General features: G+C 53.4%; 2 protein-coding genes across 5 annotated transcripts; both read right to left on the minus strand.

The window, feature by feature from the left end:
• Window positions 1–4,924: 4,924 nt before the first annotated feature.
• OPTC (opticin) lies at window positions 4,925–12,945 on the minus strand. Of its 3 annotated transcripts, XM_053909033.1 has the most exons (8): window positions 12,727–12,942; window positions 11,076–11,307; window positions 10,209–10,347; window positions 8,532–8,699; window positions 7,450–7,652; window positions 6,194–6,289; window positions 5,554–5,751; window positions 5,122–5,245 (listed from the first exon to the last, which is right to left on the minus strand). In XM_053909033.1, exons 1-7 carry the CDS (start codon window positions 12,918–12,920, stop codon window positions 5,581–5,583), a joined length of 1,203 nt encoding a protein of 400 aa, XP_053765008.1. In that variant the 5' UTR covers window positions 12,921–12,942; the 3' UTR covers window positions 5,122–5,245; window positions 5,554–5,580. The 3 variants fall into 3 exon arrangements, with proteins under 3 accessions (XP_019287786.2, XP_053765008.1, XP_019287776.2); XM_019432231.2 differs by having other exon boundaries at window positions 5,122–5,751; XM_019432241.2 differs by lacking the exons at window positions 5,554–5,751; window positions 6,194–6,289 and having other exon boundaries at window positions 4,925–5,245; window positions 12,727–12,945.
• A 2,948-nt stretch (window positions 12,946–15,893) lies between these two features.
• PRELP (proline and arginine rich end leucine rich repeat protein) lies at window positions 15,894–29,482 on the minus strand. Of its 2 annotated transcripts, none has more exons than XM_019432224.2 (3): window positions 29,324–29,482; window positions 20,983–21,962; window positions 15,894–18,461 (listed from the first exon to the last, which is right to left on the minus strand). In XM_019432224.2, the coding sequence occupies exons 2-3, from the start codon at window positions 21,944–21,946 to the stop codon at window positions 18,286–18,288; spliced, it is 1,140 nt and encodes a 379-aa protein (XP_019287769.1). In that variant the 5' UTR covers window positions 21,947–21,962; window positions 29,324–29,482; the 3' UTR covers window positions 15,894–18,285. The 2 variants fall into 2 exon arrangements, with proteins under 2 accessions (XP_019287769.1, XP_019287760.1); XM_019432215.2 differs by having other exon boundaries at window positions 29,314–29,482.
• Window positions 29,483–69,112: the final 39,630 nt, after the last annotated feature.

Genomic DNA, 69,112 nt, shown 5'->3' on the forward strand with positions numbered 1-69,112 from the left:
CTCACTCCCTTGTACCACGGTCCCTTTGCAGGTGGCTGCAGCGGGAAACACTGCCCTTCCTCCTGTGTATGAACCGTGTGTTAGACATACAGCAAAGGCAAGGATTCTGGAAGGCAGGGCTGGGACCGCCAGGCCAGGAGAACACTAGAAGCTATTTGCTCTGGTGCCTGGGGCACAGAAGGGGACAAAGGGAAAGGAGACAGAGGGCTTGCAGGGGGAGGAGAGGAGGGGGAGAGTGTTCTGGGTGCATGCTTAGGGGGGTGTTTGCGGGGGGGGGGGGTGCGGGAGGTGTTCATGGGTGACCAGGGCCGCCGGGTTGGCCAAGTCGGGGAGGGGTGCACAGGGTGGTCTAAAGACAAGGAGGCCTAAGTTTGGAGAGTTTATTTTACTGCAGCAGGAAGAAGGTGGTCCCTTGGTGGCTGTGTCACCCCTGGAAGAGGAGGGAGACACGGGAGGGGTGGGGGGAAAAGCCACGTCCTCCCTCCATAGGGAGACCCTGGTTCAGGCTGGCAGCAACGGAGGGAGGGAGAGAGACAGTGGCTGCTGGACAAGGTGCAGCTGGGCCAGCTGGAGAGACAACCTTGAGAGAGAGGAGGGGCAAACCTGAGCTGGCGTGGAGCGTGGGGAGAGGGGAGGGGCGGACGGAGGAAGGAGAGGATGAGAGAGTTCCAGACGGCAGAGGGGGCGGGGCACAGCCCGGTCCACCTCCCGTCTGTCTGCCTCCCTCCTTCTGGCCAGAAGCAACAAGGGCACAGACACGCAGACACGGGCATGTGGGTGCTGGGCCGCCCGCGCGCCTGCGGGGTGGGGGCAGAGATGGGGGGGGGCAGTGTGTCCTTGAGCCTTAGGGCTTCCCCGAGCTCAGATCCTCAGAGGCCACCGCCACCCCCTTACCTCGTGTGCTGCATCAGGATTCCGGCCGGACTGCCTCGAGGCGGGCTCAGGACTCAGGCTCTGTGAGCGACTCCCATGTTTTCAGCCTGGGCGATGCTCTCCCGGTTCCTGCTTTTCAAGGAGCCCTTGGGGGCTGCTGAGCGAGGGGACCAATCCTTTGCTCCTGCAGCTGGGGATGAGATTTCGCGTTTCTCCTCCCGGGATTCCCAAGAAATGATGGCGATCCTTCCTCCTCACCCTCAGTCTTGCTTTTCCTTTTCCTTTTCTTTTTTTCAAGTTTTATTTAGTTAAGTAATCTCTGCACCCTCCGTGGCGCTCGAACTCGCGACCCCGAGATTAACAGTCGCGTGCTCTTTGGTCTGAGCCAGCCAGGCGCCCCTGGTCTTGTTTTTTCTATATGTTGAGTCATCTTTCTCTTAAATCACTCAGCCTCCCATATTCTATCTGGAAACCAGAGATAATAATACCTTCCTCACAGAGTTGGTGGGACTGTAAATGAGATCCCATATATGAAAGAGCTCAGTAGAGTGCAAATTCACAGCGGAAGCATAAGAGATTATGATTCCCAGAGGGGACTAAAGGAAAAGGCAGGAGGAAGCAAGTCCAGGCGGGGTCAGGGGAGGAAGCCCTTCCTGGCGCCCTCCGTCAGTCCCTCCACCAGTCCCCTCTGGCCCTGACCTTGCCGTGGATCTGAGGGCGGGCAAGTGGAAGGGCGGTCACTGCAAACTCCCACTGCTGGGGTTCCCTGCCTGCCCCCCCATCCCCGCCTCCTCACAGGACAGGGCAGGACAGAAGTCTGAAGAGTGGGGGGGGGGGGGCGGGGGCGGGGCTTCTTCCTACAGCGCTGGCTGGATGGCCACCGAGGAGCCACCCGAGAGCAAGGGCCCTCACCAAGATGGCCAAGGTTGAGCACAGGTGCCGATGGCCACTAACGACCCGGATGAGTGAGCCTTGGAAAGTCCTGCTCTTAGAAGACGTGGATTGGAAGCCAACCTCGGACTGCTCATCAGCAGTCGGTCCGGCAGTCAACGTGCCTCGGCCTCACTCTGCATAAAGAGGTGCTCTCTGCTCCCCTGCCGGGAGCCTGACCCTAACGCCTGTGGGTCCCTGAGAAGCCAGAGCCCCAGCTCCTTCTTGTTAAGATGTAACAGCTGCTGGGAGCCGGCTTGGATTTCTCTCCCTGCCCATCCCCTCTCCGGATTCCAGAGAGGCCTGGGGACAGATGCACCGTTTAGAATTTCTTCAGGGGGGCGGCCAACAAGGGCATTCTTCCTATTCCTTGGGCTTCCCTTGCCCAAAATGGGAGATGAGCTGGGGGACAGCTGCACAGGCAGCAGGTCCCTGGGGAGATCCTTCCTGCCCAGGGTAGTAACACAGCCTCAGGAAAGAAACCCTCGGGAGCCGCCGCCTCCTTTGGCCTGGAGAGAGGTGCCTGCGCCGAAGGGAGGTACAAGAGCGGGACTTGGGACCCCGTGTCGGGAGGGACGCGGTTTTGAATCCCGGCCCTGCCACGTGCTGCTCTGTTCATTTGGGCCACCGCCTGTTGCCCTGTCCCCAGTGTGGAGATAAACATCCCTACTCTCTAGGGTTGTTGCTGGGGTTCAGTGATGTGCCTAATAGCTTCTATTACAGCATCTGGCCAATTCCGGAGCGCGGGGACTACTAGGCCCCTTCTCTGCCACAGAGCGGGGGTCAGATGACTTTCTTTACTCAGCACAGATTAACCTTGGGGCATGTGGGTATGATGTGGCTTCTAGCACAGAGGGGCCCCAGTTCTGGAAAGTTCTCTTTGGTTTTTTTTTTTTTTTTTTTTTTTTGGTGTTTTTTTTTTTTCCCACACAGGGCTTCTTGCAGTTGGGGTCTTGAAGCTTTCAGGTGCGGTATGCCTAGGCCTCGTTGTAACCAAACAGAGAAGGACATGGAAGAGGATAGAACCGATGGATGAGAGAGAGAGAGCCCTCCCACTGTATCGAGCTCCTTAGAAGACGGAAGAGGAAGAGCCAGACTTCACTGTTCTGAAATTCCGCTGTTCTCTGCCGTTTTGAAAGGCAGGGAGCGATTGGCTGTTTTCCCAGCCTCAGTTGTGCCGGAATCCCTGGATCTCTAGGAGAGCGGGAGCCGGCAGCACAGGAAGCACGAGGGCACCCTCTCACCTTTAAGACTTCCCACTCCAAGGGGCGCCTGGGTGGCTCCGTCCGTTAAGCCTCCGTCTTCGGCACGGGCCGTGATCTCGTGGTTCACGAGTTCGAGCCCTGCGTCAGGCTCTGGGCTGAGAGCTCTGAGCCTGGAGCCTGCTTCGGACTCTGTGTCTCCCTCTCTCTCTCTCTCTCTGCCCCTTCCCCCACTCGTCCTCTGTCTCTCTCTCTCTGTCAGAAATACAATACAAAATATACGTTAAAAAAAAAAAACAACAACTTCCCGCTCCATTTGCAGCCCGTGAAATGTATCGAGTCTTGGTTCAGGCCTCAGCTAGCCACGTGAGCTCCAGTAAGCACTTTATCTTCTGGAGTTCTTGATTTCTTCATCTGAAGAATGTGGCTAATAACCCCTGACTTGTCTGTGTACGGGACTGTCCTGAGGACCCAAAGAACTTGGAGAACTTTGAGCGGGTTCCCTTCCACGCAGGCCACAGACACATACCTGCCCAGCCGGACTCGGGGACCGTCCCCCCACCGCCACCTCGAGTGATTGCCGTGGCAACTGAGTGCCCGGCTAGCTCCCGCTCCTTGGTCTAGTTTCAGCTTAGATGTTGTTTCTTAAAGGTCTTCGGGCCTCAGACTGGGTCTCCCTCCTGTAAGCTCTCATAGCATTCTGCAGAATCCTCTTATCACGTGTGTCAGGAGTTGCATAGTGTGGTTGTGTGACCGTTTAGCATGTGTCTTCGGTGCCAGACTCTAAGCTCCAGGAGGAAAAGGAGTACGTCTGTTGCACATCATCAGATCACCAGCATGTAACACAGTGCCTGGCACCGGGCAGGTAGGTGCTCGATAAAATCCTTGCTGGATGAAGGAGTCAATTGCCTGCCTCGACCCCCTTTTATCCTTCAGTCAACACCTGCTGCCAAGCGCCCATCTATTACGTCCCTCTTGCCCAACATCTCCTTATAAGGAGAAGGGCGACATCTCTCCTGTCTTCATGATTCAAGGAACAAGTCAGCTAGATCATAGTTGGCCTTCTTCCCATCTCCCATCACAGCAGACCTCGCCCAGAACCCAAGGCTGCAGGTGAGTAATTGCTAGTTATTTATTTATTTATCCTTGCACAAGGCTGCCCTCTGGTGGTTAAACATGGAAGCGAGCACGGGAAGGATTGAACCGCCCCGGCTGAGCCGGGCTCAGAGGGTCCCCAGTGTGCCAGGAACAGGTAAGCGTTACAAGGAGGGCATCCAGGTGAAGATTCTTGTCAGTCTCCGTCCTTATTTTTTTTATTAAACATTTTTTTAATGTTTTATTTATTTTTGAGACAGAGAGAGACAGAGCATGAGGAGGGGAGGGGCAGAGAGAGGGGGAGACACAGAATCCAAAAAGGCTCCAGGTTCTGAGCCGGCAGCACAGAGCCCGACGCGGGGCTTGAACTCACGAACCACGAGATCATGACCTGAGCCGACGTCGGATGCTCCACCGACTGAGCCACCCAGGCGCCCCTAGTCTCCATCCTTATGAATGTCCCCCTCCAAATCTAACAGGAAGCCCTTGGCCTAGGAAGAGCAAGAAAATAAAGAAAGCCTCATAGAAACCCCACCCTACCCTGGTGGGCGACATAGCTATTCTGTCCTCAGTGGTGAGCTGGCAAATGTTTAACAACCATCTCTCTCTCTCTCTCTCTCTCTCTCAGAGAATCCCGATGTGTCGCGTTTACTGATTTCCATGGTAGAACTCTCACCATGGCCGATTTCAAACTACCCATGTGATATCATTTGGAAGTGTTGTCGGGAAAAACAAGCACTAAGGGGCCCGTCACTGGATACTACATCACGGATGCGAGTAAGTTCAAGAACTTATTGCTTACTAGTAAAATAATTGGCAAGTCATGAGTTTGAGTATTTATTACATGTGCTTTCAACATCATATATCTAAATGCGAGCTTATAATGTAATCCTGAATGAAAGCCCTGTTCGGCCACTGGCTTACAAAAGTCTGGGAAGTGTAATAATTGGTTCTGTAAGCCTCGTAGTAAGAGCTGGCTCCCACATGCCATTGCTTCTCCCACTTCCCCCTTCTTTCTCTCCTCCTCCTCCTCCTCTTCCTCGTACATGACTTCCCGGCATTCTGTGTGGGTAGGACGGATGGCGAATATGGGAGTGAGCTTTGCTCCAGACGCTGCTATTTTCTGAGTCAGGAGCCATAAGGTGCTAAGGAAAGAGAATGAGAAAATGCAAATTTGGCTACTGCGGGACGCTTTCGCGTGTGTGTCTGTGTGCGTGTCTGTGTCCGTGTGCCCGCGTGTGTGTCCGTGTGTCTGTGTGTATGTCTATGTTTCCGCGTGCACGTCTATATGTCTGTGTGTGTGTGTGTGTATCTATGTGTGCATGCATGTGTGTGTGTGTGCGTGCGCGTGCGCAGCCCGTGGGGGCAGGGGGCGAGGGTGAGTTTTGCGACTGGATCAGGGGGCCGATTCCGGCCTGGATGACAGACCACCGCGTGGAGGCGAGGCCCGCACCCTTCCCGCCGCACGGGGAGCGGTGAGCTAGCAGCAGCGGCCGGTGGGGAGGCGAGGCAGGCAGAAGTAGGCGCTGGGGAAGAAGCCCAGGTTGATGGGATTGCCGTCTAGGCGGATGTCTTCCAGCTGCCTCCGGCTGTGTTTGTGCTCCTCAGTGTCACAGAAGGCGTCTTTCTGCATGGTCTCTATCATGTTATTCTGGAAAGAACACATTGACAGCTGCCAAACCTCCCCCTGGAGAGTCTGCCCCCAGGCAGCGCCGAAGGCATGGATCAATCCGCTCTCCCCACCCGCGCCCCTCTTGGGAGTGGAGAAACCGAGGCACATGAGGCCGAGGCCATGCAGCAAGGGGTGAGGAGAGAAGGCCTGTGGAGGATGGATGTGGAGAGCAGGGAGGGAGGAGGAGGAGGAGGAGACAGAGGAAGGAACCGGCCGCTGGCGAGGTGGGGTGAAGGATGCTGAGGGACAGGAAGCATCTTCGGAAGGAAAGGAAGGCAGTCGCTCCGAGGCTGTGGGCGATGGCCTGGGCAAGACCTCTGCTCCAAGCCTCCAGTAAGCTCCCTGGGAAGGAGACCCCACCGCATTCTCAGGATGCCCCTGGGCTCTCTGCAGTGCTCTTGGTCTTGGGGAGGCTGCTTACCTGCAGGTGCAGTGAGCGCAGGCTGGGGGGCAGGGGCCCGGGGATGGAGTCCAGCAAGTTGTCAGCCAGGTAGAGGAACTGCAGCTTCTCTAGCCCCTGGGGAGGAGGCAGAGGGCATGGGAGGCTGGCAGGGGTCGTGGGACCTGGCAGTGACAGGTGCCCAGCGGGGCCCCAGTGTTCACTGAGGGCCTCCTGAGCCTCAGCCACGTGTCAGGCTCGGGCCTGGGTGCTGCACGGGATGCCCAGTCTCTCGGGAGCTCACAGGCACTAACTCTCACCAGGGGCAGCAGGAGAGCTGCTGTCATTGAGATCTGGCAGCTGGGGGAGCCTGCCGGAGCTGGTAATGAGGAGCAGCGAGGGGTAGGCGGGGGAGAGGGGGCGCGGACGGGGTGGGAGGGAGGACAAGGGGCCATCCCAGTTCAGCCTCAACTTTTCCCAAATGAGAAGTCTCCAAATCTGGTCCTGGAGTGGCTGTGAAGAGAATGTTCTGGAAACGTCTGGAGCGGCAGAGTGAGAGCCCAAAGCACACGTGAGGCAGGCTGAGCGGGTGCGTGTGGCAGAGCTGGGCGTGAGCCCCTCCTCGCGGCCTCCCTGGCACCACTCCTGGAGCTCTCAGAGCCCCGTTGAGGGGGCAGTCGCAGGGGCCACGTTTGTGCCTCGGGTTTAGCCTTTCCCAGCACGAGTGGCCAGCCAGAGATCCATCAGATGGTGTCTCGCAAGCACTTGGTCAGAGAAAATCAGTTAGTAGTGGGCTTTTTTCCAAAGCCCACTTTTTTCCAAATTTTAGGTAGGGTTAGGGTTGGAGCCAGCACGATCTCAAGCCACAGCACAGCCTAAGTTTTAGGGGCGCAGGTGCTGCGGGGGCCAAGAGGCGAATGGGACAGACGTGCCGAAAGAGGCGGAGGGAGAGCTGCTGACTCTCATTTCTGGTGCCACCCCCCCTCCCCCATTTCCAGTAACAAGCCCATGAGGCCTGCATTTCCTTTTCCTGGAAGTTCTTGGGATGGCGTGTCGTAAGACACCCTCTTCTGGAGTCAGAATCAGTTTCTTGAAACCAAAAAAAAAAAAAGTTTAATAAATGGGAACAGATGAAGAAAATGGGGTTCGATTTTCATACCCAGGATAGTGTTGGAGCAGGGACATCCCATGAGGGCAAGGGTGTGTGTGTGTGTGTGTGTGTGTGTGTGTGTGTGTGTGCGTGTGGTTGTGGGCATGCGTGGAAAGTGGTAAATGGAGAACTTTAGGCCCTGGCTCACCCTGAAGGCTTCGGGCTGTATTCCGGAGCTCTGGAGCCGGTTCAGGCGGACATCCAGGACCTCGATGCCAGCGGGCAGCACGGGCAGAGCCGCCAGCTGGTTCTCTGGGAGGATCAGGTCCCGCAGGGCAGGCAGCAGGCGGAGGGCATCATCATCAATGGAGGAGATGGAATTGCTGGAAAGGTCGATCTTCTTCAGTTTTGCTATGGGGTACGGGGGAGGATACAGAAAGTCACGAGACGCGCTATCCTTCCTGGCCCTTGCTGGACCTACCTGTACCCTGCCCCATCCTTTTAAAGATAGGCAATGCCAGCCAGTTCTCCACCCGTGTGAGGTCCAAGCCAGAAGAAATGACGTGATAAACCAGGGCCTCCTGGGAAAGCCCTCAGATTCGGCCATACTTTCTCATGGAGTTCTGTCCTGTGGGGTGGCTGCCCATGGATATGGGTTTGGTAGAAACCTTTGTAGGGCAAGACCCAATAGGCCCACCAATCCTTAGACCCATCCCACCCCCACCCTTCACCATTAGTTGACGCGAAAGGACGCCATGGCCCAGAAGGCTATGGGATTTAGTGCTAGCATCTGGATTTGAGCCCAGGTTTCCTATCTGAGGCAGGGTATAAGGCATAGGAATAACATGCCTTAGGAATGTTAGCAATAGGAATAGGAATAAGTATAAGGCAGAAGGAAAACACGACAAACAAAAGATGGATAAATGGCGTCAGTGCTGTGGAGAATCGACGTAGCCTGGTCTTGTCCAGAGGCCAGGAGGGCACAGAGCTGTAGTGGCTGGGAATCCTGAAAATGGAGGCCTGATCCTATCTTCCCCTTCCCCGCTTTCCAGAGCTTTGGGGAGAACAAAGGTGGGCGGGTCACTTCTGTTATCCAACATCGTCAAGGAAAGGAATCAGGGAGACTTGGGGCTATTTCCATTTGGTAGCTGGGGAGACTGGAAACGAACAGGGAAAGGCTAACACAGGTGGGACGCTGTGTGACAGCTCGTGTGGCTGGGGCCCAGGCGGAGGGCCCGTGGGGTTCCCTCCGCCAGTCCTGCCCTCCTGCTGTGCCAGAGCATTACATACTCAGCCCTTTGAAGTCTCCAGCTCGGATCCGGCTGATGCGGTTGAAGCGGGCGTACAGGTAAGTGGTTGTCTTGGGGAGAGGCGGGATGCTCTCCAGGTCAGCATCGTCGCAGTACACGGAGGAACCAAGGCACACGCATACCAGACAGGTAGGCAGGCCTGGCTCAGCTGCAAGGCAGAACACAGGGAGACCCTTCTCCGACTGCCTTCAGCCTCCGGGACCGGCGGCCCTTGCCCCAGGGAGTGTCTGAGCCACGGCTAGAACTCAATGTCGCAATGCGCTGAGGCAGTGCCGTGGGCTGCCCCCGGCCCGGCCCTCAGCCCCCAACCTAAGAGGAGCAGATCCTCACCCAGTTGTCACCCAGTCTCGGCCCACTGGTCCTCTTATCAGGCCCCAATCCGATGCAGGTTTTCCTGGGCCTGTGTGGGTGTTTCTAGGACATCCATTGGTCTTTTTTCCATAGGGGCTCCTCTCTGGTCCCCAAAGGCACAATGAAGATAAACTAAAGGCAGAACTAGGCGAAATGGCTAATGGTTGCTGGTCCCGCCATCTGCCTTGTGGGCGAGGAGTTAGACACGTTCTGTCTGGCTCCGAGAAGCAGAATGAAGCCACGACAGAGTGGACAGTGCTTGCCTAGGATTCATTTCCCGTTCTTATGATGTCAGCATCCCAGGAAATAGCTCTCTCCTGTTCTCATGCCATGACCGGTGGTCATTAGACATAAGTCAGGCCTTCAAGCCCAAACTGGCTTTGAAAAGTTGGGATGGCTTTGCTGGCTCATACAACCGACTGGTGCAGGTAGTTTCCTTTACTCGCCACTACAAGAGATTACGGGAGACCACCGCTCATCCAACTCAAGGGCGAAATCTGTTAGCAGGGACACAGCCCCAAGATTAAGAGGCAGCTTTTCTTTGCAGGCAGTGACCACTATGGGTGGAGCAGAGAGGACCTCAGGGCCCTTCTTAGCCCAAGGCCTTGAATGGCAGATCAAGCTAGGCCTTTTATGGTCTTTTTAAGCCCGGGATGCTATAGCTCCGAGAGGTCATGGGTTCCTACTGATGCCCGGATACGCTAGATCCATCCAAGGCAAATATCTCAGGAGAACAGGGACCAGGGACAAGCAAGTCAGGAATTAACTGCATCCCTCCTCTGCTTCAGTTTGATCCCCAAAGAGTGCCAACCCCTTATTGTCAGATGTGCCGGTGTCCCAGTCTCCAGGAGGGCATCAGGGAGGGGAAGAGAGCTGCTAAGGGGGAATTTAGAGCCGAAAAGCAGTATGACTGCTTCATCTGCCCCCATGCCAAGTGACAGCCACAAAGTTATTTATTCTCCTCTACAGGCTTTTAATTGTCTCTAATCTAATTACCACTCAACCCGCTCCCCTAGTGATGCTGTTAATTAAGGTAGGGTGGCTTTGCTAGGAAGAGCAGAGTTCTTGCTTTTCTTTTTTCTTTTTCTTTTTTTTTTTTGGCCTCCTATCCAGCAAAAAGCAGTAGGGACAGCTTACAGTAAAGGTTACAGTAAAGGTTAGCTTTTAACTCTCCCTTACAGTAAAGGTTAGCTCCCGACCCTTCCCTCCCTACCCCAACCACACTTTACTGTAGTAGCCCCAGGGCTGGGTCATGGCTACATGGCCTGTGACCTATGCGTACTGAGACCTGTGACCGTGAACTCACCGTGGCTGCTTGGGGAGCCTGGGAGGCCCAGCATAGTAGGCTTGGCCACGGTGGGCTTTGACGAGAGTGTCCTTGGATTCACCGTGCTCTGAGTGGAACCGATCCTGGTTGGAGGATCCAGGCTGGATCCTGCTTTGACCTGGAGACATAGCACGTAGCACACAGTAGGCCAGTTATTGACTTTGGACTCTACGGACCTCAGTGCCCGATTTCAAACTTACAAAGAGTCACTGTGGAGAAAAGGGGGAGGGAGGAAGGGAACTTCTTAAAGAGCATCTGGTCCAGTATCTTCCTTACATGGAGGAGGAAATGGGCCCAGAGAGGAGAGCACCAGGGATCAAGGAGGCGGCTGGTGGCCAAGCTGTCCAGAGCTGGAATCCGTGTCTCTGGGTCGCCCGGGCCGCCACGCTTCCTCTTGCTCAGCACTGACTGAGCTCACGCAGCCAACGGGTGCGGGCTGCAGATCAGCCCCTGCAAAGGCCAGGAAGTGCTGAGAAAGAACTTCAGACTAGAAGACAGAGCAGATGGGGTTTGGAGCTTCTTTTTCTAGCGAGAATATGAAGACATCGCTGACTCCCACCCAGTGACACATGGCTTATGGTCTTATGTGACGGCAGGCTACAGATGTATGACTTCTATGGGGGATCCCGTCAGGTTTGCTAGAAGCCGACGAAGAAATTGAACTTTTGCCGTCCTCTTTCTTAGCATTATCTACGTGATAAGTTCCTATGGAGGGACAAGAATTTCCACCTCCTGGAGAAAGACGTGGAGGCTTGAGATGCCTGCACTGCGGGCAGCTGGAGAGGGGCCGGGCCCCGACACCCAGTTCTTACAGGGAACACAGTTGGTCTGCTGTGTGCTCCTTACCTCAGGGAGCTGGTCCTCATAGTCCATGAGCCCTTCATAGTCGCTCAGGTCAATGACCTCATCATAGTTGTCCGGGTCAGGGACGTAGTTCCCCAGATTCAGGACCTCGTAAGAATCTCCTTCCTCGTTCGTCGGGTCTCTCCTCTTCCTCCCCTTTGGGGGAGAAGCTGTCCCTGCTTCTAGCAGCACCAGGGCCAGCAGGCTCAGGAAAGCCAGGAGCTTCATGGGGACCCTGGGAGGCAGTGGCAGCAGAAATGAGGAGGAGGTTAAATCACGTCGGAGCCCAGTCCTGGGGGACAGGCAGGAGGAGGGGCAGCCGCCCAAGAGGCAGGGTTCTCTCGGGAACGACTCACTTCCCACCCCCACACCTGCCGACTCCATGTCGTTATACACTCAGTGCATCTATTGTGTGTGCAAGCCCCCGAACGGCTGGGGCTCTGTCTAGGGGGCTTCTCCTGCCAGCCCCTCCCACCGCCACCCAACTTCAGTGCCTGTGGGCTCTCACACACGCTGAGTTTCGCTCACACAGGCACGTGTAGACACCTGGCAAAGGCTCGTTTACTCATCTCATGCAAGGCTCCCTGTCTGCACACCTCCCTACTAATTAGGCATACACTCGTGCATTTATACAAATGTCCTAATGACCACACGCGCAGAGTACCATCATTAGTCACCAAGCTAGGTTTAGAGAAATCTCATCATCAAGGAGCCTTGCGGCTTTTTAAAAGATCATGCATCCATCACACATTTGCTCAACAAACATTTATGGGGTGTCCGTTATGTTCCGGGCACTGGACTCCTCTCTGGAGGTGCAGAGATAACTAAGGCACACCTAGCACGCTCAGAGTTCATGCTTTTAAAAACTGACATATAATGTAAAAAGAACGTTAGTTATAAAATATACTTCCTAAATGCAGCTTTTTTTTTTTTTTTTTTTTTAATGCAGCTTTAAAAAAGAAAAACCTTTACTTGTTTGGAGAGAAAGAGAGAGAACATAAGTGGTGGCGGAGCAGAGAGAAAGGGGGCCAGGGGACCCGAAGCAGGCTCCCCGCTGACAGCAGTGAGCTCGACCTCAAGAACTGTGAGATCATGACCTGAGCCGAAGTCGAAGTCGGAAGCTCAACCGACTGAGCCTCCCCGGGGGCACCCCTAAATACAGCTTTTTAGAAACAAATGATCACGGGAACAGAAAGTGTTCCTTGCATGTAGCTGGGGGGGCATGTACACATCTAGAGAGTTCCCTAGATGTCTGCGTGTGTGCACCAGTGATTACGTGCGTGCGTGATGAGCACGTAAGCAGAAGCGTCTGCGCGAGTTCCTGCACAGAGGCACAGACGGGTCAGGGAATGTGTGTGGTGCGGGTGTGAGGGAGCGGGCGTGTTTCTGATAGTGCAGCTGCAGAAGTATCTAGCACGTTCGTCTCCTTTGTTCATTTCAGCTGGGCCCAGGGTAAGCCCTCTGCAGTGGCAAGAATGATTTTTTTCATCAGAGCTTTTGCCCCCCGAACCCCAACGCCCAGCAGCCCCTTCCAACTTCTCTTGCCCAGAGGCTGAAACTCCCTCCATCCCCCTGCCCCCCCACTCAGTCCCTCCCAGCCTGCACCACAGCCCCTCATTTGCATACCAATCTCACCTCAAACCTTGAACCTTACCCCACACAATGCTGTTTCCGAAGGAACAGAGCCTCGCAGCCTCCCGAGAAGTAGGGACTCTGCTGGAAAGGTCGTCTGCAGTGGGCCAGGGTAGACAGCGGGGCGCTGGCTGAGGCCAGCGTGTGGCCAATCAGACTTCTCTTCTTGCTGGTCTCCAGCTGTTCCCCCTTCTCTTTGCTCAGCGGGTCCCCCATCCTATTCCTTTGCTCGGTGGCTGGGAATTTCTCTCTCTCCCTCTACCTCCTCCACTGCCACCCCCAACATGTACCGCCCCCCCCCCCCCCCCCCCCCCCCCCCGCCACCTCCCACTCTCTTCTCTCCTCTTTCTCTGTCTGCTGCTTTTCTCCTTTCCAGGCCGCTCTGAGGGGGCTGGCAGTTCCGACTCCCTAAGGGAACAGACAGCAGGTGGGGGGAGCATTCAGAAGGATGGGGCTTGACTTTCTTGCTTTTTTCCAGATGGAACCCGAAGATTCAAAGAGGCTGAGTTAAGGCACTCTGACCACACCACCACCCACCACCTGGAGCCCCAACATGGGGCCATAACTGCCCAAAAGTCACCAGAGGGAGGCAGTTCAAAGAGAAAGTGAACGGGGTTGGGGCAGGATTTGAAGACCCGGCTTCAAGTTCTCCAGTGATGATGATGATGATGATGACGACGGCAAGGAGGACACAAGGAATTCTCTCAGTCCACTGAGGGTGGACCCTAGAAAGGAATTCCTGATCATGAACACCAGGAGGCATTGTGTGGGGTCCTCAGGGGGCCGAGAAGAATCCTCTCCCCCCACCCCCCAACCCCCACCAAAGATGTATGTATCAGGAGAGGTGATCTTTTCCTTGGTGCCTCAGGCTAAGGGGTTTCCCGTATTCTGCCAGCCTGCGTGCTTGCCTGGGGGTGGGGGGTTCTTCCTTGCTGCCCCTTGCTCCCTACTCCCTCCCACTGACCACACACTGACTCCTGGCTGTGAAGCTCCCTGACGATCATCTAGTCCAAACCACTTACCCAACAGATAAGAAACCGAGGTCCAGCTAGGTGCAGTGACTTACCCAAGGTCACACCGAGCCAGGACCAGGGCTTAGATTTCTGACTCTCAGGCCAGAGAGTTGTCGTTTGTTCATATGACCCTGCCTCTTTTCACCTCATCCCCCATCCCCCACCCCAGTTCTGATATCATGTGCCTCAATGCCCTCAGAACAGATGGCCTTGGCAGGACGCATCTCTGCCCTGGCATACCAGGTGAAGGGGCAGATCGAAGAGCCTGGCCCAAGGGCCAGTGCTTGGCCTGCAATGTTCCCGGGCACCAGCTGGTGTGGAGGAGGCATCCCCCAGCCCGAGGACCCGGTCACCGAAGATACGCATGTTCCTGTGGCCCTGGTAGCCCACCATCTGGAGACAGTCACCAACGGGGGCTCTGCTGGTGGAGGGAGAGATAGCCCTGGAGCCAGCAGGGTGCCCAGGAAGCAGATGGCACATTTGGCATGCTGTCCTCCCCCACTTTCTCTCCACAGCTTTGCAGGCGGAGACTAACCCTCCCCCACCCCAGACCCCAGTCAGGCTGGGCTCTGCCCCCCCCCCCCCATCCCACGCCATTAATTCCCTGCAAGCAAGGCAAATGCCAATGTTCATTCATTCCCCTTGCCGCCTGCTCCCACTCTCCCTCCCCACTTTCTCCGTGACGACTCTGGCCCGCGACTGTTCCTCCCACACGCTCTGCCAACTCGGAGGAGGAGGCGGCGGCGAGGCCCGCAGCCTGAGCCAGTCTCCTAGGGTGCATGCGCAGGCTCCCCCACATCCCGGCAAAGAGCGCCCTTCGGACTCAGGAGTCCCATCCTAGACCCCGTCCCAGCTTCTACTCCCGCTTTTACAAGCTCTCCCTCCATACGCTCTAGTTTCCGTGCATGTGTGTGATCTGTGGGAGCCCGCTCACCATCATGCGGTTGTGGCACACGGGGAGGGCAGTGCAGAGGCCCTTCTAATCCCCATGTCTCATTAGGAGAAGCACAAGGCATGCTGATGGAAAGGAGGTGGCAGGCAGTGGGGACAGGAGTCTGGCCAGTTGACCCCGTTGCTGCCCCTTGCATGGGCGGGGGTGGAAATTTCAGGAACCCTCCTGCTTTTTTGGACAATGGGTATATACTCCCTGATGAGGCAGGCCACTCTGTGACCCTAAACACATTCCTCTTCCTTTCTCGGGCGTGCACACACACACACACACACACACACACTGCAGGTTTTATATACTCCATGCCTTCCTACCTTTTGGCTTTTCTCTCCTGGTTATGTGATCCCTCCCCCCCCCCCCGCCCTTTCCCCCACCACACAAAATCTGATTCATCCCTTAAGATCCAGCTCGAAAGATAGGAGTCCTTCTGGCGTCCCTCCACAGGGGTAGAGGCCCTCCCCACCATGCTCTTTGTACAATGCCTTGCTACGAACACTTAGGACATGGAATTACTCCAAGGGTTTTCCCCTTTACCAAGCTAAGAATTCCTCAAGGGCATGGACAAGGATATGGCCTACCCTTAATTCTGAGCTGGGAACCTTGCACATAGTCGATGTCCACTGAACTAAGGCAGGTATTAGAGGGTGAGGCAGTATCTGGCAGTTTTCGGCCTAAAGAAAATGGCGTAGGCCGGGAGGATCCCGAACCCACTTCTGAAATCAACCTTCTATCTGAAGGCAGATTTCTGGGCACCCGGTTCTTGCCCTTCTGCGAGGCCTGTAGAATCTCTCTTCTCGGCCCTTGATATAGCTTTGCCACTCTTTCGTGTTTGTTAACTACATCTCCGCAACTAAACCGTAAGTTTTCCTTGGTCAGGAACGGTGACTGTTTTGTGTCTTTCGGTATCTGGCTCAGTAATGAGCCTGTGGGAGACCCCCAACAATTTGATATCTGTGGGTTGAAAGAATCCAAGCCTTTGGGCTTCAAATGTAACTCTCAGATTGCCGATCTGACTTTAGGAATAGTTTTTTATGACCGTTGTGAGTTTGGGAGAAATTTGCCGAGGAAAGGCGTTGGAATGGTTTTCTTAGAGTTTCTTAGGAATCGGATCCTTTCTCCACCCATCATCTCCTTAGAGCAGGTAAGAGGTGGGCGGTGGGAGGAGAAGGGTGGCAAGATAGCTCCAAGGCGCTCTTGACTTGTTCACACTGTCAAGTTCAAGCAGGATATTTTTCATATCACTTTATTTCCTCTGCTGTGAAGCGTGTTGGAATGTAGAAGTTGTTTCACAAAGTTAACATGGTTTTGAAGAAAGAACAGATCTATGTAGAGTAACCTACACACCTACTTACACACCTGGACGCGTAGATGTCAATGGCACTGAAAGAATGAACTTGTGCGTGGAGGAGGGGCTTCCTCAAATCCTGGGGAAATCCCCTCTGGCTTACAGCTGCAGGGAGCAACGGAGGAAGCAGACAATCTAGACGGGCCGATGGGATGATGCTGATTGTGTTGTTGCTGGAGCGAAACAGTTTAGGTTTGCAGGACCAGAAATGACCCCTGCCCTCAGGGGAACCACAGGAGCTGTGCTCCCCCTGAGGGCCCCATGTGAGGGGCTGAGGCTTGCAAGGTGTGGGTAAGGTGCAGAAGGGGGGCTTATCCAGGCTTAGCACCAGCTTGCTTATAGCCACAGTGATATACTGACTTTAAGCAGGAGCCTTGGAGAAACCAGCTGCAGCTACGAAGAATGAGGCAGTTACATGGCAGCACAGCAGGGGTGGGGGGCACGGCGGGGGGAGGCTATGATGAAACGGGCCCCGTTTTCCGTAAATGAGCAAGAGAGAAAGACGAGATCAAGTACAGTGGGAATTTCTTGAAGTTAAGGACCCGGCTTGATCCAATTTCTGAAACATCTCTGGAACTTTTCTCCACCTAACGAGGGTGGGCACGGTGTCTTACTTATTTCTAGAACGTTCACCTCCACCAACATACACACTAGGGAGCTGTAGAGGGGCCGCGTCCCCTGGAGGGCAGAAGGGACAGGGGATGGGAGCAGGTCCTGTGGGGCCCAGGCTCTGCTTGGAGGCCTGTCAAGCTCCTCACTTGGCCCAGGCAGGGAGGGTGGGGAACTGTGAGGGGAGAGACAGTCCAGGTAGGGAATAAATTACTGCAAGGGAAAGGGATAATATTAGATAATTAGAGCATGGTTTAAAGAGTGGAGCTGCAGACTAGAGCATGAATGCTGGAGAGGCCCCGGCGCACAGATGTGGGGACCGAGGGCAGAAGGGGCCGGCGAGGTCAGACAGCAAACAGGAACGAGCCATATCCTCACCTGCGTTCCTGAAGGTTCCCACTTGTGCTCACCCACGATAGAAATCAGCCCCTGGCCTCAAGGCCTCTGTACCTTCACGCCCTTTGCATCCCAGAGGAGAGGGAGACTGTGTACTTCCCCCCCTGGCTCTTCAAGTTGGAACCTGAGGCCGGCTCCTTGACTTCGTGAAACCACCCCAGAGGGAGGCGAGGGGGAAGACGGGAGCCAGCTGTGACCTGTAGCAGCCACCAGGTGTCACTGATGCGTCTGCCTTAGAGGGGGAAGCCAATCTGAACTTGTGGAGGAGGCTTCTGGGAGATTTCCAGGTGCTCCGCCTCTCCCAGAACACTTTCTCCTGAACTGCTTCCGGGCTTTGGAGAGGCTTGGGCCGTCCACACTGATCGAGAACAGATGGCGGGGCAGGGCTAGTGGCTCTGCACCCTTCCCTGTGGACACTGTGTTGCCCGAGGCCTAGCCTCTCGTCTAGACGGGCAAGGGGCTGTGGGACCATCTGCACCCACAAGGGCCCAACCCCAGGGCTCTTGACTCCCTCCCCTCGCCCGCTGGCCGATACCTAGTTCTTAAAGCTACTTTCCTGGGCTGTTCCTCCCTGTCCTTCCTCTGGAAAGAGCGAGGCCCAGCCAGAAGGGTGTGTGCTGAGGAGAGCCCCAGCTATCCCTGTGAAGAGACTGCCAGATGCGGATCCTTGCAGGAACCCCGACCCTCTGCCCTCCTTCGGCCATTCCCTTGCATTTCCTTGCTGGAGAACACAGGCGGTAAAGAGCCAGCACGATGTGTGTGGTGCCAGTGGGCAGGGAGGTGGGGTGGCAGTGTTAGAAGGCGGGATCCTTGGCTAAGGGGCCTTCTGGGGCCGGAGCTGTCCATCATGGCGGCGTCTCCAGCAGGACTTGCCGAACCTCACCTCTGGGCTCCTCCCGACCGTCTTCGGCTTGCTTTGGTCAGGACCAAGTTCCGACGTCAGTCCGTGGCCCGGACTTACCCAGCAGTGACAGGGAGGAGGAGGAGGAGGACAGAAGAGGATGTGAAGTCTTTAGCTCCTGGGGCTAGAGGTTTGGGTGTGCTGTGGGTGTCTGTGAGCGGGGTGAACCCCATCTAGCCCTTAGACGTCTTGCTCTAGAAGCCGCGGGTGCGGCGGCGTGTGTGGCTAGGCCCTGCCTCAGGAAGGTGGGACGAGAAAGGCAAAGCTGGGAGCAAGAAACAAAGACAGAGAAAACGAATGGTGGGCACCGGCACGTGGGCCACTAGCATTCAAGTGCGCTCAGAGGAGACCCAGGGGCAGCGTAAGGCCTAAATGACCACGGATTGCAGCAGGCGGAAGCACATCATGAGGTCCAGTGGGATGGGCGGCTTCAGGTGGTTCCCGTCCAGCCTCAGGTAGCGCAGGTGGGGCACGTTCTCCAGATCCGAGGAGAAGTCATGGAAGGCGACTAGATTGTTGGGGCAAATCTGGGTCCCATTGATCTCTGTGGAGGAAGAAGGGAGAAGTCAGCCAGCGAGGTGGGTGGGGGGTCGGGACACACGGGGCTGGAGGCAAACACGAGGAAGGAAGAGGGGAAGGACGGCTGAGGATAAGAACCCCGGGCTGGCCGCTGTCAGCGCGGGGAGTCTGCTTCAGATCTGTCCATCTCTCCCCGCCCCTCCCTCTCCACCCCCTCCCCCCACTCTCAAAAATAAAAAGAATAAAATAAAATAAATAAAAAAGAAATTGAGTTCTCTTCTCTGGGATTGGCCGACCTTGGGGAGCCGTGACCTTGGGTGCATGGGTTTACTCTATTCGTTTGCAGAACGAACTAAGTCAGAATCGATCAACCACTGTTAGCGGAAATTCACTCTGCAGCGTCCTGGAGGAAGTAAGCTGCGAGCTGGACCTTCACACGTGGGTGGGACCACCGCAGGTGGAGACTTGGGGGATGGTGTTCTGAGAGAGTGACCTATTCTGATAGAGTTGCAGAGGCCGCAAAGCTCACGGCGACATCCGACATCCGGGAGTAGTAAATAGCATGATGAGATGCACCAGGGCGATAAGCTGGGCAGGTAAGCAGTGGCCACGCTGTGGTCGGCTTTCCGATGGAAAACGAGATTCCACCTCTGCTCAGATGACATCGGATATGTCACCTTCCAAATGAATTTCTTATTCTCCCTAAACCTTGCCTCTTTCATCATCATCTGTGGGGTCAGCATCATTGTTGCTGATGTTGGTATACTTCTTCCTCTCAATTCCTCATCAGAGTAGCAGAAAGAGCCCCGACAGAGGTGGGTTTTCTTCCTATGACCGCTGTGACTTTGGCCTGTCACCTTACCACCCTGACATTTCGTTCAAATCCGCGAAATGGGGACAGTGGTACCTGCCCCTCACCTCTGATGAGAGAATGTCGGTGAAGGCATTTTGCAAACTGGAAAGGACGGGGCAGGTGGCAGCATTAAGATCATTGCTGAGAACGTGGTTATCACACTGACCCAGGGCTCACTCCGCCCATTCTGTCTGTCAGCGACACGGGAGACAGGCTGGGGGTAAGGGGTACCTGTGGAGGGGGTGTGATTTTTCAGACTTCAGCCTCAAAAGGCTGGTTATCTGCTAGCAGCCTGCTCTTCTGTAACCCGATCGAAACCTGTGAGCCCTTTATTGAAGTATTCTTTCTGCCTGTTTTCCCGACCCATCTAGCTTTCTGGGGGTAATGCATGCCATCAGCTTACTACCTGCAGGATAAAATTAGAGTTTCCCCTTTTCCTGAATTTGTTTTTTTGCAAGCTTTGAAAAAGCCCTCCCCTAGCGGTACCTGGGTGGTTCAGTCGGGTGAGCGGCAGACTTCGGCTCAGGCCGTGACCTCATGGTTCATGAGCCTGCCTGGGATTCTCTCTCTCCCCCTCGCTCTGCCTCTCCCTCACTTGTGTTCACTCTCTTTCTCTCTCAAAATAAATAAACTTAAAAAAGAAAGCCCTCCCCCACTTTCTGTAATTATTCCAGATGAGTGAACAAGACTGGTCTCCCATTCATTTGTTTCAAGATTGTCGAAATTCAACAATCTCCCTCTCATTCTTTGGCTCGGAAACTAAGGATTGCTGATATGATTTCGGGGCTACGTCCCTTTTCCCTCGGTCCCCTTCATCCTATAGCAGCCGCATTCCTGGTATGGATGTAGCCTGGTTTTATTCAAGGACCAGATGGGATTCTCCCTTGTTCTTAAAGCTTTCTGTTGATGGCTCTACTCAGACCTGACATTTTTGATCGAAGCAAAACTGGGACTTCCAGCCTCTTCTTCTGGGCTGTGATTTTTATCCAAAGCCCAGGATCCTAGAAGTGCAGCTGAGGCAAATTCTGCCTGAAATGTACTATCTTATATGACTAAATAGTCTAGCCTTCCAGATAGATTCAGAAAGAGCCTTCACACTGACATGTTTCTCTGGCTGCCACTTTTTTTTTTTGCCAGCTGCCTATCCTGAGTATGTGGCTGCCAGTCTGTGTACATCTTCAAGAGATTCTTCTAAACCTCGTTTCAGTCTTGCTATCACAGCTTCTGCGGCAGACAGGCCCAGGACATTTCAGGGCAGGCATTTAAATGTCACCGTTCCGCTTTCATGAGAATGTCCATGACTCTATTCCGTGTCAACCCTACCACCTGTAGATCGGAGGGCAGAGGAGCTGGGGCTAACGAGAAGGGACAGAGGAAGACAAGCTGTTACCCTCCGAGCGTGGAACTCTAGGCACGTGATGTTAACCTACCAAATCCTCATATCGACTTTGTGACAGAAGGTACTATTCCCATTCTCACTTTACAGATGAGAAAACTTCTGTAGAGCTGACCTCTCTCTTCAAGGTCATACAGATAGTAAGTGACACGGTCAAGATTTGAAGTCCAGTGCCAAGTCGGGTGCTTTTTGGCTCCACCTCCTCCCCCCAGTGCTCCCAAGAAAGGGTTGAGGCAATAAGAACCTCCCCTTCCCTGGCTGTGGCCGTGGCCGCGGCCCTGCCCCACCCCCACTCACTCTCTATGCTGTTGTTGTTGAGGTACAGGTGCTCCAGATTGTTGCTGATGGCGGGCACGCTGCTGATCTTGTTGTGGGACAGGTGGAGCACGAGCAGATTGGAGATGTTGAAGGAGTTCTTGGGCAGCCCTCTGTCTGACAGCCTGTTGTAGTTAAGGCGAATGAAGGCGAGGTTGGGGAAGCCCTTGAAGTACCCATTAGGGATGGTCTCGATCCTGTTGCTGTCCAGGTAGAGCTGGTGGATGGCCGCGGGGACCTTGGGTGGCATCTTTCTCAGGATGTTGTGGGCCAGGTTGAGTTGCATGAGGTTCTTGAGGCCCTGGAAGGTGTCGGGCTTGAAGACGCCATCACTCAGCTTGTTGTGTTGGAGATCCAGGAGCAGCAGGCTCTCTAGCTTGCTGAAGACGCCGGGTGGGATTCTGGAGATCTGGTTCTGGCTCAGCCTCAGCTGCTCCAGGTTCCGGGGCAGGGCTGACGGCACCTCTTCGAGCTGGTTCTTCTCCATGTAGAGGAAAACCAGACTGGGTAGTTTCTCCAGTACCTTCTGGTCTATCTTGCGAATTCGGTTGTTATCCAGGTTGATCCACCTCAGGCCCGTGGCGTTCTGGAAGGACTCCACTGGGAGCTCAGTTATGAAGTTGTTCTGGAGATAGAGGTAATGGATGCGGGGTGGGATGACGGGGACCTTTCGAAGGTTGCGGCTGTCACAGTAGAGGGCAGAAGGGAAGTCAGAGGGGCAGTAGCATTCCCGGGGGCAGTCAGGGAAGATAGATGGAGGGCCTGGTGGGAGGGGAGGGGGCAGGTCTGTAGGCTCTGATGGCTCATGGGGCTGAACAAAGCCGGGTGTGGGCCTGGGTCTGGGCCTGGGCCTGGGCCTAGGTCTCGGGCGTCTTGTCAGCTGGCCTTGGGCCACTGAGGCCAAGATGAGGAGCAGTGGGAGGATCCAGCAGAGGGATGACCTCATGATCCAGGTGATGTACCTGCAGGGAGGAGACACACGAGATCATTAGCCATCTGGGCCTCCATAGTCAGGGGCCCCGTGTTGGTGGCTAGAGTTGGCCAGGATGGGTGCCGGGGGGCTGTGGGAGGGACCTGTAGAAGCACTCTTCATTTGCCCGTATCCAGCAGATGGGAAAATAACAAGGGCTTGAGGGTCCAGGCCCCCGGCCCAGAGGCCGAGCTGCTCAGTGTGTTAAGCCTGCTCTGGCAAGGGTGAGCCATCCTTACAGAAAGCACGTTGGCTGTGAATCAGGAGCTCTGGGGCTTGCTGGAGAAGACCCTAACCCTAACCTACCCCTAACCCCTAACCTTAACCCTAACCCTAACCTCTCTAGCACTCGGTCTCCCTATCAGCAGCAGGAGAAAATCATCCTTGTTCCTGTAAGAGGGATGTTAGGAAACGTAGAGTCCTAAGTGTTCCATCTGGAAGGGTCCTTAGAGATCCCGTAATGCAGTGGTGTTCAAACTGTGCCTCTATTTCTGTGGAGCACCCCCAAGGGAGGGAGACCGAGTGGGCGGATCTGAGGCACCCCACCTCACCCCCGTGCCAACCCGAGCAGTCCCTTTGTTTTCAAATCTGTTATGTATAGAGGACTGGCCAAAGCGCGTATTTGAAAGAAGAGTGGCGTTGCTAAAAATGGTTTGAAATCCACCAATCAAGCCCAGACTCCACTGTTTACAAAAATTAAGCACTGGAGGGAAGAAGCGGCTTGCCAAGCAAGGGCAGGAAGCTGTTTAACAGCAAGCCCAGGACAAAGACCCAGGTCTCCTGCCTTCCAGAGCAGGGCTCGTGGAGGTCCTGGAAAGGAAGGAAAGTGCTGTAGACACGCTTGTCTCTTGTGTCTGCCCCTGCTCACTCCTTACCCCTGTGCTCAGCGCTGGTCTTTGCCAGCAGGAGGCATACCAAGAATTTCTCCCCAGATGTGGAGGCTCCTATGAAAATAAACAGGGAAGGGATCAAACGCTGTGGGGAAATCACTTTCATTTCTTCGGACATGATACTGCTGCCCCCATATCCACTGGAGTTGGTGGTTTTGAGACAGGGTATGAAGAAGAACTTCCCGCTAGCCTCTGTGACATAGCGGAGTAGGTCACTGAAGGATATTTGGGGGTTGTGCTCCCAGTGGCTCTGATGACCCTTCAGAGGGAGTCACGTGGTTTGAGTTGAATTAAGCTGGAGAAAAAGCAATAGACCCGGGCTACAGACAGAAAGTGGCAGCTCCCACGGGCTTCCTCCCCTCCCCTGGCTGGGAAGGGGGCAGGGAGGGGTTTCCTGTTCCCTCCCCTCCACAGGGCCATCAGCCGTAGGACACTCCCCTCTGGTCTGCAGCCAGGGTCCCCGTTCCCACACTGCTTCCCCAGGCCCTCCTTGCTGATTCCTCACAACGTGGTGGTCTGTCCCTCCCCTCTTGGGGTCTGGGGCACGGGGGACAGGCTTGCTGGGGTCCTCTGAGCTAGAGCGGGCCGCAGAGTGTCCCCAGCTGCATCTGGACCCTGGGATCCCTGCATCTGTTCCAGGCCTCTTGCTGTCTTTCCTCTGAGCCCACATCAGCTTAGACTCCTCCCTTGCATGCTTCTTGCTGGCTTTGCGCAAAGGAAGATGATAGAAGCCTGGCACCAGCTGCTTCGTCCTGGGCCAGGTGCTCAGGAGGCACCGAGTGTGACAAGAAATAGGAGAGAGGGAGAGAGGGCAGAGCTCAACCCTGAGGGGTGGAGGGTGTCTCCCTTCACCTTTCACACACACACACACAGGACACCTAGTCTGCTCTCTCTCTCATGCACACACGCACACGCACACACACACACGCTATGTGTATGGTTCACATGCCATGTGCGTGCGCGTGTGTCCTTACATAGTACACTGAGAATGGGAGGGGGGTAAAGGGAGGGGGAAGGAAGGAGGACAGGAAGGGAATGAGGGAGGGAGGGAAGACAGATGAGCAGGAAGGAGGCAAGAGATTGCCCTGCAGCCTCTGTTGCCCTCCTCCTCCGTCCAGAGGGGTCTCTCCCCAGGCAGGCTCCTCCAAGGGGCTCCACGGGGGCCATTTCCCCGGGCCTCCTACCACAAAGAACCCCACAGTTAGATTCTTGACGTTAGCTCCAGCTGAGGATCCAACAGTCCCCAAAGGACTGGAAAGAGAAGACATTCATTGTAAACTGAACTTGAGTCTTGCTGCCGGGGTCCGTACCCCTTATTGACTGATGATTTATGAATTAACAGTTTACTAGCCCTGTGCTTTTCTTGAAAATAGCACAGTCATATGCATTTCAAGGGGGTGGTTCAAGGGTCCGTATGCTAAAAACAAACATTTTTTAAAGCCCCCAATTTCGTGACCCTTTTTGTTTTGACACGTCTTTATTTTCCAATTACCTGGAAGCTGGAAATGAGCAAAAGGCTTCCCAGCACTGGCTGCGTGGGGCTCCGTATTTCCCCTCCTTGCCCTTGTCACCCAAAGCGTCTACCAGGTACTGGGCCCCGAGTCATGCAAATAAAGCTGGTCCAGAGCTTCCAGCAAAGATCGCTCTTCTCAGAGCCATTAGGAGGTTTTAGAGGAAAAGTTCTCTGTGCCTGTTCCGTGGAGAAACACTGGATGGATCTGTTCAGCAACCCTTCTCTTAGCCCCACGGCTCAACCACTCTGTGTGTGTGTGTGTGTGTGTGTGTGTGTGTGTGGTGTGTGTGTGTGTGTGTGCGCGTGTGTGTGTGTGCGCGCGCGCCCATGCTTCTTTCTTGAGAAAACAGAGCTCATTTCTAAGGCTTTTCTCTTTAGGCAACGCCTCTTCCTGCTGGAGCCTAACTGTCCAGAGGGGAGGTCCCGACGGCTCAGCCATTGCCCCGGCAATACACAGCGATGTCCTACGTCCCCCAAAGCAGAATCTGTGTGACAAGGTGGAGGTCCCCGGACTCCAAGAGAGTCATAACCCGCCCCCCCAACCCCCAACAAAGCCCGAAGTCACACTTTCTTATGTTCCTGCCTTCCAGAGCCTTCTGTCCAATCAAAAACTCCCTTAGGGTGGGTCACAAGTGTGCGTGATTTTTAAATTTTGCAAGCACACCGCCCCAGCGTTCTGGGCGTCTCGCAGCGTTCTGCTGGGCTGTGTTCACTGCTTAGTCAATGGGCGCCTGTTAACCAGCTGTAAGCACTAACCTCCCGCTGTTCTGGCCACGGGCTCTCAGAGACCTGCTGCTTCACGGGGGCAAAGCCCAGCCCAACATTCACTGTCTCCAGTTAAGAACATTTCCTACGAGAGTTCTCATTTGGAATTTCAGTTCCAAGTATTGGAGATCTGGGCTTGACTCCTGGCTCCGACCCTCCTCCCCAGGCCCCAGGCTCCTCGTGTGTGTGGGGATGAAATGAAATCACACACACGCAGGCATGTCGTAGAACACTAAAGTCTCTACAAGTGGCAGGGGTTTCACGTATTCATCTGTTTGCTTATAAAAGAGCAGGTTCTCTAGGGAAACTCTGATTTTTAAAGTGAGATAGCCCGCATCCCTACCTAGCTCCTGAATTCATTCATTTAAGGCTTGAAACCCAGGACTAATGTTGAGACGCAGGGCAGGGCTGGGTTGAGGTTCGCGTGGGTTTGCCAAGTCAGTAAGAGCAAGTTTAAGGGTAGTTGGCTTTGCGTGGAGAGTGTGGGATTGGGGTCAGCCTGGAAGTCAGGTTGGCCTGACAGAAGAAGGTTTACTCCACGCTACGGTCGACCCTTGAGCAACACGGGTTTGGATTGTGCGGGTCTGCTGATGCACAGATGTTTTTCAATATATATATGTACAGCCCTGTAAATGTATTTTCTCTTCCTTCTGATGTTTTAAAATAGCATGGTCTTTTCTCTAGCTTATTTCATCGTCGGAATGCAGCATATAATACATACAGCATACAAAGCATGTGTTTATCCACTGTTGGTTGATGTTATCGGTGAAGCTCCTGGTCAACAGTAGGCTATCAGTAGTTAAGTTTTGGGGGAATCAAAAGCTATATGCCGATTTTCAACTGTGCAGCGGCGGGGGAGAGACTGGCACCCCTAACCTTGAGTTTTTCTAAGGGTCAACTGTACTCATTGGTAGTTTTTTTTCTTGTCAGATTTCCTGCCTAGCTGGTCACCTCTAAGCCTCCATGGCTTAACCCAGCCAGCATCCCTGCCGTGGAGAATGGGGGTGCCCCCTGCCCCAGGGCTGTGCCCATTGGGATGACCCTCTTTCTTCGCTTCCTTCTTTCCGTTCTAAACTCAGACATTTGAAAGCTATCCTGCTCCCCTTTTCTCTTTCCGAAGCCCAGAAGGACGAAGTCAAGAGAATCAGGTGATCATTTGTGAACAGACGAGTGAGACAGCCTCAGGCTGCCTGTACCCCTTTTAAGGCCTCCAAGTAGGGCTGTGTGGACTTGTGTGGTCGTCAGGTAAGGAAAAGGCTGTGGAGGCATGATGAATTCAACACACTATTGATGCAGCTGGGGGTGAATCAGAATACAGGGGAGCCTGACTGGGGCGCTGGGGAGGGAGATTTGTGAATTCTCAGCCCATCTTCTGCTACTTAGTTACGCGGCCCTGTCCTCAGCCTCAGTTTTCTTATCTGTAAAATGGGGATAACAAGTCTTCCCTATCCCTCTATTCCTCACTCAGCTGTTGTCGGAAACAAGTGTGATAAGCGACTTTAAAATGAACCACAGATCAACAAATACTAAAAATAAATATAACACTACTATGGAGAGACCATCTGTCTCCCCAGCGTCTACCACAAGGCAAAGTGTAAACAGAATGAAGTTGTTTTGGTCTGAGGCCACTAGTCCAGAAGAGCAAGTTTTCCATTCCAAGGGACTAAGGACAAAATGGGACGGGATGACGGTCCTCCTCTGACAGCCTGTCGCCTCCCCGTATCCTTCGTTCTGCCTCCCTCTCCCAGTATCTCCACCCCCTGAAGAAAGCCTAGAAGAATCTGTCCGATGCCTTCAGCACTTCTATCTAGATCTGGGTCTCAACCCTGCAACTCTTCGGTTGCTCAGCTGGTTACCGTGGGCAAACCTCCCACCTCTACTAAGCTTCAGTGTCCTCATCTGTAACGTGGGCACATTAACTCCTTCTTAGCAGATTGCTTTGAGGGTTAAATAAGTAAATGTGTTTAAAGTGAGTGCTCAGTGAATGTTAAGCTGTTGTTGACATTTTTGCAAAGCAATGGGGTCTCTTTAACTTGGCCAGAGGGCAACCCTGCCCTCTACCCAAAGGTAGGGATTCTCCCAGGTGGGTACTGGCTGGTGGCTTTCCCCCAGCTCTTATACACCCAGCAACCTCCTCCCTTGGGGCCTGTGAGACCACACTTGGGCCTTAGAATCAACTATTTGGAGACCGTAGAAGCTCCCCAGCCGCCCGGGGGAAGGTTCACTTTGTCTTTCCAATTCACTAACCCCACCTGAAGTCTTTCTAGAGCAGGTGAAGGGATGCTGGCCAGGTAAGGCACAGGCTCACTTCTTCAGCAGGCCCTGGAGCCCCCTGTGATCCATGACTTCCCCTCCCAACCTCTTGCACCTGGCTTTTTTTGGCCTTTTCCAGCCTGGATGTGCTTCCTTCACATGCCCCATAAGTGGGGCTGCCCACCGGGGAGGTGAAGGGGGAGTGCAGAGCTTGGTGTTCAGCCCATCCTCTGAGCACATCGGAACAGACAGCTGTTGGGCAGGAGGAGAGGGGATCTAGAAGGGATGGGGAAGGGCCCAGTGCAGTGCTCAAGCAGATTAGCAAGTGAGAGGACACATAAGCTCTTTGGAGCTATTTTGGGGGGGGAGCTCTCTTTCTGGAAGGTTCCCTATGATATGGTTGCCGGTGCTTGCAAGGAAGAGGCCCACAGCAGATCTTCCCTGTCCCTTCAGGTGCACGTTCCCACTCCCCGGAAGAGGGTGGCCCATTCGGGACACCCTGGAGGTCCTCCACCGGCGGTCCTCATCCAGGAAACCACACAGCCCTTCTGCCCAGCTAACACTGCCCAGGCATGGGTCTCTCTCAGGCCCCTCATTCAGGTGCTCAAACCCTAGCTGACCATCAGGATCCCCTCGAGTATTAAACAACAGTAGATTCCTGGGTTCCGTCCCATAGGTCTATATTTTTAGTAGGCTCCCCCTCCCCCACAGGTAATTTTGAAGACTGACCACATTTGGCAACCCTGATCTGCCCACCGCTACCTGTCCTGGGACAGCACTCTCTCTGCTTTTGTAGAGGCATAAGGTGGGGGGGAGGTTGTGGAGGAGGGGGTCCAGCCTACTAGGAAATGAGACCCATTGAATTATCCACTTCAGCCTCCCCCTCCCTGACTGATGGAGGAATTACCGTCTTTTTGCCCTCTGCCACAAGGACCCCTCGCCAACCTGGGATGATTTTGAAATTGCTTTAAAGAGAAATCTTCTCTGGCTGCCCACAGGGGGAAAAAAAAATCAATGAACTGTCCCCAGAGCTGGGAAGTAGGACCTCCAAGGCTTAGAAGCTGGGTTGCTTTCTTCCCTTTCTTTCCAAAAGCCAAGTGGTTTGGACCAGAGAGGGAAATTCAGAGCTACTGGGAAGACACTGTGCAAGTTGGAAAGGCACTTTTTTTTTCTCCCTCCTACCCAATTAATTTCTAAAGAACGAAGAAACCCTTCCAGCGCCTGCCCTGGTTCATCTCCTCCCTGCTCGGCCTCACTCAGGACACATGATTTTCTTTTGGCTCTGCTATCTCAGTGGGAGACCCACTTTCTCTTTGCTCTTACAGCTGGGGAGGCATGTGAGAGGGTGAGAGACAAGACGGAGAGACCGAGAGAGACAGAGACTGTGTGTGTGTGTGTGTGTGTGTGCTGGCACCCAGTCACTATGTGGTTTAGCTCTGCACGTCGGATGCAGTCAGAGAGGGGACGGACAGGACACCTTCATATTGTGTGTGTATTTACGTGAGTGTGCAGGGTAAGTGCTGTCTCCCTGGGACGTGTGTGCGCCTGTGATGGCCCGTGACAGCATGCGAAAGGTGCAAAGAAATGGGTTCTAGAGTCGGGTTTCCATAGAAACACCTGAGGTGTAGGAACACTGTGTGCAGCCTAACTCCCTGCGCGACGGCAAACATCGGCGCCCAGAAGGTGTGACTTTTGCATCAGGCAAATACGTAGGCACGGAATGAGGGAGAGAAGGTAGTGGAGGAGGGCGCAGAAGAAATGGGGAAGGCTAACTGGAGCTCATGTGAAAGGCAAAAAGGTGGGAGGAAGGAAGGAGGCAAGGAGGACGTAGAGACCAGATCAGTAACGTCAGCTGGACAGAGCAGGAGGAAACCTGCTGGAGGAAGGGGTCTTTCCCCCCCGCATCTCCCCACTGGGCTTACCTGCACACACCTGCCTCTCCTCTGAGCTGTGGGTTTATTCCCCAGGCAAGGCTCCCCCTCTTCCTCCCCCACCCTTCGGTGGAGCTGTGGCAGCAGAGAGCCAGCTAGAAGTTCTGATCTCCCGGTGGTGCCTGCCCGCTTGTGTTTGCCTGACTTTGCTTCTACCAGATCCTAGTGGGGTGGGGAGGTTAGGTTAGGGGGAGGGATGGGCAGATTGCAGGGAGGGAGGAGAAGGAGGAGGGAGGGGAGGGAGGGAGGAGGAAGGAGGGGGGGAGGGAGGGAGCTTGGGAAAGGAGGAATGACAACAATAAAGTCTTTATTTGGCAGCCAAAACTCCCAAAGACTTCATCCACACACCATGCCCACTAACGGACTCGTTTTTAATAACATTTCCTTCTGTTGCTGCTGCTTCTGGGGGGGAGATTGTTTGACCCATGTTTGGAAAACAAGCCAAACGAACAGAGGAAACAGGCATGAAAAGCAACCTCTGTACAGGCCACAGCTGCATAGCTGGGTCCAGCCCCAGCCTGTTTCATGCCTCCTCCGAACAATCGCCCTGCCTCTGCTGCCCGTTGCTCCCCCGGTGTTAAATTCCCGAACCAGTGAGGGGCGTGGGGCGTTTCCTCCGAGCAGCGAGCAGCGGTCATCCTGCCCTTTCCCACCTTCTCTAGGAGGGTTGCGAAGGGAGTGGGGTCTTGCCATACAGTGAGCTGGCAGGAAGATGGCCTCGGTTTGCCTGCTGGAGGGATGCTCTGAGGACCAGAGAGGGCAAAGTCCGGCCTGGGGTCACACAGCAAAGGCGGGCAGAAGTAAGATTTGACGTAAGACCTAAAGTCACGGTCCCTTGCTCCTGGTTTACTTTTTCTATCACAGTAGAGAGAGCCGTGGCGCCTAGTGACAAGGAACTCCCTCCACCCACCTCCCATCGGGGGGGGGGGGTGGGTAGAGGGAGGAACACTGACATTAGGATCAGCAGCCCTGGGCTCTTGCCACTCGCAAGCTGTGCTATGGCGGGCAAGTCCCTCAGTTTCACGTGGAGCCTCAGTTTCCTCATCTGTGCAGTGGGGATAATACCTGCCTCACGGGGTTGGCAGGATTAAATGAAATCACGGATGTGAGGGCACTTGATAAACTGGGAAGATGTTCGAGTTTAGGAGCGAGATTACGGTGCCTGGTGGTCAGCCTAAGCTGTGGAGGAGGGAAACGAAACCCACTCCTTCTTTCCCCACCCCCTTTCCACCCTAAACCTTGTGCCTTCCACGCCCTGCTGGGGAGGAGTTGCTGGAAGCCAGCAGAACTCTAGGTTCACCTTAACCCTGGACGTGCCAGGCCACGTGTGCCTTTTTATTTTTCACCCAGGTGGCGTATGTCCCCTCCTGCAGGCTGAGCGCAGCAGACCCTAGACTTGCTCGTTTCCCTTGCTTGTGGCGGGTGGTACGTCGAGTCCCAGAAAGACGAGCAAGACACATGAGGCACAGGAAGGATGGGCAGGGGGGTGGGAGGAGGGCTTAGACAGGATATGGGGCAGAGTTGTGACTTGTATCCATTTTTCATGGGGGTCCATCCAATCCCAGAGTCTTTGCTCCCTGATGGTGACCAACCCCAAGCCGTGACAAGCCCGTGCGTCTCCCCCGCTCCCTCCTTCATCTGCCTTATCCTGGGCTCAGCAGAGAGAATTGGGGTGAAGCATACCGACGGCCAGGAGGATATTCAGGAGCGTCTAGAGTTTGTTCACGGGTGGCCCGTGGATCTAACGTGGCTTGAGGACCCAACGTGTTTTTTGCGTTTCTCTTGGCAAAAACCTGTTTCTCGTGGCAAAGTTAAAACCTATACACATTTACGCAGAATAGTATTAGTAACCCGATAGGCCCAGCACCCAGCTTCAACACTCACCAACTCGCGGCCCACCTTGTTCCTTCCGTGTTCCCCCCTCCCCCAAACCCCACTGGAATATGATTTTTTAAATTTTTTAAAAAAGTATATTTTTGAGAGACAGACAGACAGAGTGTGAGCAGGGGAGGGGCAGAGAGAGAAAGAGAAACAGAATCGGAAGCAGACTCCAGGCTCTGAGCTGTCAGCACGTGGGGCCTGAACCCATAAACTGAGAGATCGTGACCTGAGCTGCAGTCTGATACTGAACTGACTGAACCACCCACGTGCCCCCCTCACTGGAAGGCTTTTAAGCAGTAATATTTTTTTAAAACTGGATTTGAAGCTTTTAGGGAGAGAAAGCACTTCCCCGTGCAACATAATCAGCACCCTTTGTGCCATCTCGTCTTAGACTGGACGGGCTCGATGGCCCCGTTCAGTTACTTACCTGCCTGCTCTCCAAGACCTTTTCGTCCACAAGCAGTGGTCTAGGGGCAGCGACTGAGAAATGAGGTGAGTTGGGACAAATCAGGGATGCTATAAGGGAGAAGGGTCACCTCAACCAACCTGCCTTCCTCATCCCCTTGACGGAGGACATATCCGCCTCCACAGCGGCAGACAGGGGGCTAGGTTCTCGAGAACAGGCTTTGCCTCTCATTCGCTGTGTGACCTTAGAGATGTCTCTCGCCCTCTCTGGCCTCAGTTCATCCTTTGGAAATGTGAGGTTGTACTAAGGTTGTACTAAGCGTTCTCCTCCAGTGAGTGTGAAGAGAGCCTGAGATCTGGGGTCAGGACCCTGGGCTAACGTCTCAGTTCCGCTACTCTAGCTACTTGGAGAGCAGGTCTTGAACATATCTTCGTCTAAGGCAATAACCCACGTCCTGCCCAGGCCACACCCGGGATAACTCGGGGCTCATTGGAAACATCAGCTGGGAGAGCATGTTGTGGTTCACTAGCTTCATATGGCCAGACCTTGAGACTCCTCTAGAAAGATGTGGCTCCTCCAGAAAGAGCTTCCTGTCCCGGAGTCCTGGGGGACCCCGGTTGGTTCAGCTTCCCCCCGGTGTGTTAAGGACAACGTGAGGTCAATGCTGGGGAGAGCGGTGGAAAGTCCGGAGATGCTGGCTCCCGCTTGCTTCCTCCTAGGATGGGGCTGGGGGGTGATGTGGGGCAGAAAATGCAGGGGGAGAGGCAGGGGAGGGAGGCAGCTCTCTGATGTGGTGGACTACACCAGGTCCCTCTCGCTCTTCCCACCCGGGTTGAAACTCTATCTCGGAGGCTCACTGCTTATTTGACCCGCACAGGGAACGCTTGCAGCCCAGGGAGAAAGGGCATGACTGCGTATGATCCTTTCCGTAGAAATACAGAAGGGAGGCCGCTCAGGCTCCCCACCTCCCCACTGCCCTGCCCCAACCCCTGCTGGGAAGGAGCAGTGTGGCCTGGAGGAGCTTTGGCTCAGACCGCCCCGTGGTCACCAGGCGCACGGAGGCTGGCCCTGGGACGGACCCTCACGCCTCGCCAGCCGCGGCTCACGGCGTAGGGTGGCTGGGGGTCTGGGCAAGTGAGCCACAGGGAGAAGCTGTGGGCGTCCTGTGGCCACTTACCCCACCCCCCCCTCCAGCCTGGGGGGCCGGGGTTGCCTGGGGTAAGTGGGCTCCTGGCGGTTGGAGGCAGCATCCCGTGTATCACGGCATAAACCCACAGCCCCCACCAGGGGCTTGGCCCATGCCGGGTGCTCAGTAGGAGTCTGTCTCATCACATTTAAGAGGGTTGAACAAGGAGATTCTCTGTCACTCACTTTAAAAAAAAAAAAATGTTTGTTTTTGAACATGAATGGGTAATACAGTCTCTTGATTCGAAATCCAAAAGATACACGAGGGTGAACAAGGACCAGGCTTCTTCCCCTGCCTGTCTCCCCATCGTCCAGTCTCCTCCAAGAGACAATCATCGTACCAGTTTCTTGGGTCTTGCCGGGTTTATTTAACGCGCACACAGGCAGAAAGTACAAGCAAGCGTGCATTTTATTTTTCCTTAGTGGTGTATTTTGATGATCACTCCATAGTGGGGCACACGGCTCTCTCTCTCTTTCTCTCTGGCCCGTATCTTTCTGACCAGTCCTTCCTGATAGCTGTTGGGTCCTCCTGCCCCATGTGTAAGGTAGGCAGTGCTGAGCCTGGAGCCTTACAAGCTTGGGTCCCCTCCTGGCTCTGCCTCCTCTCCATGTGGCCTGGGTGGCCTGGAGCTACTCGTTGGTCCTCTCCGAGCCTCCGTGTTCTCGGCTTCTCTGGGACAGGTATCCATGGCAGTACATCGACTCAGCAGCGAAACGATCCTGTAATTTAACTTCCTTCTACAATTGGACTTTACTTCTGAATCTGAGCGCTCATTTCAGTGGCCCGGTGGAAAACTCTCGGTCCTTCGTCGTAGCCCTCCCCCTGGGAATATACAGCAGCTGGGGTGAGTTTGTGGGGCGCCAGGGCCTGGGTGGGAGGGTGTCCGGGTGGGGCGCGCCCACGGTTCCCTGCCGACGTTTCACCCGGGATGCACGTTCTTCATCACCGAGGCCCCCAGGCGGGCAGGCCTCTGCCACCTTCTGAGGCTGTGTACAGAGAGGACAGAAACCTTCTCCGGGACTGCCATTTCCTCCTGGAGACGTGCTGGCTGCCTGGCTCTCTACCAGGGCCTTACACTCCACAGAGCCCCACATTCTCCCCCCACCTGGCCCCGACCGGGGGCCATTTCTTCTCTGGGGGAGGAAGCTTCCTTGTCCCCCTTACTTCTAGGCAAGACACTATATCTATGCTCAGAAGACCCCAAGGGCGCAGGCTTGTGGAAAATGAAGCCAGTGACCCTTGTAGGCTGCTTCCGTCTCCTGGGTGCCCTGAGGCAGGGAGCACAGAGCTGGTCTCCTTGTTTTAACCAGAGGGAAGGGGGGGTGGGGTGCAAAGGCAGGGAAGGAAGAAACGGATTGTCTGTCGGCCACGTGGTGAGCGTACTGAGACAGGTGGACCCTGAAATCCCTTTCCACTCGATGTCCACGATCCTGTCCATGGGTGTCGGCTTGTGGGCCAGCTGAGCAGTCCCGGTACACTGTCAGCTGGTGTGACAGCACACGCTGACCTGGGGACGCTCGGTCAGCGTTGCTTCTGGAGCCCCTCGGGTGCTGGAGGAGCCAGGCTCAAGGGAGTGGTGACCGCGTTCTGCCTTCCAAGGTGACGTCGCCCAGATTCCGGGATGCCTCTTTTGTCCTGCGATCGCACCATCCTGGAGCTCTGGTCTAACTTAATTTTATGTTGTAAACGTTGCGTTTCACAAGTCGCAGCACCTGGATCTGACTTTCAGCTTCCGGGTATAATCTGAGAAGTCGCTAGTGCAACCCTGCTCCATGTCACAGACTGTTAATGACACTGCCTCGCGGGGGCACGGCCGTGCTGCAGCCATGTGACAATGACCAGCCTACGGACCTGCACGGTCAGTTATGCCTCGTGTCACGAGATCTAGGAGGGCAGGAGCAAGGCAGCCACCCTACATGACCTCAGGGGTCCTCACATCCACGTGGGCACCAAGCATCATCTTTAAACTGAATAACAGCGGGGCACCTGGGTGGCTCAGTTGGTTAAGCGACCAGCTTGATCTTGTGGTTTGTGGGTTCTAGCCCCACATCGGGCTCTCTGAAATGGCACGGAGCCTGCTTTGGATCCTCTCTCTCCCTCTCTTTCTGCCCCTCCCCTGCTGGCGCTCTCTCTCTCCAAAATAAATAAACATTAAAAAATAAACTGAATAATAGTGAAAGTAATATCTAAAGCTTGTGGAGGCTTACAGGTGCCGGGCGTCCTTTTATACGTACAACTCTGGTCCTCATTCGGCTCCGTGAGTCAGGTACTGCTGTCATGCCCATTTTACAGGTGAGAGACTGAGGCGCTACAGTGCCCAAGGTCACACGTCTAGTAATGACAGAGGAAGGATTTGAACCCAGGTTGTTCTGCCTCCAACGTTCTTGTTTGTGTACATTTGTGCTGTTGTGAAAGATAAAAATGCAAATCCTTTCAAATCATCCCCAGCTCCGGGGCACCTGGGTGGCTCAGTCAGTTAAATGTCTGACTTGGGCTCAGGTCATGATCTCACGGTTCATGAGTTCGAGCCCCGCGTCAGGCTCTGTGCTGACAGCTCGGAGCCTGGAGCCTGCTTCGGATTCTGTGTCTCCCTCTCTCTCTGACCCTCTCCCACTTGTGCTCTGTCTCTGTCTCTCAAAAATGAATAAATATAAAAAAAATTAAAAAAAAATCATCTCCAGATCTATGCAGCTTGGTGTCATTACGTGTTTTCTATTCATAGAAGTTTAACTATCCTCGGATATTTTTGTTTTTGTTTTTGATGTCGAAAAGAAATCCTCACACTTGAAACTGTTGAGAGCCACTGATCTAGGACTCAGTTTCTCAATTTCTAAAACAGTCTCAATTCCTGTCTTTCTTACCCTCCATATGGGCTCCCCAAGATCAAGTCTATTTCCTTAATGGCTTTTGTTTTTAAAGTGTATTTATTTTGAGAGGGAGAGAGTGTGTGCGAGCAGGGGAGAGGCAGAGAAAGAGAGAGGGAGAGAGAGAAAGAGAGAGAGAATCCCATGCAGGTTCCACGTTCTCAGAGCAGAGCCCGACGGGGGGCTCAGTCCCACCAACCATGAGACCTCTTGAAATCAAGAGTCAAATGCTTAACCGACTGAGCCCCCCAGGTGCCCCTCTTTAATAGCTTTTATGCCCACCCCCCACTTTTCCTGCCATGTGCCTGGACCACTACTGGAGTTTCCTTCCGGGTCTCCCTGCCTTGCCCCTCCCTCCTGGCTCCTGCTAAGCACAGATCTCACCAGGTCACCCTTCAGTGGCTCCCTGTCTCCACAGCCACGGTTCGGACCCCCATAGTGCATGTCAGAGTCACCTGAGGGCTCTTAAAAATGCCTAAAGGCCCCAGCCTCTGATTCAGGCCGATCTGTATTTTTAAAGGCTGTCACCATGAGTGATCGAGGACCACGCCCTTGGCTGACGGTTACAGGCACACAGGATGCAGCCCCGTGTCCATGCTCTGACCTCTGCTTACTTCCCCAGCCCCATTTCTCAAACTCTGAGGCTGTGTCACAGCGCCCGGAATACGCCAAGCTATTTCATACCTACACCTCCTTGCTCACCGCTCCTTCTGTCTAGGAACCACCCCTTTCCCCAGGTGTTCCACCTTCTAGAATCCTCTCCTGACAGTGCTTTCCTCTTCCACCGTGTGTAGGGATGACCACTCTGTCCATGTGCTGCAGCTGTCCCCTAGTATGTGTCCTTCCCAGGACCTGCACCACTTCCCCGGCCTCCTCTCTTCTCCTCTCTGCCTGGTTTACCAGCTCCCCAGGCACCTGTGCCTGACCGGATCCCTTCTTGGAGCCCCAGGACCTGGTAGCGTTCTGACACACGGCAGGTCTCCAGTGTCCTGTGCCCTGGCCCCAGTGTGATCCGGCAGTGCGCCTGGAAGCACTAAGAATACTTTCTCCTCCTCTGTGCTTGCTGAGTCATTGCAAAGCCCTCCTGCGTGTTTCTGCAGCCTTCTGACTTCCTAATCTATTTTCCGGGACCCACGAGGCGTGTTATTTCCCAAAACACAGACCTGATCATGCAATTCCCTTGCTTAGGTGTCTGTAGTGTCTGTCGCCTGTTTACAGGATGGAATTCGAACGTTTTAGCATGACACTTGGGGCCCCCGTCATCTGATCCCGCTTTCTTGCCATTTTCATTTCCTTCCATAGTTCTTCTAGCACCTGAGAACCAGATTGGTGAGATCAGGTTTTCCTGGTTTTTGCGTCTCTAGGCCTTTGCTCAGCCTGGCTTCAGATGTCCTTCTTCCCTTATTCTCCATTTGGGGGAACTCCTATTCACCCTGCAAGGCCCAGATCATATACTGCCTTCTATATGGCACTCTCCCTGATCCCTACAGGCAGAGTGCTCCCACCAGTGCTCCCCCAGGCCACAGCTCTGGTACTGTGCTTACTCTGTTCCTGCAGTTACCGCTCACTTCCCTGTCTACCCCCTCTGTGGGACTGAGGGTCTCCAAGGCAGAAAACTAGATCCTGATGGGGCGCCTGGGTGGCTCAGTCGGTTGAGCGTCCGACTTCGGCTCAGGTCGTGATCTCACGGCTCGTGAGTTCGAGCCCCGCGTCGGGCTCTGTGCTGACGGCTCGGAGCCTGGAGCCCGCTTCGGAGTCTGTGTGTCCCTCTCTCTCTGCCTCTAACCCACCTGCCTTCTGTCTGTCTCTGTCAAAAATAAACATTAAAAAAAAATTAAAAAAAAAAAAAGAAAAGAAAAGAAAACCAGATCCTGGCAAAGGACCTGACAGATATATAAGGATCAGAACAGCTAACGCTTACCAAGAGCTTGCTATGCACCAGGCATGCACTTTGCATTGGCTTGTGAAATCCACATAACCACCCCAGGAATGGGTACTATCATCCCTTTACAGAACATTATACAGTCACTAAATGTTGAAGCCAGGATTTGAACCCAGGCAGCCTGGCTCCAAGGTCCTTGCTGTCTACACTATACTGACAGTACTCACAGAATGAATGGTAATCCGCAGTGTGTGTGTGTGTGTGTGTGTGTGTGTGTGTGTGTATGTGTGTGTGTGTGTATATGTGTGTGTGTGTGGGGGGTATTAGTTAATAAAACATGATATGACTCAGTTTCTGCCCACGCCATTCCTGGTGTCAAACTAGGTTGGAACCCTGGTCTCTGGAGGCCTGGTCTGTGGTTTTTACTGAAATAACAGAACTCCCATCTCTTCTCTAGCAGGTGACACGGACGCTCGCCCACCGCTTCCATTGCCGCACAAGCCTCAGCCTTCTTTCTTCTTATGTCTCCTTTATTCTGTTTTGCAAAGTCTGAGAAAAATGACTGGTTGGCCTGCGGCTCGAGGAGCATGTCCCATCTCCCCCCTGGCCCCCTGGGCCCCCTCCTTCCACCTTCGATGCACAGCCCTGGCCTTATTCAGAGGCAAATCACAGCCTTATTCAGGGGCTGAGCCACAAGGCTGCCCAACCCCGGCTCCCTTCTGAGTCCCTGAGCCTCCTGACTCCCGGCCCTCTGAAGGGAAAGGACCCAGCCAGAGGCAAAGATGGAGGCCAGAATGTTCTCCGGCCCCCAGCTTCCTGCTTTCTCAGCCTGCTGGGTCAGAAGTGCTCCCGGAGGATGTCTCAAGCCATGTGCAAATGAAATCCCACCCACTGCCCCGGGCTTCTGTAGCCTCCTGGGGCTGGTGACACACAGCAGTAGGCTGAAGCAGAAAGGAGGGGGAGCCCTGCCCCTGTGTAGCTGTCTTGCCTGTGCCCTGGCTTGATTCTCCAGAGAGTGAAGCCACCACCCAACTTGTGTGCAAGTAAGCATCCCTTCGCCAAGGAAAGGGGCCCCCTGAGCAGGCCCTCCACTCCTACACTCACCCTGCCTTCCACCCACATTCATCTGCCTGTGGTTTGTTCTTGGGTCTCCTATGTCCACTCTTCCTGTGGCATTGCTCGGCCCTTAGGCTATCAGCTTGACCGTGTCCCCAGACAGAGGCCGCGTCTCCCCCATCAGACTGGCACTTCCGAAAGCAGTGTGAGAAGGGATTTTCTCGGTGATGGCGTGGGAAAGAGCTAAGAGCAGCCATGCTTGGCTACCTCCTTGTTCTCCCTCCCCGCAGTCGGTACCCTGCGAGGGTGGCAAGGGGCCTTGGGGTCCATTCAAAGGGTTCCATGGGGCAAGCGAGGAGACTTGCTCTCTTCTACTCTGAGAGCTGACTCACAGTCTAAAACGGGCAATACACACATAGACAGACAGGATACCAAGGTACATCAAGACCCATAACGGCTGTCTGACCCCAAAGATACACAGTAAAGGATACTTTTTTATGGCCGTGGCTCAGAAAACAGTATTATGGAAGGATCCAGAGCATTGTTATGAAGTGTCTTCGCCAAGAGACACTGTGTTTCCTTCGTGTGTTTACGCTGGCCTTGGCATCCATCAACAGAGGATTTAGCCAAGGGAGCTCCAGCCTGAAGGCCGGGAGCTGGGAAGTAATTTACTGGGCACAGCTGTTGCCCCATCGATCCAGTCACCTCTGCAGTGAGCTCATGTGGCCACCCCGGCCAGGTCTTAGACAACCATCCTGGATGCCCTTTTTTGGGAGGCATTCTGGGAATGGGACAAGGGATTGTGCAGCAAGAACCCCCACTCCCAACCCAGGCTCCGAGTCGTGGCCTCCTGTGATGCCCCCCCACCCATGCCTCGCCCCCCGTCACGCGGCCCTGGAAGTTGCTCTTTGCTAATCTGAGGGCCTCAGACCCGCTGTCCCATCCCATAAGGCGGTTCTGAGGACAGAGCAGGGCTTTCGGGCTGGAAACAGTGATGTTAGCCATGGAGCGGCCCATCTTGGCCCACCTCAGGTGTGGGGAATTTTCGGGCCCAGCTGAGCCAAGCCACAGAACGAAGGCAAAAAGGCAAAACATGTTTTGGAAGGTGGTTGGCAGCCCCATCTGTCTGCTCCGTGGGCCAGGGCTCGACGAGAGGCTGTGGGCTTGGCAAAGTGCTGTGGGGGCTGGGGAAGACAGCAGGACAGTGGTGGCTCTGCTTTCCCTAGAGACCCCCAGGAAGGAAGGCCGTTCACCCCACCGCGCTTCCTTCCCCCAGTCTTCGGTGGCCTGGCACTTCAGCCTGAAATGTTCTTGTCGGGAAATTCTTCCTCTCGCCGACCTTGCCTGATTTCAGGCTCCTTTCTTGTATGTAGAACCTTATTGGGAAACAGGGAGGCCCCCTCCTGCCTAAAGCGGAACTTGGATTTGCGGAGCTTTGGGCTCCTTGGAGACAGGTGCCGGGTAACCGGCGGCGTTGTCATTGGCCCTGCTCTAGCATTAGTGTTACTCATCCTTAGGCCCTTCTGAACTCAGTAGCTCTCCGGCAGGCGGCCACTGCTCCCTCCTGTCTGTTCTGGAGACGGGGGTGCGGGAGGCCAGGCAGAGGGGAGCCGGCCACCTCCAGGATCTCGCTGGTGGCAGGGCTGAGGCGGGGCGGGTGTGATGTGGGCGAGCTGGCCCATGAGGCTGTCACACTCTGACTCCGGGGCCTGGAGACCCTTTTCCTCCCGACCGTCTCCTGCCTTCTCTGCCCCCTTGGCCCCCTTCACCTGTGCTTCCGGCCTCCTCTCCTCCTCCGCTGCTGCTGCTGCTTTGCTCCTGGCCTCCTCCTCTCTCTTCCCACTCGGGGAGAGCTCGGGAGGGGTATGAAATTCATTAGCGGCCACATTGCCGCGGGATTAAGTCATGGGCCGCGGCTCTCCAGCAGTGCTCTCCTCCCCTCCCATCGGGCCCAACAGCCTCCGCACCCTGCAGGCCCGCCAGGACTGCCCGGCTTCAGCTCAGCTCCCGTGCCCACTGCCCCCCAGGCCCTGGGCCACGCCAGAGCCAGGTCCCTTCCCCCACCCCCAGCAATGAGGGCCAGGGGGCTCCAGTGAAGGCCAGGGGGCTCCAAGCTTAGCTGCTCACTTGTCAGCGTCCCTCCTGGGGTCTTCCCCCACCCTTCGGGTGCCACGCTGTCTTCTAAGCCCAGCACTGGGCCCTTTCTCTGGCCACCTCGCCCGCCATTGCCGTGAGTCCCAAGCCCATCATCTGGTCCCCCTGCTGCCTCCCTGTCAGGGCTCCGGTGCCAGCCCTGTCATCTCACCGCCTGAGGCCTCTCGCCTGATACCTTCCGCTCTCAGAAAGATCTTGACGCTGCCTTCAGAGGGATTATTTAAGTGAAATCAGTCAGGCTTCCCCTTTCGACTCACAGCTGTGTGAGGCTCACAGTATGTCCCGGTGCCCTGCACGGGCCTGGCATCCATTCACGGAGGCTTACTGGGCACCTACTGGGTGCCTGGCACCATGTTAGGCTCTGAAGATGCCAAAGCAGACTTGTCCCCTGCCCTCCTGCAGGGCTAGTCTAGTGGGAGAAACAGAAAATAAAACACCTTTAAAACGATCACAGCATAGGGGTGCCTGGCTGGCATGGCCTACAGAGCATGCCAGTCTTGACCTCTGGGCCACGAGTTCAAGCCCCATGTTGGGCGTGGAGCCTACTTAAAAAAAAAAAAAAAAGGATCGCAGTGTAAAACCTAAATCTGTACAATTATTTTCAGTCCTATGTCGACAGAACCAAAAAATAAACGTAAAAATATGTCAAATCACCATGTCATAGGTAGTGCTCTGGAGAGAAAGGATACATAGGAGCTGCCCAATACATAGGCATGAATGATGAATTAACTACAATTTCTTTAAACCTATTTCTTGCCCCTACTTGCTTCCAAGCCTGAAGGCTGTCTGGTCTATACCGCTTAAAAATATCCTTAATTATATCGCATCCTAAATTAGTCTCTCATTTGTTTGCCTTGTGTTAGTCTTGTCTCATTAATCATAATCATCGTAATTTTCATGTGTTAAACGGCTACTCTGTGCCAGGCGAATGTTGAGAACCTTGATATATTGCCTCATCTAAATTTTTATCCCCATTTCAAACATAGGCAAACCGAGGCTCGGATTAAATAACTTGTCAAAAGCCACACAGCTAGCACCAGTAGATCTGTGTCTTACATTTCTTCATCACCCCATGGGCAGGGGCCCCCAGGATTCCCCAAAACTTGCTGGGAAACCAAGCAGATGGGGACGGACAGACCTGGAAGGACAGCTCTGTCCCAGGCTCCTGCTGGATCTACTACTTGGAGGTCTCCTGCCTTGGTGCCTTCACACACCTCTCTGCACCTGAGGAAGCACTGTCAGAAGCACAGGAAGGCCCACCGTGGTCTCCAGGCCTTGACACTCATGTCCCAGAACACTCCACCATCTTTGCTTCTATGTCTCTCTACCTACCCTCCCTTCCGCGAAGGTCTGCCCATAAGGGAGGTAGGGATAAGGCGTTCTGGGCCCTTCTCTTCTTGTAAGACAAGGCTGCCTTCTCCAAGACGCATCTCTGGGTTCATCCCGCCCATCTCAAGCTCCTCAGTTCCTCCAGATCCATTCCCACTCAGCTCTGGATTTATTTTGGTAAATAGCCCAACCCCATGTGCTACCTACTGACCCATCTTAACAGCCATACACGCTCATTAGCACTGCATTTATAAATGGGGGAATTTCACTCTCCACCTACAATCAGACTCTAGACTCACAGATGGCTAGGACAGTGAACGGTGCCTAGTCTTTACTCTCTCTTAAGGGTCCTGTACAGGGCCTCTTACTACTCTGTAATCCATTCTTCATCAAGAACAAGAGGTATTTTTTCTTACTTTTAAACCAACTTTCTTTTTTAAGTTACGGTTTGCATAGAGTAAAATGCACCCAGTTTAAGCGTGCAGTTGGATGACCTTTGGCAAATGTACGTACTCATTGGGGTAACCTTCACCCCAACGGATGTAAAATGTTTCCGTTACCCTGAAAAACTCCATCGTGTCACCACTACGCCCCAACCATCCAGTGGGATTTCCAATCTCCAGTGATGGTGGGCTAAATTATTTGAAGCAACTCTACCACTGAAAAAAAGCAAAACTGATAAGCCAGATATTAAATTTTTCCCCCTAAAAAACAAGAGCGGACAAGAAAGTAAGTAATGGAGAATGCACAACCAGGCCAAACTGAAGAGGAAAAATGGAAAAGCCAGAGACAGAAAGTAAAGGTTTGGCCCGAGGGTGTTGCTGATCCCAGTACATTTGAACTTTTGTCTTGATACCTGCAAGGGCCAGGGGGATGCAAATCACAGCGTGGGTCTTGAAGAAGCCAGGAAGATGTTCTTCTCCATAAGCAAGGGCCCCAAAGGACCACACCCTGAGGGGGAAGATAAACCAAGGTTAAACTAGCTTGGCAAAAATTTCACAGAGTTCCTATCAATGTCTGGTTCAGAGAACCTCAAAAACACCCACAAGTGCCTGCCCAAAGCAAAAAACCAAAACGAAACAATAACGCTTTTCTGGAGGAAGGCACTCTTATCCCCTCCATCTATCTCAACAAATCATTTTTCAAGTATTATGAACAGCAAACACAAAATAATCAAATATACCAGAGAATGGGCACCATAAGGAAGAAAGGACAGATACAACAGACAAGAGAAACCAAACGGCAAAAATGTCAGATTTTATATTTATCAGACACAGATTATAGAATAAGTATGATTACAACGTTTAGATAAATAAAAGATGTGCTTGAGTGTACTTGTAGTTAATAAGAAACTACAAAACTTCTATCTGGGAAAAGACCAAATCAAACTTCCAGAAATAATAAATTCACAATAATGAATTTATAGTGAATTTATATGAATATAAATATATACATATAATGAATATTATAACGAATATAAATATAATGAATATAAATAAAATGAATTTATATAAATAATGAATTTATTATTATTCATTATTATGAATGAAAGCCCAAAGGATGCAATTGGAGAGAACTAATAAACTAGAAGATAGAAAAATTAACCAAAATTTAGCCCAGAGGAATAAAAAGATGGAGACTATTCAGGAAAAGTTAAGATCTGTAGAGGGACGGAGGGAGAGGAACCAACATACGTGTAATCGGAGTCCCAGAAACAAAAGAGAGAGAAGTTGTCTCAAAGACAGTAAGGTAAATGAATAAGAGCGGACAATGCTCCAGAATTGATGAAACACAACAACAAATCACAAATTCAAGAAAGCAAATGAATCTCCAGCGTGATAAACAGATATCCACAACCAGACATATCATCATGGAACTTTAGTAGATCAAAACACAAAGAAAAACATGAAACACATATTATCTTATAAATTTGCTTCAGGGGTGCCTGGGTGGCTCAGTTGGTTAAGCTTCTGACTTCAGCTCGGTCATAATCTCACGGTTCATGAGTTCGAGCCCTGCATTGGGCTCTGTGCTGACAGCTCGGAGCCTGGAGCCTGCTTCTGATTCTGTGTCTCCCTCTCTCTCTCTGTCCCTCCTCCACTCACACTCTCTCTCTCTCCTTCAAAAATTAATACCCATTTGAAAAAAAAATTGTTTTGGTATCCTGAAATAAAATAGCTGCCCCACTAAAATTCTTTTTTTTCATTTCAAGAATTTCATTTCAAATACATTTCAAGAATGAGGGTGAAATACAGATGCTTTCAGATGATAAAGTAAAAAACAAAACAGGGCATTTGCTCCGAGCTGATTCTCACTATGGGAAATCCTGATCTTTAGGCAGAAGGAAAATGAGCCCGAATGGAAGGTCTGAGAGGCGAGAAAGAATGAAGGCAAATAAAGTGGCAAATATGTGGGTAAATCTAAATGAACGTTCACTATGTGAAACGGTAACAATGTCTTGTGAGGTTTCAAACGAGGAGGTATAATGGGTTTCTCAGACTTGTAATGTCCCAACTGAGACCTCTGACGTTTCCCCCAAGCTTGATCCCATCAGACTCCTCCCCATCTAAACAAGTGGCAACTCCATTTTATCAATTGCCTGAATTTTAGAGTTCTCTGTGTCTCCTTCTCTTACCCCTCCCGCCCAATCCACCGGCAAGTGCTGTTAGTTCTGCCCAGTGGTGTGTGGACCCTGCCTGTATCGGTTTGCAAGAGCCAATTGCAAAATTGTTAGGAATCCTGTGAGCCAGTTGACATCCTGTGGGTAGCTCGAAACCAGCCATGTCAGGAATATTTACACCACGGGAACTAGCCGCGTCCCCAAAGACCTGGTTGGTAAGCCTTTACCGCCACACCATTGCATTTGTCTACCAGGTATGTCCAGAATTGGGTCACTCCTAGCCAACCTTCACAGTCGCCACCCTGGCCCCAGCCACCATCATTTCCTCCCCCCGGATTATCGCAATGGCCTCGTGAAGGCTCTTTTGGCTTCATTCTTTGCTTCTCTTCATTCTAGTCTCAACACAGCCGCAAGAATGATCCCGTTCCCCCAATGGTTTCCAATCTCCTTCAGAGTAAAACCCAAGGCCCCACGTACTTTGGCTTCCTCCTCCCTTACCTTCTTACGTCTCTGACCTCTAATTCTACCATATACCCCCTTTCCTGCCCCTCTTGCCCCTTCCTTTTTGCCACTCCAGTACTCTCCTTGGGCCTCAGGACCTTTGTACTTGCTGTTTCTTCTTTCTGGATGTTTCTCCTGCAGATGAGTGCACTATTCCCCCTTCTCCTCTCATTCAGGTCTTTATCACTTTTCCTCTCCTCAGTGAGGCTATCTCTGGCCACCTTATCTGTAACTGAAATTCCTGCAGAAAACTTCCCTGCTAACTTTCTCCTTAGCGGTTATTAACACATTAAAACTTTTTACAAATTTATCTTCACGTTATGTTTCTCCACTTAGAATAGTATAAGCTTCGGGGTGCCTGGGTGGCCCAGTCGGTTAAGTGCCCAACTTTGGCTCGGGTCATGACCTCGAGGTCCGTGAGCGAGTTCGAGCCCCGCGTCGGGCTCTGTGGTGACAGCTCAGAGCCTGGAACCTGCTTTGGATTCTGTGTCTCCCTCTCTCTCTGCCCCTCCCCCGCTCTTGCTTTGTCTCTCTCTGTCTCTCAAAAATAAATAAACGTTAAAAAAATTAGAACACTATAAGCTTCACATGAGTGTTTTTGTCAAGTTATATCCATAACCTCCAAAACGAAATCTGACGTTCATGTGTGACGACCCCCTCCCCCCCTGCTGCCGGGGCACTTGAATGTTTGAATTCAGATGGGGAGGGTGGGGGCTAATCCCAGCTTTGCTGGCATCTTGGAGGCGAATGTGTGGGCCCAAGTCGGCAAACTGGCAGCCTTGAGTCAAGTCCAGCCCAAGAATGTGTTTTGTTTAGCCCACTAGACATTCTAAGATAAATTAAATCAGTTTCCGACATGAAAAACCGGGGAAATTTCACATTTAAAAAATCCAGATTTTCAGCTTCTCTGGAAAAATCCAAAGATCTCGCAATCCTGAGGCTGCATTCCCACCTGGCAATAATCAGCAGGCAGCGGGCAGCGCCCACTATCCTGTCCCCACCCTGCTCCCTGCCCGCTTTACTCACTCATGAGTCTGGGACCTGCCTGGTCTCCGGCTTAGGTTTACTACTGTCCAAAGGTAAGGTTCGTGATAAGCCCTCTGAACTGGAGGCAGAGGCCCTGAGTGTTAGTTCCTCACCTGTAAATGGAGATAGTGTCAATACCCACTCAGAAGGCGGTTATGAGACGGCATCTGTGAATGGGCTGTGGGGGTTGCAAAGCCTAGAACATTCCGAAGGGACCCGCATGCCCCCTCACAGCAATTCACGTAAGCACTTCATAAGGGGCTTCCAGCGCGCCGCTGTCTGGGCCGGTCCCGTCCGAGGGTCCCACCCGCATATTCTACGCAACATCATCTGCCACTGCGATGACATCTGGCTCCCGACAGAGCAGGTCCCCAGCTTGTCCCGGGACCCTTACTCAGCCCCCTTCCCGGCACATCTGCTCTGCCAGGCTGTCTCGGTGGCAGAGTCGTAGTGTCGGTGGCGTCCCCACCACCCAAGGCTCCACCGTACCAGGTCCTGGGCAGCTGGGCCAGCCACGCCTGAGAGGTGGATGCCAGGAGATCATCTATAGGATCCTGCGCAGCCCGGGTCCTGGGAGAGGCTGCCTGCCCCACAGCACCCACCAGCACTGCCTCTGGATCCCAGTGTGGTTCCTGCGGGGCTCCCTGCCCGTGACCAGAAAGGCAGGAATGTGGTGAGGGGGACACCATTCCCCGGGCCTACGGTGGGTTTGGGGTGGGAAGGCCGTTAACTGGGAGGCTTCAAGAACATGCCGGGAAGCCACAGGAATGCCACAGGAGGGGGGAGGCAGCAACGGTAGGGACGCCACCAGAGTTCACGGCTCCCAACTGCCACGTCTGTGGGGCTCAGAATCCTGGCTTTGAGGAACCGTGTGGTCACTTACCAGCTGTGCTGCCTGAGGCCAGTCATTGGGCTTCTTCGTGCCTGGTTTCCTCCTCTGCGAAGAGGACGCATCATTACCTGCTTTCCAGTTGGGAGAATCACACGAAACTCGGGGGGAATCACATCCGTTTAACTGGCGAGACGATCACATTATGAGCTCCTGCTGTGTGGAAGACCCCGTTGCAAGCACTTTGCACACGCTCACTCACGAGCCCCACGACGTAGGTGCCGTTGTCCCCACATCACGGATGAGGAACCTGAGGCACAGCAAGGTTACGGAACTTGCCTGTGAATTTACGTTGAGTGAGTGGCAGAGCGGGATTGGAAACCAAGAAGTCGGGGGTCTAGCGTTCAGGACCCTTTTAAGCTCTTGCTGTACCTTTTTTTTCTAGAAAATAGCGCTGAGACGACCCTAAAGTCGACATTGAAGTGCAAGGCAAGTTGTTCAGTCTGTCTGGAAGTGGAACAGACAGGCTGTCCAAGTCTCTCGAGCATCGTGGGGTAGCAGCACTGGCAGGGAAGTTTGCATGCCCGGGAGTCCCCCGGGGAGAGGTTTGCACGCAGAGGCCCATAGCCTCCAACTGGGGAGAAAGAAGGATCGGCACGAGAAACATCCCTGCTGTGTAGTCGCTCGTGAACGTGCAAGAGGACAGCCATATGCCATTTCCAGGAAGGCTTCTGGAAGACGTGGTCCCTGAAGGATAGGGACGTTGAAAAATGGGAAGCCGGTGACAATGGGGGCCACGCAGGTGTCACGGTTGTGCCGTGACTTGGGGACCTGCTCACTGACTTTTCTGCACTGTTTTCTGAATCCTTCTTGCCCTTCCTAACAAACCTCCGGCGGGGAGTGTCCCACGATTCATTCTGTGGTAAGGGGCAGGATTCTGGAGTCTCAATGACCTTGTTCAGCTTGCCAGGAACTATGAATGGGCATGGTGAGTGGCCTGCGTCTTTGTAATAACTTGATGATATAAACTAGTCCTCTGGTCACTTTCCGCCCAAGAGAGCAAGTGCCATCTAGAGGCTGCGTCTCGGGGCTAGTGGCCGTGAGAAGAAGGAGGTGGGAAACAAGAGTGCCATCTTCACTCCGATGCTGTCACTCTCGGGGTCTGTCCTGTGCCGAGCCCTCTCATCTCTGGGGGGAGGCTGGCTCAGGCTGGACTGTCCTGGGGTTTCACGGGTGGGTTTCTGGAAGCCCTCGTCTGCCACCACACGAGTAGTTCTCTTTTCCAGAAAATAATCACATCTATTCCTGGATCCTCTCCTCCCCTCCCTAGACGTGATCAGAACAGAGTGAGACACTTCTCGTCCCCGAAAACGTCATGTTTGTAAAATGAATACGGTTTATAAATAAACCAATGAATCATTGGTTTAGATTTCTCTAAACCAATCAGCTCTCTAGAAAGTATGATTCACTCATTCATTCATTCATTAACTATGTCCTCATCTATAAATGGGATTAATAAAGTATCTCACGGGGAAACTATGAGGTACTGAATGGGCTAGTGCATGGAAAGCCTCCAGGACGGCGGCAGTGCTGGCTCATGCTATTGGGTACGGGCACTGCTCTGCGTGCCCTGTCCTGCTCTCAAGGAGTTCATAGTCTGGTGCATCCAAGCAATAGGAACACAAAGAAAGGCCCTGTGGGGTTCCTTTCCTGCAGAAAGTTCCCCATGCAGGGTGAGGCTCAGAACCCCCCGATTCACCAGAGAGGAGGCAGAACCGGAGCGTCTGTATTTGATTAAAGGTGCACAGGTATAAGAGGCTGCCCTACAGCGTGGTGGGTGTCACGTAGAAGTGGAGAAGGCCACTGAGTACGGGCGGATCAGGTCTGCCGGGGACAGGCAGGGGAGGCTTCCCAGGGCAGGCAGGTACTGCCTGAAGGTTGCCGGCAAAGAGGGCGGGCAACTCCCCTCAGGTAGAAGGACCAGCTACATCACATTGACGGCATTTCCTGGAAACTCCAAGAGTCATTTGCAGCCTGGTGCTGGCTGAAGTCCTGGGAGTAGCTGGGATGACCCAGAGGCAGTGAGTGGGGGTTGGGGGGAGTAATGCAGGAAGAATTGGGCTCAGGTGTCACTTCTACACACGAGACTCGCCTTTACGGAACACCACGCTCTGCAAAGGAAACCCTGACGGTCAACTGCCAACATACTAGGAAAGTCAGGGATGCTCCCCTTGGAGATAAGGGACAAGAGCAAGGACAAAATGAGTGGGGAGTGAAAGATGTCATTGTCACTACTCCAAGTTCAGGTGGGACCAGCTTGTGAGGCCATGTTGGTAGGGTCCTTGCAGATGGGATGCCCCAGTTCTCTGGATGAGGGGGTAGCTGCCCTGGCAGGCTGGGGAACCAGGGATCACACTCATGGTCCCTCAAGAGCTGTAAATATTCAGGGGCCTCCCCCCTTTTTTTCTGGAGGGGTTTCTGAGAAATGCCTTATTCCATTCCGGTTAGCACAAAGGGACTTGCTGACTGGTGGCACCCGCTTTGCCGTAAAGCATCCCACACACGAGGGAACCGAGGCTGACCTCAGGGTCCTCCCACCCTCTCCCCACTTGCACCCGTGAATATAGCTACAGGAAAAGTCCTGCCAAAGGAGGCAACTTTAAGCAAGTTTAGCTACAGATTCAACAGAGGGTCTCCTTTTAAAGAATAAAATTAACCAAACTGGGGGCAAGCACAGAAAATAGCGAACATGTGGGCACCATATTAAAAGCCTTTAGGCCGGGCAGGAAAATTTTTGGAAATAGTAACTCATGTTCTCACATTGTTTCCTTCTCTTCTGCCCTTCCCCTCCAAAGTCAGGCCTCTCTCTGTTCATCGCCTCAGGACAGGGTTGTATCAGCCGAACAAAATCACTCTCCGCCTGGCTTTGTCTCCTGGACTAGATGATAGGAATAAAATAAAAGATTTGGGAGAGGACTGTCTTCCTCCCCTTGTCCAGAGTGACACTTGCTAAAATTCAGATGTATGGCATTCGAGGAGGGGGACGGAGCGCAGACATTGATGAGCTTTGGAGAAGCTGGCCCTACACCCATTTCTTCACTCAGTGTCCAGGCTGAGTCCCAGAGAAGGGGAATTACCAGGAATTACAAGGAATCTATGAATGAGGGGTCTGGACCTTACATCCTGGGACAGTTCCAGGTAGTAATGAGCTTGGGGAAGAAAGGGCTTGTATGGGCTATCTTGGCAGGTGAAGGTCTTATGGAATTTTCTCTGTGTTCCATATGAGGTGGGGCTCCAGGAGTCACTGCCAAGTGGCTGAGAAGTTAACAGAGAGCCATCAATCTGAAGGGATCATGGGGCAGGAACAAGGGGCATCTACCCACAACCTGAAACGTCCATTGACCAAGACCAGTGGGGTAGTGGAGGTCCCAAAGGAGGCTTCTGCGAATGGGGACATGGACCCACTCTACTCTATCCATTAGACACAACTCTGGGAAGAGGGTTGGTTCTTGAAGATTCTGCCAGTCCACATGAATGAAAAGTCAAAACAGAAATGAAAGAAAACAAGAGTCACACCTCTTGCACACATGACTTTGTGAACGATTCATAAAATTTAGGTCATATTGACATACAGATTTAACAAATTGCCTTTAAAAAAAACTGGGACTTTCTGGGCGCCTGGGTGGCTCTGTCGGTTAAGCGTCCGACTTCGGCTCAGGTCATGAACTCGCTGTTCGTGAGTTCGAGCCCTGCGTCGGGCTCTGTGCTGACGGCTCGGAGCCTGGAGCCTGCTTCGGATTTGTGTCTCCCTCTCTCTCTGTTCCTCCCCAGCTTCTACTCTGTCCCTCCCTCTCTCCCAAAAATAAGTAAAGATTAAAAACATTTTTTAACAAAAAAATTAAAAAACTGGGACTTTCTGGGAAGATACAAGATGGGTGACCACTGTACTGTAAGTGCCTTAAATTTTTTTTTATTTGACTGTAGCTGACACAATGTTACATTAATTTCAGGTATACAACATAGTCATTCAACTTCTTTACCGGTTATGCTATGCTCACCACAAATGTAGCTATTTAAGTGCCTTTTAAAAGAAGCAGGAAAAATTATTCCAACCCCTCTCCCTTGAAAAAAAAAAAAAAGAGAGAGAGAGAGGGAGAGAGAAAGAGGGTCATTGTAGTGCTAGCAGCCATTTTCCAAACATTTCACTGAAAAAAAAAAAATCTCTTGAATCTAGTCATTCATTCATCTTAGGCAAATATGGAAAAACTGGAAGAATTCGCAATGAACAGTGAAGTTACCAGAACAGGGGCTAGAGATGGAAAAGGTTTTGCAATTTTGTAGCTGTCGCCACCTCGGGTGGTGTAATGGGGTCATGAACGCAGCGTGTTTTAGTGCCTGCTGGTGAGGGGAGCCTTGAGGAGAGTCCAGACACAGGCTCCTTTGACCTTTATGTCTTTAATGTCCCGGCGGCCTTGATGTCTGGAACAGCGGCCTCGCCCACTCCTGTGAAGGGCACCCTGGAGAGTCCTGCACTCTCCACACCCTACCCGCCCCCTCCCTCCCCCCCCCCCCCCCACTCCAGTCTGTGAGGTGGAGCCATGGAACCTTCAGTGGCTTCCCACTGGGATGGGCTGCAAACACACACTTGGAAAATATTCTTGTTGAAGAAGACGGGGACCCCTAACGAGGGAGAAAAGGGCTTTGGAGGGCTGCAGGGGGGAGGGATTCATGTTAGACATCAGGGAGCATTTCCAGATCAGCTGGACCAAAAAGCACAGGTTCGTGTCCCCAGGGAAACCGGGATGGTGGGAGTTGGGTCAGGTTGCCTGGAGGGGGCGCCTGGGTGGCTCAGTTGGTAAGTGTCCGACTTCGGCTCAGGTCTTGAGCTCGCGTCGAGCCCCGCATCAGACTCTGTGCTGACAGCTCAGAGCCTGGAGCCTGCTTCGGATTCTGCGTCTCCCTCTCTCTCTGCCCCGCCCCCCACTCGCACTCTGTCTGTCTGTCTCTCTCTCTTTCAAAACTAAATAAACATTTAAAAAAATGCCTGGAAACAGGGGGCGACTCCCTCACTTAATGCCATCACTCAGTTTTGCATTTTTTAAAGGGCCTTCTAGAGCAAAGAAATGGACAGAACAGAGAAGATAACAGTCTACCCTCCCTCCCCTGACCCTGTCCCGGAGTCTCTTGTCAAACCTAGGAATATTTCTGAATTCATTAGCCCACCCCTCTGACCTTGCCCATTGTGGGGATGGAGAACAGAAACTCCTTGCTTGGGTCAAGGCCGTGCACCCCTGTCTCCCCCCTTCCCAGCATCTTGTCCTCTAGATAAAGACCCAGGGATGAAGTCAGCTGTGTAATGAGTTATTCAGAGGTAACCAAGCAGTGAAAGTCTAAACATTTTTTCCAGCACTTGCTCTATGCCAGGCCCTTGATGTAGTCTGTCCTATTTAATTCCTCTGGGAGGTAGGGACATTCATCGGCTCCATTTTTCATAGAAAAATGGCTTTCAGAGGAAGCCAAGGCTCACAGAGGCGAAGTAACTCACCTACGGCTGCATGGACTTTAAGAGGTGGGTTGGGGTTTAAACTCAGGTCGCTCTGACTCCAGAGCCCAGGATCGTAACTCCTAGGCAGTAGCATTTTCTAGAAAGGATGTGGAGTGGTGAGTGACATATAGAAAGCTGAGAGATAACTAGACAAGTGCAGGAAAAGAGAAGAGGTGGAAAGCCTATTTTAAAACTATAGACGGTGTCTTTGGGGCAACGTGGAAACTTCTGTTGTTGAAAACAGTCACCCGTCCTTGTTTGGCAAATACAGAAGTGGAGGCCGTGTCTGCTAAAAGCTTATGGGAAAGGGAAGTTGGAGTAAATAAGCTGGAAGGTTTGGAATGCACTAACAACTTCCTCCAAATACAGGTTTCCCCCCAATATTGGAGAGTGGGGCCTTCCTGTGAAAACGTTTGTAAGGGGGCGGGGCGCCTGGGTGGTTCTGTCGGTTGAGGGTCTGCGTCCAACTCTTGATTTCAGCTCAGGTCGTGATCCCAGGGTTGGGCATGGAGCCCGGTGTCGGGCTCTGCCCTGAGAGTGGAGGCTGCTTAAGATTCTCTCTCCTTCTGCCCCTCCCCTTCTTGGGCGTGCGCTCTCTCTAACAAAAACCGAAAACATGGTATAAAGAAGCACTTACCATTAATTTACGTGGAAAAAAACTGTGAGCATTCCCAGACCCCCGAAAGAACCTCTCTTAGGCTTTTCTGATACCTCAGGACACATCTTGCCATCGGACACACAGAATGAGTGGAGATAGAGCCTGGATGCTCACAGACGAAGTTCACAGCTCTGGCGCCTGGACGCTGAGATGCTGAGGGTTGTTCCGGGGAAGGAGCTGGGGGCGGGGGGCGGTCTTGCTTCTCGGGGGGGGGGGGGGGGGGGAGCGCTGCGTGCGAAGGCTCCCTGCAAAACCAACACCACACCCTGTTTTTGCTCGCCGTCTTTGTTCATGAAAGCGAAAATCCTCTTCGGATTTCTCTCGGTTAGCGAACACGGGTACCAATGTGGGTCCTTCGCAAAAGCGGAGGGGCACTCCGAGAACTTTGGAAAAGCGGGGTACCTGTGAAGGCCCAGCTTGCTCCTCCCCCACCCCCCGCTCAACTCCAGGCCGCTAACTCCCAGGCCTTCCGTGGAACCACACTCCCCACCCCGTCCGACGTCACCAAACTTCGGGCCTAACCCTCTGGCTTCCAGGGAAATGGCAGGGGGAGATGGCCCAGGATGACAGCTCCAAGGGAAGCTGCCAAGCCTGCCCTGCTTCCAGAAGCCAACGGAAGGCATGATACAGAGAGGAGGAGAGCCAAGCTATCACTGGGTGGGAAGCTGGATTCTCTGTCCCGACGATCTGTGGGCACCTGTCCAAAGTTTTGTCCCTGGGGTCTCCCTGAAGAGTCTGAAGGGACTGGGGCAGGGTGGGAGGGGTGGTCAGTAGCTCTCTGAGGGGTAGACATTTTTGGTGAAAGATTGAGCGGGGGTAACCGGCTGTCTGGGAGACAGGCCTGGCTTAAAACGGAGGCTGGCTGCTGGGCTTCCACAGGGTGTTGAGAGAACTGGCAGGAAGCTGCAGGCTTCCTTTCCGTTTTCAAAATAAAGTTTATTTATTTACTTATTTCTTTGTTTGCTTATTTACTTATTTAGAGCATGTGTGCCAGCAGGGGAGGGGCAGAGAGCGAGGGAGAGAGAATCCCAAGCAGGCTGTGCCTTGTCAGTGTGGAGCCAGACGCGGGGCTCGATCTAACAAACCGTGAGATCGTGACCTGAGTCGAAGTCAGGAGTCGGATGCTCAACAAACTGAGCCACCCAGTTGGCTCCTGCCAGCTTTCTTATGACAAGCTTGGAAAATTCCAGAACATCACTTCTGCCACATTCTCTTAGTCAAACAAGCCACTAAGACCAACCCAGATCTCAAAAGGGGGGGTAGTAGCCATCTTTAATCCACCACACATCCCCATTTGCCAGAAGGAATAAGTGAGGCCCATAGTGGTACCTGACTGCTTCTTGGTCATACAGTTCTTAGATATGTTAGTTTTGTATTGCTGCTGTAACAAACTATCATAAACTTAGTGGCTTATAACAACACATTTATTCTCTTATAGTTCTGAAGTCAGAAGTCTGCAATGCGTCTTACAGGTGAAAATCAAGGTTTCAACAGACCGTGTTTCTTCTGGCGGCCCTAGAGGAGAATTTGTCTTCTTGCCTTTGGCAGATTCTAGAGGCTGCCTGCATTCCTTGGCCCTGCCCTTCATCCTCCAACCTCTGCTCTGCCCTCACATCTCCCCTCTGACTTTGACCCCTGTGATTAGACTGGACCCACCTGAATAATGCTGGGTAGTTTCTGCATCTCAAGATCCTTTTTTTTTTTTCTTATGGTGAAAAAATTTATATTTAGATTTAGCCAGCTGGACGCAGTTTAGGTGATCCGAATTTTGTTGGCAACATCCAAAGCCTCATAGTCGGGAGCCAGTGGGACACATACCTTCTTTCCATCGGGCCTGATCAGGGTATTGTTGACCTTGGCCACATCAATGTCCTAGAGCATCTTCACAACCTGTTCGATCTGGTGCTTGTCAGTCCATCTCAAGATCCGTAATCCCATCTGTAAGGTCCCTTTTTGCCACATAAAGGAATGTATCCACGGGTTCTGGGAATTAGGGTGTGGACATTGAGGGGCTTTTAGTCCATCTACTATAGACACTGGATCTGACCTAGAACAGAGGCTCCCAGCTCATGAGGTGCTTTCCATGATAGCATGAGGAGACGCCTCTGTAAGTTGTGGATTGCTTCAAAAATGCAGTGTAACTGACCAACCCCCAAACCCGAGGCCTGAAAACTCTACCTGTCCATATAGCTCACAAGCCTGCTGGGGATGGGTGGCTCTTCTCATCTTCCCTGGTCTTGTTCACATATTTGTGGGTCGGCTCTCTTCAGGTGGTCCAACTGAGGCACATCGGCTCCTTTCCGCCTCTCTCGTACCGTCCAACGGGCCGGCCCGCCTCATCTTCCGGTCAAAGGCAGGAGTGCAGGCACCCCAGAAGAAACGTGCAAATGCATTTAAAGCCTCTGCCTGACCCACATCTGCTAACAAGGTATCAGTCAAGGCAAGTCATATGGTTGGGGTAGGGAAGGCATGCTAAGATTTCACGGCAAGAGTATGGATACTGGGAGGGGTGAAGAATTAGGACTATGAACTCGATTTTCCTCTTTATCTCAGGCTCCCTGTGATATAGGTGTTTCAGTTCCAGATGCCAGTAGATGCTAAGTTCACCAGCGAGCATTTGTTATGGGCTCACAAGGATGCTGCGGCTGTCTCCTCCAAAGGTGGCCACGCCTGTATTTTTATCCCATTCCTTCTTGAAACGTGGCTGGATCTCCCACCGAGACGTGGGGCTTAATCATCCCCTTGCATCAGTGGGAGCCTGGGATTGCCCTGACCAATAGAGCACAACAGACGTGATGCTATGTGACTTCCAAAGCTTAGGTTAGAAAATAGGATTCAGCTTCTGCCTACCTCCTTCTGTTTCAAGACAGTTTGCCTTTGGAGCCCAACAAGCATGTTTTGAGGAAGCCCAGGCCACATGGACAGGTTCAGGGGAAGAGGGAGGAAGGCCTTCCGCCAAAAGTCAGCACTTACTTGCCAGCCCTGTGAATAGGTAACCTTTGGAAGTGGATCCTCCAGGCTCAATCAGAACTTTAGCTCCTGCAGCCTTGACTGGCCTTTTGACCGCAACCACGTGAGAGGTGAACCAGAACTACCCAGCCAAGCCACTCTCAGATTCCCGATCCACGGAAACACCGAGAGATAATAAATAATGATTGTTTTTTTAAGTCATTAACGTTTGAGATGATTTGTTATGCAGCATTAGCTAACTAGTACAGACCTATTCATGAGGCTTAATGCAGAATAAGAATAAATATAGTCCGGGACTTTAAGGAACCTACAGTCCCCAGGTGACCAAGCAGACATTAACAGAATCAGTAGCAGCATATGTCTTAGTTTGTTTGGGCTGCTGTTACAGAATACTACAGACTAGGTGGCTTATAAACAATGCAAATTTACTTCTCATGGTTCTGGAGGCTGGGAAGTCCAATGTCAAGTTACCAGCAGCTTTGGTGTTAGGTAAGAGACCACCTCCTGATTCATAGCCCTCTTCTCGACTGTATCCTCACATAGCAGGAGGGACAAAGCAACTCCCTGGGGTCTCTTTTATATCCATTTCAGGAGGATCAGAATGGATCTTTTGATCCATTCAGGAGGGCAGAATGGGGCATCAGTTCACTTGCCACAGGCCTCACATCCAAATGTTATCACATTGGGGGATGAGGATTTCAACAGATGACTTTTAGGGGGACACAAACATTCAGTCGATAGCAATATCGAAAGTAGTTCATATCATCAGGGTTTTCTAGGGTTGCCAAGAGGAAGGGTGGGTCAGAGATCTGGTGACCATATTTTCCCACCTCAACATCGGGACAATTGACTAATGGTGGCTCATTGTAGCTCAGGATGGGAGCAAAATATTTAGATCATGGCTGACCAGAATAGCCAAGTCGGTACGGTCACTTTGTCCAGAAAGAGTTCTGCCCTGCTGGGACTTGGCATGGTCTTAGAAGGACTATCTGTGGTGACAGCTCCAGCGAAGGGGGAGGAAGAAAATGATCACCGCATGAATGTTTCCAGCCTTTGGCCTTCTCTTGTGCCTGGGAAAGAGGGGCTTTACCCAGTCATCTGTTTCACCCCCGGCTTTGCCAGACTGTTTAGACAGTGTCTGTGTCCGTGTAGACAGACTGTAGGCTTCTGTGTTGCCGGATCAGGAGAAGGGAGACAAGAAGGAGGAGAAGGGGTGTGTGGCTTCAGCTGGAAGAGGATTTTGGGAAGTAAGAATCTGGAAGAGAGGTACAGGATCCGATCTGGAATGCCGAGAAATAAATGGGAGAGGAAAAACAGGATTTTGAGAAGATTGTTCTGAGCCACCGCGTCCTCTTTGTAGTATTGGAGAATCTGCACAAACAGCTTGAGTTATTTTGAAACATTTATCGGTTGCCAGACTGAGTTGATTTGATGGCAACCACCACGAGAGCGGGCCGTGTGGGTGATGGCTCAAGGGCTGCAGAGATTTCAGAGCAGAGAGGAATGGGGTGTGGTGAGCGGTTCTTCGCGGCGGAGACAGTTGGGTCGGTGGCTATGAGGGGAAGAGTCTGGAAGCCAAGGAAATGTTCATTTGTTCCAGCGTGACTTATGACCTGGAGAATTCGGGCTGCCCCAGGCCCAGCCGTGTCCAGATGTGTGCGCAGAGCTCAAAGGCCCAGGGCTTTTACGGGCCTGTTTGTGGCGTCACTGACCACTCTGGCCGTAGCCCCTGGAGCGGCTCTGGGAGGGACGGGCTTGGCCGGAGCTGCCCCATCGCTCAGAGCTGAGGGAGCCAGGGCTGGAGGGAGAAGTGTGAGGTTTGCTGGGCCCCCGTGAGGAGCTCAGAAGTAAGGACAGGGAGGACAGAACTGTCTTGAGAGTGAGCAGTGTGTGTGTGTGTGTGTGTGTGTGTGTAAAGAGCTGCCTCAGTTTTCTGGAATTTCCCAAGAGACTGTGAGTTTTCCCAGCAAGGGCTGATTCTTATCTGAGTTTGTTCCTCAGAACTAACACCATGCCTGACAGGTTGTAATTGCTCAGTAAACAAGGGTAGAAGGAGGGAGGAAGGGAGGGGAGGAAGGGGGAGGGGGGAGGGGAGGGAGGGGGAGGGGAAAGGAGCAAAGCACAAGGGTTGGCTGGCTCTGTGCTTGTCTGATGGCCTGATTTTAGTGTTCAGTTTCTTTTTTCTTTTTTTAAATGTTTATTTATTAAAAAATTTTTTTTTCTTTGACATTTATTTATTATTGACAGACAGACACAGAGCGTGAGCAAGGGAGGGGTAGAGAGAGAGGGAGACACAGAATCCGAAGCAGGCTCCAGGCTCCGAGCTGTCATCGAGGAGCCCGACGCGGGGCTCGAACTCGCTGCTCGTGAGATCATGACCTGAGCTGAAGTCGCATGCTCTACCGACTGAGCCCCCCAGGGACCCGTAGGGTTAAGTGGGGTTTAAGTCCCCTTGTTCTCTCTGATCAACCATGCCTCTTCTCTCAGGTGAACACTCAGATGTGAGGCACGCACTGGGAATCTGATGGCATGGGTTCAAATCCACATCCACCACTTTAGCCGTGGGACCAAAGCAAGTTACTTTGAAGAGTTATATATGTTTCAGGCTCCTGTAAAAGAAGTCGGGGCTTTGCCGCAATGAGGGGCAAATGAAATAAGGGTCTGCAAACCCCTGACACAGCCCCTAGCACATGGGTCTCAGGGGTGCTGAGCTCTCCCTTCCCTTTGGTGGATAAGCTCAGTCTTTGCCCACGTCTGGCAGCTGATCTGACCGTTCCTTACACTTTAAATTCTCCAGGCTGCCTTCCTGCTCTTTCCTCCTTATCTCTGGCCTTGTTTCCTCCTGACATCTTCCAGGCTCAGTTACTCCTCCCTGGCCCCTCTTCCTGCAGCGTTTTTCTCACTAGCTCTGCTTAACCCCCTTGGTAGACCTATGGCAGTGACCCTGGGATATAAGGGGCCAACATCGCACCCAGAGACGAGCCCTAAGGATGGGGCTGTTCACTTGGTGGCTTCTGGAGTGTTAACACCCACCTTCTTCTAGCAGCCGAACACAGCTTAATATGGGGGAGGGGGGCAGTGTGGGGAATAAAATTAAAATCAAATAGAAAAAACCCGGATGTTCCCGCATTCCAGAGCATTCCAGGGCTCTGTCTCAGCCCCGGGTCAACTCCATCCTTCTCCAGCCATCCATCGCCCTCCCCCCCCCCCCACCCCGGCCTCAATGGCTTCTCGGTCACCCTCCCCTCCAACTGTGCCCTCCTACTTCTGCCTAGAGAGACAGTGAGCTGCAGGCTGGAGGAAGCCTGGGTTTCACTGCCATCTCCCCCACCCCAAAGGTGGGAGGATTACGCGGGGTACCCCCGCCCCCATGCAGGGATTTAGACTAACAGCCCGCTTCTGTCTCCGAGATTGCATTGGGATACGCCCACCAGCGGGGAGGGGGTCTCTGTCTGGTTTGAAGGACGACACCGGGGCTGAGGTCAGCCCATCCTCATAATGAGTGTGCTGTGCCCTCCGGCAAAGCCCCGAGAATCCAGGCAAGGGCTTGTTGGTCAGGGCGGAGAGAGCGCAGGGGCCGTGCCCCAGGCCGACCCCCCTGCAAGGGCAGGAACGGCGTGCGGGCAGCAGGGACACCCAGGCTTCTGGAGCCCTCTCTACCAGTGGGACCCAAAGCCTCGGGAGGGAGTGAGTTCAGGGCCTGCTTTCTGTCCACCGTGGGGCACCAGTGTACCGCGAGGAGGGCCCAGGAGGAGCTGCCAGCGTGGCTCTGTCCAGGGTGAGGAGTGAGTGGCTCCGGGAGGAGTCGCTCCAAGACGGCCTGGCAAGCCCTTGTCACATTCCAAAACGCAGAGGACCAAGAACCCCCGCCTGGCCTGAGACACCCGGGGGCTGGCGTCTCGCCCAGGCGCTTCCTCCCTCCCAGCCCCTCCCTTCTCTGCTTTCCCCTCTGCATCCTGGGGCCGGAGGTTCACTTGGAGTTTCCATCTTCCTTCCTTGCAGAGGGTCTGTGCTGGAATTGGGGAGAGTAGGGAAAGGGACAGGGGTCTGCTAGAACTTCGCACTTTGTTGACCGTTGTGGGAAAGCCAGACATAGCTGGAAAACGTGCGCAGAGCACCTCCGAGTGCCGACCGGCCCCGGAACAAAGTCAGGAAGAGGTCTGGCCTCGGCGCCGAGGGGCTGTCTAGAGGGAGGACACTGTGCTTATGGGAGGGAGAGACCTTGAACGCCTCATTGGCCGGGCACCTCACAGGAGATCAAAACAGGAGCTGTCGCTGAAGCTTCTAAACCTCTGTAAGCCACAGGCTGCACGAGGGTGGGAACCGTAGCTGCTTGGTCTCGGCCAGTGCCTAGCACCGTGCTGGGCCCACTGGAGGCGATTAATGCACATTTCAAGGTTGAACGAATGAATGAGTGAGTGAATGAATGAATGAAATGAGGTGGTCCAAGAAGGCTTCCTGGAGGAAAGGGAATCTAAATAGTGCCTGCGAGGGTGGGCAGGATTGGACCAGGCCAAGCAGAAGGGCAGTTATCCCAGGCGGCCTTGTAAAGAAAGGCAGGAAAGGGGACTGTCCACAGAAGGGTGGTTCTGGAAAAAGACAAGAGGAACGTCGCCTCTGTTACTCTCAGGATAAAGCGCGGCATCTCCCCCAAGCCCTTTTGCTGGCTTCCTGAGGCACTTTAGTACTGTCTCTGATCTCTGTCTCTGACCGGTGTCTCCGTCTCTCCCTTCCGGCTGACTCAAGTTTTCATCTGTAATCGTTCTCATGCCCCCTGGCAGGAAGGCTCTCACCCTCCGCCTCCACGTCGGTGGTCTCTCCCTCATAGGGTCCTCCCTTCCCAGTCAGGTCAGTCAGGCCTCCTCGTGTGGCCACATGGCCCCTTGCTTGCCCCACGCTCACACTTACCACGGTCCCCCAGCCGTGATCGCGTTGCCATATTCCCCCAGCGGCTGCCAACCAAGGTCAGAGACGTGGGACTAGGACTCCAGCAACACAGACTCCAATGTCTGAGGCAGCTGGTAGCCAGGGACCCAAAGTGCAGCCGCCCTAACAGAGATCGTGTGTCCCAAACATCCTCGACCCGGCTCACGTGGATCTTTCCTTCTCATCTCCAAGTGGCGGAGGCTGAGCTGAAGTGGCCTTGGCTTGCAAAGCTTTTCCATAAGGCGGTAACGATTTCTGATCATGCTTGGCAAACATTGCCTTTGTGGGTGTGGATTCCCCGTTAGTCTGTAAGCCCCCCGGAGCTGGAGGTCAAGGCTCACTGTCCTGTGTATGGCTCCTTAACTGCCACGCCAGTCACACAGTGGACTTAATAAATAACTGGGTATTTATTTGGTTAATTAACCGATCACATCCTCTCAAAGAAGGGGTCATCGTAATGTCCAGTCTCGGCCCTCAATCTTTTTTTTAAAATATAATTTATTGTCAAATTGGTTTCCATACAACACCCAGTGCTCATCCCAAGTGCCCTCCTCCATGCCCATCACCCACTTTCCCCTCCCCCCCAACCCCCATCAACTCTCAGTTTGTTCTCTGTATTTAAGAGTCTCTCATGGTTTGCCTCCCTCTCTCTCTGTCTGTAACTTTTTTCCCCCTTCCCTTCCCCCATGGTCTTCTGTTAAGTATCTCAAGACCCACATATGAGTGAAAATATATGGTATCTGTCCTTCTCTGACTGACTTATTTCACTTAGTGTAATACCTTCCAGTTCCAACCATGTTGCTGTAAATGGCCAGATTTCATTCTTTCTCATCGCCAAGGAGTATTCCATTGTATCTATAAACCACGTCTTCTTTATCCATTCGCCAGTTGATGGACATTTAGGCTCTTTCCATAATTTGGCTATTGTTGAAAGTGCTGCTCTAAGCATTGGGGTACATATTTGGCCCTCAGTCTTGAATGGGCTTGCAGGCAGGGTACCCACACCTGGAGTGTATGTGCAAAATAGAACATACTACCAGAAGTCGGAATGAGAAGACTATGGCAGTCAATGGGAAGCAGGTTCCCAACGGAATAAGCTTAGAGTTGGAAAAGGCTTTAGAGAGCACCTAGCCCACGCCCTCACCTTATAGGATTGGAAACTGAGACCAGAAGATGGAAATTATTTTTCCAAGGTCACGAGACATCTGGCGCCTTTTTGCATGTCAGATCCACACGTTTGACCTTGGTCCTCGAGGACCAGCGGTCACCCCACGACCGCAGGCTCTCTCCCTCGACCACCACTCAGCCTCCACCTGCTGCCTTTCCCAAGAAGTAGCCTGGTGGAAAGATCGTGGGCATTTGTGTGATTCTTCTACTTAGTCGGCCTTGTTCACCTCTCAATTCTTCTTTTATGAAAGGGAGATCTGGCACCTGCACCGAGGCCAGCGTGTGAATTCTGGGTGAGAAAATGGCAGACCCAGTAGTGACTCAGTGAATGTCAATTCTGTCTTCTTCCTCCCAGTTGTTGGGAATTGTTCTGGCTTCTCCGTCCTTTCCCTGGCTCCTAGAAACTCATAAAGACTACTTAGAAGGGCTTCTGGGGGACTTTTTGGCCCACTCTCCAAAACATCCCCTCCATCCGAGTTCCTGAGGGGGACATCTTGCCGTGTAACTCATGCCAGCAGATCAAGGCAGGTAGGATTCCCCCCACTGTGCCTGGGATCTAACCCAACACTTCTTGCGGCAGTCTAGGGAGGAAGCCATCTTCCTTATTTTGCCTTCCAGAAGGATGCAAAAAACTCCTTTTTCTGTCCTCCTTCCTTTTTGTATGTTGTGTGTTTATGCTTTCTTCCATGTCCTAACCTACCTTCTCCTTCCCCTTCCCCAGGGCTCTGGAGCTACCCCCACCTCCCTCTCTGGCCTCCCTATCCCTGTCCTTTGTCTTCAGATGGCTCCACGAGATGTGTCCCCTACACGGCCTCCTCCCACAGCGTCTCGCCGGGATCCAAGCATCTCAGCCACACTCGGTCCCTGCTTCTGGCAGAGAGCTTATCTCTGTCCCCACACGCAGCTCCTGTGGCAGGCAGTTTGGGCAGAGGGACACCAAATAACTCCAGTGAGTCTGCAGACAGGGTCCCACCTGCAATTTCACCCCGCTGCCTGCTTGGGGAGAAGTAGGAATTGAGGCCGCCCTCTTGGCTCCTCTGACAAAACACCAGGAGACCCCCCGGGGCCTCTGTGTGTTCCACAAGATGGAACCTCTCCATGCTACCTCTCCTTGCCCCAGACCCTCCTCCCTGGGCTTCACTGGCCCTTCGCCAGAAAATTCCAGGGCAGGCTGAGGCAATCCGCCTGGAAAACAAACCCTGTGCCGAGCCACCGCAGGATGGGCCAAGGGGTTTTGGTTGAATCCAAAAACTCTGAGCCTGGACCAAACCTCATAAATCAGGAGGGGATTTTTGTTTGTTATTTTAGGGCAGCCTGTCTTTTCTTGTGCTGCCTGCCTCCTTGCTCCCTTTTGCCTCCCCCCTCCTCCCTCTCCCCTCTCCCCCTCCTGGAGGTGGGGAAGGTCAGGAATAGAGGGCAGGCAGAAGGGCCGGAAGGGAAATAATGGGTTGATTTAGCAGGAACCACGTCCCTACCTGGCTGTGCCCCTGACTTTCAGTCTGACTAGAAGGTCTCATCGATATTCCAGTCCTGGCCAGCATGGGAAACAGCACGACCCTGGAGCACATTCTACCTTTGCCAAAGCACCTTCATTTCTATGAACCCATGTCCCTTGGAGCCCTGGGTAGTGCCGGTAGAGAGACTGGCGTCAGAGGTCACCGAGGTCAGCTGTGTCCAGGCCTGATGCCCTCCCCGCACGCTGGCCCAGCAGGCCTCTGGCACCTGCCCTTTGCATCTGGGACCACCTCCTTGGAGGGCGTGTCTTCTGTTGATAGATAGGGGACTTCCAGAAGTTTCTACGCATATTGAGGTGCTCGAGAGCGTGGACTCTGGTTCAAAATCAGTCTCTGCCCCTAATGACTGTGGAGGCTTTGGCAAGTTATTTGGCCTCTCGGGGGGTCTCAGCTTCCTCGTGTGTGACACAGTGGCCATGCTGGCCCCTGCCTCCCAGCGCTGTTCGGAGGACTAATCACCACCGTGCAGAAGGTGCTAGAAGTGGTCCATGGCGCCTACTAAGTGCACATCAGCATTTGCTCAACGAGAGGGTCGCGATTGTGAAATCCAGGATCACACCGATGACAGTCCTCTCTCCGGTATGGAGCTCTCCGGGCCTGAGGCTCTTCTTCTCCGGGCCCTTCATTTGCTCAACAAATATTTATTGAACACTTACCATGTGTGTCTGTGTTTGGCCTTGTGCTTGCTGTGCGAAGGAAACAAAACGGCCCTGTGCCGCAAATGAATAAATATAATCTCAGACCGTGCTGTGGACCGTGAAGGAAGCTGGGGTCAGGGTGCTGGGCCAGAGAACGGCAGGGCAAGCCCACGTCGGGGGCGGGCTGGCGTGCACGAGCCTCGGTCCCGGGGCTGGGCCCGGAGCCCAGACCCGCAGGACGAGAAGGAGCGGCTGCAGGAGCTGGGAGGTGTGGAAGAGCATTTTGGGCAGAGGGAACAGCATGTGTGAGGGCCTGCGAGGGGAGGGCTGGAGAATGGGTAGAATCAGAGTTAGGGGTGGGGCTTTATTCCGCGTACAGCGTGAAGTGTGGAGGGGGGCTCCGTGGCAGGGTGGCACGGGCCTGTTTCGGTTGTCAGAGCCCGCTCCGGCTGCCGTGTGGCCGCGGCTTGGTCGTGCAGGAAGTGAGGACGGGAGCAGTTAGCGGGGTCCGCAGCGATCGAGGTGAGAGACGCTGGTGTCTCTGGACGAGAAGTGGCCGGGGACAGGAGAGGGCACCAAGGTGAGATGTTCCGGAGGCAGAAGGCAGTGCTGAGAAGTGGCACGTGTGGGAAGCCTTCAGGGCTTTAGGGGCTGTGAAGCTGGCCGTGACTCGGGGCTGGTGCTGGCTGGATGTGGGGGAATGGCCTGGAGGGTGGTGTTGAGGATGACTCCCCACAGCGCGGCTGGAGCCCCGGGAGGACGAAGAGGGGGATCGTGACGTCCCCAAACATCCCTTTCGGCCACATTTCCAAACACCCTCTTCTGAACGTGCTCCGTTTGGCCTCTAAGGAACACTTGGAGTACGGGTCTTAGAACAAAACAGAAGGCTCTGGAAAACAGGTCTTTTTAGCACAGACCAGAAAATGACTCTTGCCTCCCCGTCCTAAATTCCATGCTTCCATCCCAGAACATTCAGGGTCTGGACCCAGAGGAACCCTGGCTCTACCTCTTGCTAGCTATGAGTTCTTGGGTCGACTGCTTAAATCTCCCTGTGCCTCCACTCCGTCTTCTGCCAAAGGGGGATAATAGAGTAGTGCCCACCCCATAGGGTATTTTGAGGATGGCAAGAGATTGTGCTGAGCACACTGTAAACATCCCCGTCCTGCATCTCTTTGTGTTTCTCTTACCAGCAACTTGGGTCACAACACGCTCATCATCCCGTAACACCTAAAAGCTTTCCTACACACGCCGCTCCTAAGCCCCGTCTCCATCATTCTGCGCTCGTGCACTTGGATTTTTCGACTTAGGTGCCGGGCCTGACACTTATCCCTGTTAAATCTCATTTTGTGAGACGCAGCCCGTGGCTCCAGCCCGTCAGTTTCCTTTTTTATTTTGATGAAGGGAAGGTCCGGCGGTGCATGCAAAATTCACGTGTGTGGCCACAGAGGCTTCCAGGGATGGTGCTTTCGCTGGCTCTTGCCTGCTGGGGAGTGGCCCCTGGCCTTGAGAGGTGACAGGGGGCAGGTTGGGGCTGAGATGGAGCTGGTGATAGAGCCAAACACCGCCTTGGCTTGAGGATGATCCGGCAAGACCGTCCCGGTTCCTTCTCCCAAGTCAGATGCTGGCTTTGAGTTTTGAGGTGTAGGGCCAGAGGGGCTTGTTCAAAGGCCTTTAGTGGGTCGGCCAGTGACACAGGCCTAGGGCTTGGGCCACAGCTCACCTCTCTCTCCAAAGGACCCCCCTCCCCCCTGCCTTATGGTCCCACCTCTTTCCAAACCACTCTGTCACCTTCTCTGACCTTAGATCAGAGAAGACTGTGGGCTGGAAGTAAAGAGACGTCCAGTCTTTTCTCTCTTATTCACACAGTGTGGGGGTTGCTCAGGTGGCTTTGACTTTAGCCGCACACCTGCCCCCGCACACACCTCCTGTTTCTGTGCTGGTCAGAACAACCTCTTCCATATTGGTTGGGGGAACTGTGCTGGGCCCAACTCACATCTCTCCTCCGAACCTTTCCAAAGCCCCCATGCCCACCTTGGAGCGGGTGTCCTCATAGCAGAGGTGGGTAGCTTTGGTGGTCATACATGGCCACGTGCACTACTCTCCTGGGGGAGACTCTCTCCCCTAACTTCCCAGGGACAGGAGGGTCTCCCATCAGGCTGAGAGCCCCCAAGGCAGACCTGTGTATCTCAGGAGTTCTCTTCCTGCTCCCCGAACACCCACTGGGCTCTGCTCATGGAGGGAACTGAACATGAAGGTGCCCTTGGCACTTAGCAAAGGCCTGCAAAGAGAGCCAACCCTGGAAGCCCCGTGAGGCAATGGCCCTTTGATTCCACGGTTCCCTGAGACTCCAGGAGAGTGGGGAGTGAGGGACACGTTCGGACGCCAAGCATGTGTGGCTGCCTTCCGGGCCAGATACAACATGCCTTTGGTACAACTGGAAGACTTAACCGGATTCCAGAACTGATGGGCGCCTCGGTCCGGGGCCCACCACTGGTCTCTTTCCCCCATTAATGCCCTCCTTGTTCACCGCGTGTGCTGTGAGGTATTTTTCCAGGTGGTGGGTTCTAGGGAGACTCGAATTTCCCTAACAAGCAGGCTTGCAAATAGCGAGGAGGGCAAGCAGAGCCGGGGAGGCAGCTCGTCTTAGATTCTAACACTGACAACCACATATTAACCCTCGCTGCGGCAACCCGCCCCCACCAGATATCAGGAAAGAAATTCTAGAAGGGAACTTCTTCCTCGGGTTGCTCGTTCCTCAAGTAAACCTTGGCTAATTCTCTCCGCCAGTCTGCTGGTCTGGCTTGGGGAGGACTTGGGAGGAAGGGGCTGAGATGGAGAATAGAGAAGAAAGATATAACCGCCGTATAATGCACAACTCTTTCTGCCTTTTCAAAGTGCTTTTGCCTCTATGAGCCCAATGTTGACTACGTGCTCTTATTATACACCATCCACCTGTCCAACTTCTGGTGGGAGCCTACTGTGTGCGCGAGGGATGTGGTGACGAATTAGAAGTAGAGAAGATGAGGGGCGCCTGGGTGGCTCAGTCGGTTGGGCATCCGACTTCAGCTCAGGTCACGATCTCGCAGTTTGTGGGTTCGAGCCCCGCATCGGGCTCTGGGCTGACAGCTCAGAGCCTGGAGCCTGCTTTGGGTTCTGTGTGTCTCTCTCTCTCTTTGCCCCTCCCCCGCTCATGCTCTGTCTCTCTCTCTCTCAAAAATAAATAAACATTAAAAAAATATATATATTTAGAAGTAGAGAAGATAAACCCTGGGTTGGGGAAGGCAGAATAAACACATGACGAGGATTTAGGGTAGTAAAAAGGGTAATGGGGGCTGAAGAGGGAGAACACCCACCCTTCCATAGAGATATCAGGGCTTTGCAAAGGAAGTGATGGCTGATCTGGGCTGCTCCTGATAGCAGAGTCAAGGAGGAGAAGGAAGGAAGAAGGTTCTTCTTTCGTCCAACAAGGTCTCCTTACAACTGACGCTCAGCAGCTGAGAGCTGCCAGCCCGGGGAAAGGCCTAGAAATCACAGCGCATCAGGAAAAGACAAAGGAGCTTTGGAGTCTGACCTGGAGAAGAGGCTCGGAGATAAGGAAGAGCCTCATCGTCATGTGAACCAACGGATGCTATAAAGACAAAACGGATGCTCTGTCTGACTCCCGCAGGGGGGACCAGGCTAGTGGGGGGAAGGGGAATATTTGAGCCCAACGGAGAAAGACAACATGTGGTGTAGTGCAGACAGACCAACCAGGGGCGATGCCCCTCCCCCACCAAAAGGACATCTGGCCATGTCTGGGGACGATTTCGGTCGTCACGACTGGAGGAGGAGGTGTTACCGGCATCCAGTGGGCAGGGGCCAGCGATGCTGCTATCTATCCTACACTGCTCAAGAGGGGTCCCTCAACAAAGAATTCTCCAGCCCCAAATGCCAAGAGGGCCCAGATCAATGTGGCAGTAAGAACACAGGCTTGGGTTCAAAGCTCAAATGCCGGCCTCGAGACCTGGGGCAGGTTACTCAAGCTGTCTTGTTGGCAGAGCCCTCACCTATGACCAGGAGTAACAGCACGGAACTTACCGGTCAGAGCACCATTCAGTGGGGCTTTTCTGTACAGTGCCTGCTAGGACAACATGAGGGAAATGTTTGTTGCCTTTAGTCAGCAGGACCGTCCGATCCTCGATCACAGCACCAGAGAGGCCTGCGCTGTGAGGAATTTTCTGTCTCTGGAAGCACCCAACTTCTAGCGGGGAATGTTACAGAGGCTCTTCTCAAATGGGTGGGATATTAGGTTACATGATGTGGTGGTCACTTGGTCCTTCCGTCCGGGCATTCATCTCCCTGGAGGGGGATCCTGGCGTCTGCACTGCAGTCCAACACCCCCATGGACCCGAGCGATGCACTGTTCTGGAAACCAAAGAACCGATGAGCGAGTCTGATAAAAGTCGTTCCAGAACCTCACTCCCCACACCTTCAATAATGTCCCTCCCCCACCCACCCCAGCCCTGTGTTCTGGCCTTTAAATGTTTCTTTGTTTTTGAGAGAGAGAGAGCGAGAGAGAGCACATACAAGCAAGAGTGGGGGAGGGGTAGAGAGAGACAGAGGGGACAGAGGATCCGAAGCAGCCTCCTCAAGGTCAGC

This window comes from Panthera pardus, unplaced genomic scaffold (assembly GCF_024362965.1).
Source record: "Panthera pardus isolate Hobbes unplaced genomic scaffold, ASM2436296v1 HiC_scaffold_21, whole genome shotgun sequence".
Classification (NCBI taxonomy): domain Eukaryota; kingdom Metazoa; phylum Chordata; class Mammalia; order Carnivora; family Felidae; genus Panthera; species Panthera pardus.

What these genes read in the sequence shown, in the direction of transcription:
- OPTC (XM_053909033.1), bottom strand. Translation starts at nt 12,920, where the DNA reads ATGGGGGACCCGCTGAGCAAAGAGAAGGGGGAACAGCTGGAGACCAGC. An exon ending in ATGAGGACCAGCTCCCTGAG is followed by an intron (nt 10,348 to 11,075) that starts GTAAGGAGCACA and finishes CTATGTCTCCAG; the next exon opens with GTCAAAGCAGGATCCAGCCT. An exon ending in AGGCTCCCCAAGCAGCCACG is followed by an intron (nt 8,700 to 10,208) that starts GTGAGTTCACGG and finishes TCTGCCTTGCAG; the next exon opens with CTGAGCCAGGCCTGCCTACC.
- PRELP (XM_019432224.2), bottom strand. Translation starts at nt 21,946, where the DNA reads ATGAGGTCATCCCTCTGCTGGATCCTCCCACTGCTCCTCATCTTGGCC. An exon ending in CAACAACAACAGCATAGAGA is followed by an intron (nt 18,462 to 20,982) that starts GTGAGTGGGGGT and finishes CTTCCTCCACAG; the next exon opens with AGATCAATGGGACCCAGATT.